The 72,089-nt window shown below is 35.7% G+C and overlaps 2 protein-coding genes across 5 annotated transcripts; one reads left to right on the forward strand and one right to left on the reverse strand.

Moving 5' to 3' along the window:
• The first annotated feature begins 18,243 nt into the window (after window positions 1-18,243).
• On the forward strand, window positions 18,244-47,056 carry LOC131034295 (ADP,ATP carrier protein ER-ANT1). Of its 4 annotated transcripts, none has more exons than XM_057965763.2 (5): window positions 18,244-18,400; window positions 18,572-18,859; window positions 28,420-28,791; window positions 40,502-40,972; window positions 46,665-47,056. In XM_057965763.2, the coding sequence occupies exons 1-4, from the start codon at window positions 18,395-18,397 to the stop codon at window positions 40,799-40,801; spliced, it is 966 nt and encodes a 321-aa protein (XP_057821746.2). In that variant the 5' UTR covers window positions 18,244-18,394; the 3' UTR covers window positions 40,802-40,972; window positions 46,665-47,056. The 4 variants fall into 4 exon arrangements, with proteins under 4 accessions (XP_057821746.2, XP_057821745.2, XP_057821747.2 ...); XM_057965762.2 differs by lacking the exon at window positions 46,665-47,056 and adding an exon at window positions 43,332-43,689; XM_057965764.2 differs by lacking the exon at window positions 46,665-47,056 and adding an exon at window positions 43,332-43,689 and having other exon boundaries at window positions 18,271-18,400; window positions 18,578-18,859.
• Window positions 47,057-68,347: 21,291 nt separating this feature from the next.
• Window positions 68,348-71,055, reverse strand: LOC131034282 (36.4 kDa proline-rich protein). Its single transcript, XM_057965728.2, has 2 exons — window positions 70,408-71,055; window positions 68,348-68,658 (listed from the first exon to the last, which is right to left on the reverse strand). Exon 1 carries the CDS (start codon window positions 70,957-70,959, stop codon window positions 70,411-70,413), a length of 549 nt encoding a protein of 182 aa, XP_057821711.2. The 5' UTR covers window positions 70,960-71,055; the 3' UTR covers window positions 68,348-68,658; window positions 70,408-70,410.
• Between the last annotated feature and the right edge of the window lie 1,034 nt (window positions 71,056-72,089).

The following is a 72,089-nucleotide window of genomic DNA, read 5'->3' on the forward strand; positions in this document are numbered from 1 at the left end:
GGATAAAGTCTCTCGATATGGAAACTTGATTTGAGTAACTTGAATACCTAGCTAGGTATTATTGTTGTTGAAATAGTTAGATGATAAACTCTTGATCACTTGGTTTTGATACTCTTCTAAATTGGTTGGATGAAAATATTGCCTAAAGATAAATTGAAAAGTTGATAACCACCTCAAAAGATGCTTTGTAGGATTTGAAAACTTCTCCACTTATGATTTCTCCTTGTTTGAATTGATTTTTATTTTTTTTGATTTGTTGATTGATACTTTGCAAGATGTTTGATCATTTGTGACAAGAATACATAGCACACATGAAGATGATGGTCATCCTAATGCTAAACATTTAGAGTATATTCTTTTGAAGATGTGTTCAAATCCCTGACATTTTCACTGGTTTGGATACAATAAGACACACCAAGTAGACTCTTTATTCAAGGGTCATTGACAATATCATAGCCCACTAGTCTCGATACTCCGTTAGCTCAAAAAACCTTGTCACCCCCAAGAGGGCGCCCGTTTTTTTGCCTTTTTCCAGAAATTAACCTAAAGAGAATTGGTTTTCAATTGAGTAGTTATCTTGGGAGATATATGGTGAGTAATCTTGGGGGCAGATTCTTCCTCACCCTTGAACTATGATATTGCCAATATATGGCAACTGACTCGGCTCAAAACTTCTACTTGTATGGTTCGTAGTAAGGATTTCATTTAGTGCGGCAAATGATAAACTCAATTAAGAGACTTTCCAACCTTTAGAACAAAGGCTTTTCGCATCACATGGATACTAGGGGAAGGCTATCAAATACACACTTCTTTTGGAGGGGATTTTCATCAGCCTCCACATTTGATTATAGCGGGTTGGTAAAATTGGCGATAAAGTCATTTCCCACTTGGGTCGTACCCTTCTCACTATCCCCCTCGAAGCTTTGAGAAGGCAAACCCTCTAAAGGATTTAATTGCTTGAAAGTAAAGAAAGCATAAAAGAGTGGGTTTGGCTTTTTGGTCACCCAATTAAGGGGAGAGAATATGCCTACCACTTTTGAGACACAGAGTATAAGTGTTCTTTTTAACCTTCCATAGAAATGTGATCTATCCTCTATTTGGAGATGTTGTGCCAACAAGCATGGTGTTTATTTTAGCCCCACGTAGCAAATGGTTTTCTAAACTAGGAATTTAGAATCTTGGTCAACAAAATGAAAATCGTTGCAAAAAGTAACTTGCTTTGTAAGAATGGACAAGTTGATTGTTCTTTTTAACTTGCAAAAAATAAGATTGATTGTGCTTTTTACCTTTGCAAGAAAATGAAAGATTGTTGTTCTTTTTAGAACCCAAAATTTGAGGTGTGAATCCCAACTTTGCAAGAAAGTAAATGTTTGATTTGTTGTTCTTTTTACCTTGCAAATGTGATTATTTTTAGAGACCAAAAACAAATGAGGTACTTTTTAGAACACCAAATTGAAAAATGAATTTATTTTTACCCAAAAGGAAATATGGGTTCTTTTTAACCAACTTTTGAAAAAGATAGAAAAGAAATTACTAAATCCTAACTTAACTCCTCCAAATCTGCAAGAAACTGTTAGAAACCTGCAAAAAAAGAAGTTAGTGAAAATCCAAAACCTTAGGTGGGCTTCCACAAGCCTAATTTCAAATAGTGGTTACAAATTTTTCACTCCTGATTCTAAAATGCCCTGAAATTTGACTAAGTCTGAAATTTGGAGGATCTTTCAAAAACTAGATTTTGCATTATAATTCCTACAGGTCCGAAACCCCTCTCAAATATCTTGACAATATATATGGAATATAACTACTAAAATGTTATATTCCATATATATTGTCCTTCCACATGCCTAATTTCAAGATTTGATTACAAATTTTGCACTCTGTTTCAAATGCGCTAGAACAGAGAATATATGCACTAAAACAATTTTCAAATGCGCTAAACTATCTGTCAAATGCACTAACCTGCATTACAAAAGCTCTAACCTATGTTACATAAGCACTAACCTACTATTTGAATGCATGAATTCATGATTAAAAGCGCTATTATATTGAAAGAAGGTGCTAACATAAGTGATAAAAGCACTAACTTACTCAACAAATACGCTGTCAGATTTCACAGATGTGTGAAACTGACTTACAAAAGCGTTAAATTGATTTTACCAGAATAAGACAGGATATTAGAAAATGTAAATACGAGGCCTAAGCCCCACAGTGGGTGCCAAAAATGTTGAGGTTAAAATTGAACTCCAAAGAAATATCCTGAAACTTGTTAGTCCATCATAAAATATAAAAATGAAAGCTACATGAAACTTAACTTCAACCAATGAAGTAACATGAAGTAAATGAAATAAACAAGATTATACCTTTCATGATTTACACCTCATTGTTGTTAGGATTCCCAAAGATACTGAGAGGGGGGGTGAATCAGTATCTGACCGGTTAGATAATTTTCTTAACTTATTGTTAAGAAATCAGATCTTTGGTAATATATTCACTGTTAATATATTCAGTACTGTTATTTATTTAATGCTGATATATATATGTGTATCTCTGTTTTAATTTGAAGCATATAATATTGTATGCAGTGAGGGGAGAATAGCAATGAACTTTTTAACTGATTGTATTCGAACCCTCACTGCACACAATATATATATAATTATGATCGGTCACTTCCCAAGGATCGTGACTCTCAAATGAAACATCGCATAACAATGAAACGGTGTATATAGTATATAGTCGCTATGTTAATGTAAGCGACTGTTAACAACAATCGCTTACATTAGCATGGAGACTGTTTAATGTAAGCCGACACAAACAGCAGTCGGCAATGTATACAGTAGTGTCGGCAGTTGGTAATGTATACAGCAGTGTCGGCAATGCATTTCATCATTCATTTCGATAATGTATTAATATTACCATTACTATATTATTAATATAGTAATGATAATATAATATAATGTAATATTTATCATGCATTATAATATTATCATTACTATATTAATAATAATGATAATAACATTTATTACAACTTCTTCATTATAATAAAGTATCAATATATATATATAATATATATATATATATAGATATAGATATATATATATATCTATATATATATATATATATATATATATATTAATACGAATGAAGCTATATCTTAACACTCCCTCTTAGCGAGTGAGTATTAATCATTAAAAGTCTATCATGACATCCGCACTTCGGGACATACAAGTTAATGTAGTCTCATCATGAGTATTGACTTGAATATCATGATCTCCGCATAGTCGGGACACACAATTAAGTAGTCTATCATGATATGGTTTCGTTATTACACATCCAGTAATAACAAGAGTCAAGATCTCCGCACAATCAGGACACACATTTAAGTAGTCTATCTTGACACTTTGGTTAACCATTTACAAGATCGTCACCTTGAAACGTTAACCCACACAAATGATCATTTTACACAATATTGCAATATACACATTTTTATTTTTTTTACATTTATTCATGAATAAAAAACTTATAAATAAGAGGAATATAAATCATATTTCACAACTTGATCATGCCAAGTTTGTTTCTGAAGTATTCTATCTTCAGTTTTGCTAGTGGCTTAGTGAAAATATCAGCACTCTGTTCTTCAGTACTAATGTACTCTATCCTTACAACATTTCTATCTACCATATCTCTTATGTAATGATATGGAATCTCAATGTGTTTGGATCTGTTATGGAAAACTAGATTAACAGATAACTTGATACAACTTTAATTGTCACAGTGAATCACAGTTGGATCTAAAGGTTTTCCAAACAATCCAAATAATAGCTTTCTTAACCATACAACTTCACGTGCTCCCATGGATGCTGCCATATATTCAGCTTCAGTGGAGCTTAATGCTACTGCTGACTGTTTTCGACTGAACCAGGAAATCATAGCCGAACCAAGACTGAAGCAACACCCTGTAGTGCTTTTCCGATCCATCGTAGTTCCAGCCCAATCAGAATCAGAATATCCTTGAAGATTGATTTCTACCTGTTCATACTTTAGCCCAAATCCAATATATCCTCGTAGATATCTCAAGATATGCTTAGCTGCCATTAAGTGTATTTTCTTGGGCTCACACATAAAGTGACTCACAACATTGGTTGCATAATAGATGTCAGGTCTAGTGTTCACCAAGTGCATAAGAGAACCAACAATTTCTCTATACAATGTAGGATCAGTAGGTTCAGACTCTTCTGCTTCAACTTTGAGTTTGTGCAAATTTGTTTCCATAGGTGTGGATAAAGGCTTACACTCCATCATTCCAAATCTGGTTAGAATATCAATAGTATATTTATGTTGATTTAAAAAAATATAGCCTTCCTTTTGAGATACTTCCAACCCTAAGAAATAATGTAATAGTCCTAAATCTTTCATGTCAAATTCAACAGTGAGTTCTTGCTTACATTTTGCAATAAGATGATCCTCTCCTGTTATTAAAAGATCATCTACATAAAGAACTAAAATAACCATGTTGCCATCTGTTATCTTAAAGTAAACGTTAGGATCTGCATCATTTTTAGAGTATCCTAATTTTGAAAGATAGTTGTTTATCCTTTCATACCATGCTCTAGGAGCTTGTTTCAACCCATATAGTGCTTTCTTGAGTTTGCAAACATATTTTGATGCATCATGTATAATGAACCCTTCTGGCTGCTCTAAGTATACTTCTTCTTCAATAGTGCCATTAAGGAATGTTGTTTTCACATCCATCTGGTGTCTTCCATCCTTTAGAGGCTGCTATAGCAATAATGGTTCTGATTGATGTATACCGTGCTACAGGAGCAAACGTTTCTTCATAATCGATACTTGCTTTTTGTGAGAACCCTCTAGCAACAAACCGAGCTTTATGTTTCTCAATACTTCCATCAAGAGCATATTTAGTTTTGAATAGCCATCTAGAAGAGACAACGGTTTTGTTTTTAGGTCTAGGTACTATGTCCCAGACATCATTCTTTATTATAGATTGATATTCTTCAATCATTGCCTCTCTCCATGCTTGATTAGACAATGCTTCCTTAGTATTTGATGGTTCTGAGTTATTGATTTCTGTTATAAGAGCTGCATAACATTTTTGAGTTCTTGTCCTTTTACTCTCATGAGATATTTCATTTGGTTCTACATTATTTTCTTTAATTATTTGCCTTGCCCATAATGGCCTTTTCTTACTATTGATTATATTAGTATTCTCATTTTCAATGACAGGAGATTCAGGTTCTTCTATATCCTCCCTCTCAATTTCAGCAGTGAGATCTTCTTCTATCTCTGGGATGTTATCTTCTTCAAAGTTTTTAAATGAGTTATTTTCATCAAATTTTACATCTCTACTTATCTCAACAGATTTTTGTCTTGGAATGTAAATTCGATACCCTTTTGTGTTTTCACTATAACCAACAAGTATGCCTCTCTTACCTGATGGTTCTAGTTTTGTCCTCTTCTCTTTAGGTACATGAATGTATACAGAACATCCAAATATCCTGAGATGACTTAGATCCGGTTTGATCCCTGTGAATGCTTCTTCTGGTGTTATGTTTTCTAATATGGAGTGTGGGCACCAGTTTTGAATATATACTGCTGTATTTGAAGCTTCCACCCAAAAAGAAATATGAAGGTTTTGATCGAGCATCATGGCTTTTGCTGCTTTGATTATGGATCTATTCTTCCTTTCTGCTACTCCGTTCTGTTGAGGATTATACGGCACAGTATACTCCCTCTTAATCCCAACAGAATTACAAAATTCTATAAATATGTCAAGATTTGTATTCACCTCCATTATCTGATCTTAATACTTTTATTCTTTTATATGTTTGATTTTCTACTAAAGCTTTAAATTCTTTGAATTTAGATAGTACCTCACTTGATTCTTTAACCTTAAGAAAGTATATCCAAGTTTTCCGAGAATAGTCATCAACAAAAATAATATGGTATAGTGATCCTGTTAATGAAGGTGTTGACATGGGCCCACATAAATCAGTATGAATTAATTCTAAGATTACTTTAGATTTGTGCTCACTTGTAAGAAAAGACCCTTTTATATTCTTTCCTAGTGCACAACCTTTACACATGCTAGGATGATTATTTTTAAAGTGTGGAAGACCCGTAGTAATTTTGTTTATTAAAGGTAGAGCATTATACCTTAGATGTCCTAACCTTTTATGCCATAATTCATTGTGATTTGGGATTTCATGAGTTAGTGCAGATTTTTGATCATTACATATTTTATAAAGACTACCGTCTCTTGTCCCTATTATTGTAGCATTCTTCATATTTGAGTTTTTAGGCCATAATAGAACCTTGTCCTCATTAAAGGTGACACAGAATCCTTGGTTTGCTAGTCTTGATATAGAAACTAAGTTTCTTTTGATTCGAGGTACAAATAGAACATCTTTCAGTTGTAGAGATACTCCATTCTTTATCTTGATAGTGCAGGTCCCTATTCCTTTCACTGGGTAGGTGGAGTTATCTCCAATAGTTACTTCTTCGGTTGAATAATTTTCAAGTGTCTCAAACTGATTTTTGAATCCGGTTATATGTCTTGATGCAGCACTATCAATTATCCAAGTTCTATTATTGGAGTTTAGTTCACTTGAAAAAGCTGTAAAGAAGAGTGAAATTTCTTTTGCTTCAGCTATGGTGGCTTGAGTCTTTTGCCTTTCAGGACAATGTTGATGAGTGTGCCCATATTTATCACATTTGTAACATTGAATTCTAGAAAAATCTCTTTTGAATCCCCTCTTTCTTTTGAAGGATTTTCTCTTTTTGTTGTGAGACTTTGTGTTGAGTGCTTGTGTTTCTCCCTCTTTCTTTAGACCTATTCCTCTGGTAATAAGTCTTGATTCTTCCTGAGTACAGTCGTTCTTGAGTTGATCAAATTTTGGTAGAGGTGGATGTGTGCTTATGCATTGAATAAAATTCTCCCATGATGTTGGTAATCCCCTTAGTGCTATTAGAGATAATTCCATGTCTTCTATAGTGTTACCAATTGAAAATAGTTGATCTCATATTTCAGCAATTCTTAAGAAATAAGATGTAACTGTTTCTCCTTTGTTCATTTTTATGGTCAATAATTGCTCCTTCAATGTTAATATACAACTTGTATTGTTTATCTCATACGTTTCTTGAATTTTCTTGAAAACCTCATATGCTATTGTTAATCTTGCTATACTTGGGAGAATGGAGTCTTTAACTGAATCAACAATTAATTTCTTGGCTTTATTGTTCCTCCTTTTCCAAGTCGTTTTCTCTGCTTCGTTTGTAGGCATTTCTTTTTCTTCTTCTATGAAAGATTCTAATTCCAGTTCTTGCAATAGTGTGGTGATTCTAATTTTCCATGATAGAAAATTTGATGCTCCTTCCAATCTATCTTCCATCCTAATTCCGGTGGTCATTTTGATGATTTGTGATTGAATCCTCCTTCTTTAAATGATATCTTTCCTTTGTATTTCAATAATAATTCAGAATTTTATTCCCTTTAACTCTGCTCTGATACCATGTTAAGAAATCAGATCTGTGGGAATATATTCACTGTTAATATATTCAATACTGTTATTTATTTAATGCTGATATATATATGTGTATCTCTATTTTAATTTGAAGCATATAATATTGTATGCAGTGAGGGGAGAATACCAACGAACTTTTTAACTGATTGTATTCGAACCCTCACTGCACACAATATATATATAATTATGATTGGTCACTTCCCAAGGATCGTGACTCTCAAATGAAACATCGCATAACAATGAAACGGTGTATATAGTATATAGTCGCTATGTCAATGTAAGCGACTGTTAACAACAGTCGCTTACATTAACATGGAGATTGTTTAATGTAAGCCGACACAAACAGCAGTCGACAATGTATACAGCAGTGTCGGCAGTTGGTAATGTATACAGTAGTGTCGGCAATGCATTTCATCATTCATTTCGATAATGTATTAATATTACCATTACTATATTATTAATATAGTAATGATAATATAATATAATGTAATATTTATCATGCATTATAATATTATCATTACTATATTAATAATAATGATAATAACATTTATTACAACTTCTTCATTATAATAAAGTATCAATATATATATATATATATATATATATTAATACGAATGAAGCTATATCTTAACACTTATAACATGAAAAGCATATCAAAACTGTGTATCGGTAAACCAAAAATAATGCAGCAAATAAGAACAACAACCACAACATGAAAAGCACACCATAACACAATATTTTAATGAGGAAACCCGATGTGGGAAAAACCTCGGTGGGATTTGTAACCCACAATATTCGTTTACTGGCCAATAAGAGAATATTACTACTTACAATAGGGGCATGCACATGCAGGAAGGTCAAGTGCCTAGAGCTCACTGCTCAGTTACAAAAGAAGTCACACTGACTTACAAAAATGTATTATACAAATCCAATGTCTTGTACTGCTTCAGATCAGCATCTACTATGCCAGATTCAGTATCGATTTAAGCTCTGCAATATACATAAACCCTTATCCTAATAATTCGCATATTAAGTCTGCTATCATCTTTCCAACAATTGCCTATTAAATGATCAACAATGATCTCATACATATATGAGTCATATTACAATCCGCCAAGTCGGCTTACAAAAGATTTTACAATTAATTACAAAATATATATACACAAAATTTATGTCGGCCAGGGTACTAGTAATCTTCTTTTTCGGTGTCGGTGATCTGTATGTCGGTGTAGAGTCTGTCGGAGCCAGTGCCTATGCTTGCCTGCCAATATCACATGATTGTAAGGTTGCCATCAATGACAATACCTTCAATCACCTACAATGTCTCATTAGAGTGTGCATTTGCCAACAATCTCCCCCTTTGGTATTGATGGCAACACTAATGAGAAAAATCCAAAAATGTATATCCAAAAATGGTTTGCTAAAATTGTCTTACCAAAAACTGTGTGTCAAAAATGTATGCTCCCCCTGAGCCGATGATGTCCTGTTCTGATCATTTTTCTCATCGCACTACTCTCCCTTTGACATCAATGACAAAGGTTGTCATTCGCTGTCAATGGAGTGTGGTTCTTGTCTAGATTTTTGTAACCGGTGGGTTACAATCTGGAAAATATCTGTCAAAACCAAGTTTAAATTGTCGTTGAATCTTTTGCTATCGTGTAATGCCTCTTGTGTTCTCTGAACTGTACCAGTGAGTATGTGCATTTTCTCTTCCGGTGTCTTAAGTCCAAGAACCAGAGCCTCAGAGATTTATTTTCTCAAAGAAATGAGGTAATGTAGTTTAGGACCAAGTTTACACTTTAAGCTCTTTGTCTTATCCTTTATTCTTTCTTTGTCCTTTTCTAACTTCTCTATTTTCTCTTCAAGATTTGCAATTTTCTTTTCTATCTCCAAAAATGAATCTGATGTGCCTATCAGATTGTCAGCAATATTGTTAATCTCATCTTATGCTTTGTTGATTTCCTTGTCTAGGTCTTCTGTCAGAATATTTGTTTTACAAGTATCTTTATACAGTTTCTTGAAATCCAAAATTGTCTCTCCTAGTGTCGGTAATAAGGTTTCTGTTTGTTCCTTATTTTTCTTTACTATTTCCTCAAAGAATTTCTCTTTCTCTTTATTCATCCTCTCTTTGAATGTGTCCTCATTTATTTGATCAACTGTTAAAATGTTGCCAATGATAAATTTAGGCAATGTGTATAGTTGTCCTAAAGAATTTTTATTGTCTACAATGCACTTTGGTGCTACCAATCTAAGAATAGGAATAGTGTCATCGATAGCCTTATAGGCTTGTGCATTACACTCTATGATTTTCTTTATTGAATCCAGTAAGACCTCTGTTACATTTGTAGGTCAGAATTCTGCTATAGAAGTACCAGATGTCTGCCCAACTGTTTTCACAATATCCATGTTGCTGGTTGTAGTAATAACCTTGCTTGTTTCGACCTCTGGTAGGTCAGTTTGTGTTTGCATTTCTATTAGCAAAGGTTTAGGCTTTTTCAGTTTTAGTCGGTGGCACTGTCTCGGTCTGAACCTCTGTCTCAACCTGTTTCTGTTCTGGTTTCTCCATCTGTGTCTCAGAAGGTTTCTCTGAGCTCTCAACTACCAGTTTCTCAGATGTAGTCTTTGTATGCACTTCTGGTTTCTCAGTTTGTACCTCTACACTGTCCATTGCTGGTTCTCTTGATTGTTTTTCAGTTTTATCTACCAGTTCTTCTAATGGTTTACCAGTGGTGTCCTCTGTCAGTTGCTTTGTCTGAGTAGGTTTTTCTGTGCTTATGTTTATAGTATCATTAACCTCAACCTCAACATCTATAGTCGGTGACTCAGTAGTCACATCTTTCTTTTTATCCTCGGTGGTTTCTCTGTCAACCACAACATTTACTTCTTGTGTGCCAATATTCATAGTATACAAAACTTCAGACTCGGGATTTGTATCCTCTAGAGGAGTCTCCATACTCTCAGTGGCCGGTTGATTGTCTGTAATTTCTACCGGTGGAGTATTCGAAGGAGGTGGGGTTAAGTTATCAGTTATTTTTAGGCTTGGAGGTCCACCTACCTTACCTTTCCCCTTATCCCTGTCCTTTTGATATACCCTGATGGTCTTAGGTCTTAGTAACTCTTCTTGTTTCTCTTTTTCCACAAAGAATATGTCCCATGCATTTGTTGTTTCTTCAGAGATTTCATTCACTCTACCTTCCATTAGTGCTACATGTCGGTGAGCAGTTGAAAACACTGTCCGGTTAGCCTCACTGATTAATTGGTCTATTTCATCAGGTGAGTTAACTGGATGCACTGCAAGTAATTTTTCAATTTTTATCTTCTTGACCAACTCAACAATAGCTACCCTTCTAGCTTCTAATCTTCTATACAAATCAGCTGGTATTTCATCAACAATTTCCATCAAAAATTTCTTGTAAATATCTAAGTGTAAAATTACACTATTTTCAATGCTTTCTTTCTCATCAACAGAAAGTGTGTTATACAGTTTGCTAATGTTTTTCAACTTTCCATCCTCTGTTATTTCGTTAAGTAGCTTATCTAGTGGAGCAATGTTTTGTTTTATCTTCTTCTTCTTTGGAGTCATTTTCTTTACTGGAGGCCTTACTGCCTGTTGCTTTTGTCTTGTTTTCCTGGGAGTGGGTGAGGGTACCGGTGAGGGTTTTCTTTTTCTTTCTACCCTTTTGAATACCGCCGGTATATCACTCTCAGAATAAGTTCCAACCGATGAAAGATGAGTTTCCGGTTGAAGTCCTTCCAACTCACTTTCTTTGATACTAGTTTGTTTCAAAACATCTTCCTTAATTGCCTTTGCCTGACAGGTTCCTTTCCTTAATGTTTCTTCAACTTTCTTAACCCTTTTTCTTGACTGAATTCCACTTTCAATTGTTTCTGCATTTCCAAAGACTTTCTCAGTGGGTTCCTTCGGTGCTTCAAGGAGGGCTTTTGCATAAGTTTCTATGATGTTATCATCTATTTCATAGCCCATTTCAATTACCCAGATAGTCCTAGGGACAACTGCTTCCATCCAAATTTCATCCTTTTTTAATTACAAAACATATTTCCTTCTGATATTTATCTACAATTTCCCGTGACAATCTTATCCTTGTCTTCATTCGAGCTTTCAATGCTTGAAAATGTTCATTTAAGTTTTTCTCCCTGTTAACTCCCATGTTGTTTAGTAGATCCAATAGTTGCTTTCCTACCGGTATATCAAAGCCAAAATCTTTCTTACCAATACCGGGTACTTGTCTAGTAATATACAACGTTAAACATACAAGTAAATTTCCAAATCTAAAGGTTCCTTTCTTATCTCCCTTTATCTTCTTCAGATTGTCTATCAATTCATCTTTGAGTCATTCACACACATCTATTCTAGTATTGTTGTTAACCATATCATATGCACTTTTAATACATAGGCTAGATACTGAGTTCAACCTATTTGCATGTGTAGCTTTGTAGCCTAAAATCATACTAACAAATCTGACATTGATGTCCTTCACATCATGTACCCTTAGAGACCTTTTATCAAATCTTGTGCCGGTTAGATCTACCACTGTGTCATTTGAGACTATTTTAGTTCTGTCAGGTCTACTACCGGTGGAAGGTAACCCTGTTATTGCTTTTACTGCTTCTTTGGTGATCTTATGGATTCAATCCAACCAAAATATTTCACCATGGACTCTGCTTAGGACTATTCTTATAATATCCTCAGGAAAATCAGGAATGCTAAGAATATCCAGAAAACCTAGGGTTTCTACTACCTTGTGTTCCGGATTGACATTTCCAGATTCATCACAAATCACAGTCCTATACATGTTTTTGATCTCATCATCACCTAATTCCTCTATATGACAACGTATGTATATTCTAGGGTCTTCAGCATAGACTACTCCCTTAGGAATTTGAGAAAATGCACCTAGGGTATCATCTTTCTTTGCTATTTTGGGAACCAGTTTGAATACGGGTCTAGGGCGCTTAATAACCTCAATCACAGTAGGGTTTGCAATAAATTCAGGAGCAGAGGAGGATGCCATGAATATAAATACCTCAATCTGCCTTAGGGATGAGTGCTTGGATGAACTGCTTCACTTCTTCGCTAAGGATGCCTTCACTCGGGAATTTTCACGCTCTCAAAGATTTGAATACTTGGTGAATGAAAAAGAGCCAAAACACTTGCTTTATAATGTTATTTTCTCCAACTACCACATTTAATGCTTGTTGGTTAAGTCACAACTTAACTTATCTATCGGTATAGAAGTAATTTCAACTTCTCACCATCAACCGAGGGAATAATAGAATGTTTTTCATTTTTTTGCTAAACCCCCAAAGGATTTTCCTTCAGTTAGATGAAGAGTCTCCTACCGATGGAGTGATACTCTGTTCTGCCGGTGGAGGAGTATTCCCATCAACATTCTGATCTGACTTTCTGATCCATTGTTTTGAGAATTCTTGCTTTACCTCTTCAACCTTTTCTTTACCTTTCAAACTAGGACCTTTGTTATTTGCCGGTGAAGTCTTGCTTCTACAAAATTTTGCAATATGTCCAATATTGTTACAAGCATAACAAGTCACATTGTTTTTCTGAATAGCTTTCCCATATCCTATGCCAGTATGTGTTCTGCATTGATTAGATAGGTGTCCAAATCTTCCACAAACATAACATCTTACATTCATTCTGCAATTTTCTGAGTTATGACCAACTTTCTTGCATTTAGAACATTGACTGGTGGGTGTGTTAGTGTTCTGATAATTTCTAGATCTACACTGATTTTCTCTATGACCATACTTGTTACAGTTAAAGCATTTCCCATTGAATTTGTAAGCATTAGGTTGTCTTACCGGTTTACTATGATCATGATTGTTTGCAGTACTAGAGCTTTCACCAATTTCAAAGCCAAGGCCATTTGTATCACCATTAGGTTTCTGATTCTTCAGCATGTCAACAAGTTCTTCTGAAATTTTCTTGAATTTCTCCTTGTGTTGATTTGCAGCAGCCAATTCACTTTCCAAGATTCCTTTCTATCTTATAAGTTCATTTGTGTCATTTTGTGTATGCATCAAATATGTTTTCAACATATCATTTTCATGACTGAGTCTTGTGTTTTCATTTCTAGCATCATTTAGTCTTCTAACCAAATCTTCTTCATTCTTCTTTCTATCTTCAATTTCTTTACAAAACCTCATAGTTATATCTTACATCTCATTCTTCATTGTACTGTTATCTTGTCTCAGCTTATTTACCAGATCATTAAGAGTTTCCTTTTCATCTTCATCTTTTTGCATCTTTTCATAAAGTTCTCTTCTCTAGTTCCTTGTAATAGTGAAATTTTCTTGAAGTCCTTGAATGATATCCTGTGCAGCCTTCAGATCATCTTCAAGTTTGATATTCTTTACTTTTTCTGCATCATAGTCTGAAAGAGTTGTTTCCAATTTCTTTCTCAAATTTTCCATCTCTACCGGTGTCAAGATCTTCCTCATGCTATTAGGCTTTTGAAAATAGAGGACAAGGCTCTGATACCAATTGTTAGGATTCCCAAAGATATTGAGAGGGGGGGGGGGGTGAATCAGTATCTGACCGGTTAGATAATTTTCTTAACTTATAATATGAAAAGCATATCGAAACTGTGTACCGGTAAACTAGAAATAATGCAAAAAATAAGATCAATAACCACAACATGAAAAACACACCATAACACAATATTTTAACGAGGAAACCCGGTGTGGGAAAAACCTCAGTGGGATTTGTGACCTCACAATATTCGCTTACTAGCCAATAAGAGAATATTACTACTTACAATAGGGGCATGCACATGCAGGAAGGCCAAGTGCCTAGAGCTCACTGCTCAATTACAAAAGAAGTCACACTGACTTACAAAAATGGATTATACAAATCTAATGTCTTGTACTGCTTCAGATCAGCATCTACTATGCCAGATTCAGTACCGGTTTAAGCTCTGCAATATACATAAACCCTTATCCTAATAATTCACATATTAGGTCTGCTATCATCTTTCCAACAATCGCCTATTAAATGATCTACAATGATCTCATACATATATGAGTCATATTACAATCCGCCAAGTCAGCTTACAAAAGATTTTATGATTAATTACAAAATATATATACACAAAATTTCTATCGGCTAGGGTGCTGATAATCTTCTTTTTCGATGTCGGTGATCTATATGCCGATGTAGAGTCTGTCAGAGCTGGTGCCTGTGCTTGCCTGCTGGTATCACATGATTGTAAGGTTGCCATCAATGACAATACCTTCAATCACCTACAATGTCTCATTGGAGTGTGCATTTGCCAACAATTGTGTCCTAACTCCACTGTTCCTGGTTGCAGATGATTTGCTCTCAGGCAAGCACTGGTAGCTTCCAAGATGGCATATGAAGAATGGACTGATAGTTAATGATACTATGATTTGTATATGCAAATGATTTAAGCTAGCATGATATTAAGCTATGATAAGAATTCTAAAATTGCTAATTGCTTCAAACTCAAATTCACGAATGCAAGATGAAAACTCCTAGAATGACTATATGATTAGCTATTAGTCTATTAGTTTCAAAATGGCTTAGGAGACCTCTTTTTATAGATTTTTGAGGGCATGAGCTTAGGTGACAGAGATCAACAGTCATGATCAAATCTTGCAAATTAGATGGCTATGAGAAAGAAGTTGAAGGTTGAGAGAAAGGGGGAAGGAGAAGACAAGTGTGACTCGTCTCACCTTGACTGAGGGGAAGAATTGAGAGGCTATAGGATAGTTGGAGAAGATGTAAGAATGAGAGGACAAGTGGATTCAAGTTCTCCTAAGATATAGGGATGTTGGAGAGAATATAGAAGAAGGTTAGGAAATATGTGTGCGTACACAATATTTCATTTATTTTGGAAGTTGGAGATAAGTGGCTAATAAATGATTTTATTTGATTTATTTTTGTTATATTGGAGTTGAGGAAAAATCAACTCTACAGCGCCCAAAGATCACCTACATGCAAACCTGTCACAAAAGGAAAGAAGCAAAAAAACTATGGAGGCCAAAATTCAGAGATCCAGAAAAGAGGAGTCATATTGATTGTGCAACAAGAATGCAATTCAATAATTACAGTTGTTATGGAAATACAAAGAGATAATCCTTATAAGAGGATACTTGAAACCCTAAAGGTGAAAACCCTAAAGAATTATAAGATTCCTAAGTTTAGCTTAAGCATAGAGTATAATAGACTAATAATTAAATAAATAATTATTAGCCAATAAAAGATTACTCTAACAACTCCCCTTAAGATGAACTTAGGGAGTAGCTAAAAATCAACTAAGGACTTAAAAAGCATGTAAAAAAATGCATGAAAGCAACAATCGGTTCTGATAACTAGGCCCGATGAGGTACCCAAGTACAATAAAATCTTTATATAGTGGAGAAAAAGGAGAAAAACCCTGTGGGAACAAAACTCCTCTCCAATGAGAGATGAAAGCTCAAGTGAAGGATTAAGAAGCCTCCAAACAAGAGTGTTCCAGAAGATAGGAACAAAAAAAAAAGCATGAAGAACACCATTGAGGCATGAAATAGCTGCAAACACTGTCGAAGAGTAACTGATGATCCGGAGAACCTCCACTGAAATAGAACATGACCAGGTAGAGAAAACTATAATCTACATGAGTGCCCTCAAATAACACTACTCGAATCAAATGGAAAACAAAGGCAAACAACTAAACTCGAAGATATAGATGGCATGAAACACCAAAGCCTAAAGAGCTGATCAATCAAACCAAGGGAGAATTAGAACAACAGGACAAACCTCCCCATAATGCTAAAAAAGGGAGAGGGACAGGTACATTGAAAATAACAGCCAACAAGAACTGCATGACGAAGAACCAAGAATATCGAAGGTGCAAAGCAAGTACATAGTGTCATGGAAAGAACACTCACTTGGCACACATCATGAGGCTAATGTTGTGGAAGGAACACTCACGTGACAAAGGTAGATGGAAAACATCAACCCCCCATGGCACTATATAAAGTGCCACCATGCATTGTATCCTTGGGATCTTGCACATCTTGTGCCTTATTGTACATGCACTACATTATAAAGTGCCACGGGGGGTTGATGTTTGCCTTGCTTGCCATCTACCTTTGTCACGTGAGTGTTCCTTCCACACCATTAGCCTCATGATGTGTGTCAAGTGAGTGTTCATTCCACGTCACTATGTACTTTCTCTACACCTTCGATGTTCCTGGTTCTTCATCATGCAATTCTTGTTGGTCGTTCTTTTTAGTGTACCCGTCCCTCTCCCTTTTCAACATTATGGGGAGGTTTGTTCTTTTGTTGCAATGCTTCCTTGGTTCGATTGATCAACTCCAATAAGCTTTGATACCATATTGGAGTTGAGGAAAAATCAACTCTACAGCTCCCAAAGATCACCTGCATGCAAACCTGTCACAGAAGGAGAGAAGCAAAAAAGCTATGGAGGCTAGAATTCAGAGATCTAGAAAAGAGGAGTCATATTGATTGTGCAACAAGAATGCAATTCAATAATTACTGTTGTTATGAAAATACAAAGAGAGAATCCTTATAGGAGGATACTCGAAACCCTAAAGGTGAAAACCTTAAAGAATTATAAGATTCCTAAGTTTAGGTTAAGCATAGAGTATAATAGACTAATAATTAAATAAATAATTATTAGCTAATAAAAGATTACTCTAACATGTTAAATTGATTTAGCCACATGATGGATGAGTTGGCAAAGAAGAAGTGAAGATGGAAGGTGAGTTGGAAAAGAGATTAAATAATTAAGAAATTATTTAATTAATGAGACAATAGGATAGTAGATAGAGGAATAATTAAATATTAGATATTTAATTAATTGATTAGAAGAAAATGATGTAACGCATTAATTAATAAAATGTTTCAATTAAATTAATTAATAGAAGGACATGAAATGAATTAAATAAATTAATCTTTTCAAATTAACTATTTAATAGAAGAATAATTATTAAATAAATATAAAATATTTATTTAATTGCTCATAGCCATTTAAATTTCTTCATATAACTATTATTATGGTTTAAATTCAATATTATCAATTAATAAAAATATACTTAGAATCATATTTTCAAACCTCACTTGATTTATTCAATTGAGAAAATCTTTAGAGATATATTCTCCAAATATTTTTTTATAAATAACCTACCATACCTAAAAGCATTTATAAACTTATAAACAAAACTCCATTTTCAATTAATAAAATATAATACTTAATATATTAGAAATATATATTACAATATAATATTTTTCATAGAAATTATATAGATGTTGACATCTTGGCTTCATATAATAGATTACAATAATATAGTTACATCTAAAATAGAAGCACTCATTGGGGTAAACAATCAATGTCAAGTCACCTAAGTCTCCAACTTGAACCAAAGAAATCTATGAAGATTTGAACCTTGATGGGTGGTTTACATATCATCTACCATTAGTATACCCAATCAATTGAATTATAATCCATTAATATATAATATCAAAATATTTTAGATAAATTATTAATAAATAAATCACAACTAGAAAACCAAAAAAAAAAAAAACACAAAAAATAACCCCTCATTAACAGAGACGGTAGAAAAAAACCCACTGGTTCCACATCAGCGTTGAATCAACGCTGACGGGGGTAACTGACCGATGTTAAAGGAGAGCCGTGAATATTAAGGTCCCTCTTCAAACTATAATAAATTTATTTGATTTATTTAGAAGGATAGGTCCCTAGATTTGGCCCAAAATTTCATCTCTTTTACGGCCATCTGTACCAGGATTCAGAAAAGCATCCACGTCTTCCTTAGAGTCCATTGGTTTTCTTATGAAGGTACTGCGGATTCTACATTTATTACATGACTGTGTTTTTGCGATGATGTGGTTCAACTGTAATTATTTGCTAGGATGTACAGATCTCTCATTTTTGTGCTTCTACGTTAATTTAGTTATGTCAGTCTAACTGAAATAATGTAGTTTGATGCAAAACTGAATTTATGTTAAGGAAAAGGATGGGAGTCGGGGAATGGTGCTGTTGCAGTCACCTTCACAGAGATTTGCAGCAGACTTTATCATGGGAGGAGTTTCAGCAGTTGTTGCCAAGACAGCGGCTGCCCCCATCGAGAGAGTTAAGTTGTTAATGCAAAATCAGGGGGAGTTGCTGAAAAGGGGACACCTGAGTAGTCCGTACATTGGAATTGGGCATGGCTTCAAAAGAGTTTTGAGAGAGGAGGGGCTTTTGTCCTTCTGGAGAGGCAATGGTGCCAATGTTATTAGATACTTTCCCACTCAGGTATGCCTGTTTGTTTCTTTAATTAGTTTTTGTTGACCCACCTTCATATCCACATTCAAGAAATCAAATATATATTTGTAACTCATCAAATAGCAATCTATTATTGTTTCTTTTTCTCTAGGATGATAAGATTTTTTCCCTTTTTGGTATTAGAATTTGGAACAGTCCCAGCCATTGGAATACACCGTCTAGCTTAGAACACAATGAATTATTTGAACCAAGTTACCAACAGTGCACCGAAAATTCTGAATATCAAAATATTATTATATTCAATATCATGATTACAATGGGCCAATGCTTCAGTGATCTAATCATCCTCCCCGAAGGCCATGGATGAAGCTGTATGGAGAGTATTTTTTCTTTTGTTCAATTGTTTCTTTGCAAGTATCTGTCATTTTATTGCTTTCAATTATAAGAACATCTGAGCATGGAAGAATTTGAGGAGAAGGTGGATCCTGGTGACCATAATAAGTCTTACGTTTCAACATGGTACTGGAGCTTCTGCCATTTGAAAGCTTTTCCTGCTAGTCCTCATGTTCTACGCTTGGGCTACTGTGGCAGTCACACACAAAAATGCAAAACACTGGATTACATACAAACATTTTCAATCTACTAACAACATCGTAACATGACAAATGCCATTCTATAGGTGGGCCTTCATTATGAGTTCTCACTGTTAATTTTAGATCAGATTGATAGCAATAATCAGAAATAACACAATGAACACACAAAACACAAGAGTACCCTGGGAAAACCTCCCTCTTGGAGGTGAAAAACCCAGCAATTAATCTCAGTTTATATTAGGCAATAATCAATTTGTGACTTTACAAGTTTACTTCAACACTTGAAGCAATATGAACATCAGCATATACACAACAGTATGATGAACTTATCTGCAATATACTTGACTGAAGATGATTTGCTGCTGCTGATCATAGGACCATTCGCTGATCAAGGAGTCAATTCGCTGACCATGAATGATAATCGCTGCTCCAGAATTAGTTCGCTGTTCTTGGAGATGAATTCGCTGCCATAGGGATATGCTTGCTGATCTTTATGATGCAATTTGCTGTCCTTGTAGTTATATTCGCTGACTGGATAATTTCGCTGCTGATCAAGGATGTAATTCGATGTCTTCCATTGTGTGTTATGATGAATGAATGAACCTTGTATATATATGTGATCTTAGCCACCTAATTCATCTTAGGCCGGCTCACAAGGATAATCAATTAATAATATTATGACCACCTAAACTTGGCGCCCAATGTAGGGTCAGCCCCATTGCATTTACAAGTTACAATGTTCAATATAGGGTTAGCCCTATCCACAAGTTACATCGCCCATTGTAAGAACCTCAAAAGGCCCTCAACTGAGACAACTAATGTTTTGCTGAACCTGTTGCGTTTCAAGTGTGTTCTTTGCAAATAATGACAGCAAATAGAATTTTGACAATCTTAAGCACAAAAAGCAACTAATGGTATTTGCTGGAAATCAATTTATATGCAACAACACTGATCAAACCCTCATTACATCCGTTCATCATTTATTTAATACTCAAATAAAAATAACAAGAAGCTAGAGAAGAACTGATAAATACCAGTATATTTTGTTAAAACCCTTATTTTTCCTATTGCTGGTCATGCACAGATTTTATGACAGCAAGTTGCAATTTATTTTAAACTGACCCGAAATACTCGCATGTTAGCCCAATGGAAAGACATTGGCAAGGCGTCCCTTCTGGCATTTGTTTTGGAATTTTTGGACTCCTCCTTAGCAAAAATCGTACCCTTTCAAGGAAGAAAGGTACGGCAGATTAGCAAGTTGTACATGCACAAAATCCCCATCTGTCACACACTTATTCCTGCCTCTATTCTGACTCTGCGACTGCAATCAATCTTTTGCATAAAAATTAATAAACCCCTTTCCAATCTATCCAATCTTGGTTTCTGGATAAAACCAACTGAAAGAGCAAGATCAACTGATATTTCACAACCTCTGATGCTGTTGCACAAGAATCCCACGTTTTCCTGTACCGATACCTCTGATCACTGCAGAAGAATCTTCTGCTGAAACCCTAGGCCAAAACTCCTCTCAGAGCTCCAAACAAAAATATCAAAACTTAGCATAATGAAAAAGAAGACCTAAAATCTTCTTTAATCTTCTCCATTTAGGGTTGGTGCGATTCCCAAGAAGGGTGCGACTTGGCCTTTAATGATGTTTTAACTTTTATTATTTATTTTTGACTATTGAAGTGTCAAAAATAAATCATCTTCCATTTAATATAAAAACTGGCCCCATCTGATGAGAAATAGACCCTCACTTAAGTTATAACTTAAAGTGACTTTTTAAAACATTAAAACATTAAAGTTCGCCATTTAATATTTAATTAAAAATAATTAAATATTAATATCTCTCTAAATATTCATTAGAAATGCCTGCCGTTTGACCTGGAGACTGCCAAACCATAATCTGTCCTTGCCCAACCTACTGGCTATAAATAGCAGGACTGCTAAAAATAGAAAGTATCTCAAACAGAGTCCTGGAGACCTCAAACGAAGACCAGACCTGGAGTGCTTGCTCTGAAGGTGGTGAATCAAACTTTGGAGGACCCTCTACCCAACCTCATCAGCCTACGAGGGTCAGTGATAGGCTAATCTACTCAGCTGACAGATGTCAACTAGAAGGGGACATCACACCCATTATAGGGCCAGACCAAACTACAAGATATATTTAATTTTGCACATTTAATGTGACTAAGGCCGATAGGCCAATTAGTCACCCACAAGTTACATTATGGATCACACCCAATTTTCATATTTGCAAGTTACATACACATATCAACATCCTTAATGGTTACAAGTTACATAATGCGTTTGGGTCCAGCCCAATACTAGTAATACTTATATTTGATCTGAACTAGCTATTATTTCAACACTCCCTCTTAGCTAGGGAGGATTCTAGCCAAATAACAAATCATCATTGACCTTTCCATGATATCCATCTTGCATTGCCCACAAGGGATGGATCCAAAAAAAACTTTATTATGCACACCTGCAAGAAATGAATACACACAAATATATAAATACACATTGTGAACTTCTTTCATGATATCCATCTTGCATTGCCCGTAGAGGATGGATCCACCTTGCATTAAAACTTCTCTACTGAGAAGAATAACTTGCCACCTTGCTTTCCGTAGAGGGTGGTTCCACCTTGCATTTCCTGTAGAGGGTGGAGGAGGTCTTTCACCTCAACCTTCTCCCAGAGAAGGATCTAATGTCACCTTGCATTGCCCGCAGAGGGTGGAGGAGGTCTTTCACCTCAACCTTCTCCCAGTGAAGGATCTAATGTCACCTTGCATTGCCCGAAGAGGGTGACTCCACCTTGCATTGCCCGCAGAGGGTGGTTCCACCTTGCATTGCTCGCAGAGGGTGGAGGAGGTCTTTCACCTCAACCTTCTCCCAGAGAAGGATCCAATGTCACTTTGCATTGCCCGCAGAGGGTGGAAGATGCAACTTAATGCATCACTAGGACTAAGGTTCCCTCTCAGCCAAGGCTCTGTTCTCCACAATTTCCAAGTCTCTTTTTGAAGCACACAAACTTTACCCAAACACAAGGCTTGGCGAGAACAACTGCAATCTGCTCATCGGTGTTGACATATTCAGCTGAATGGCACCTTTCTGTACCATATCATGAACATAGTGATAATGAGTTTTCACATGTTTTGCCCTGTCATGAAACATAGGATTAACAAACATCTCAATACAATTCTGATTGTTACAATTAATGATTGAGGGTTCCCAAGGTTGTCCAAACAACCTAGCAAGAAGCTTTGTGAAGCCTCATTGCTTCACAATGTACTTAGCTTCAATAGTGCTCAATGCAACTCAGGACTGATTCCTGCTGACCCAAGAGATTAGAGCAGAACTCAAGTTGAAGCAAATTCCTGAAGTGTTCTAACACTTCCTGCCCAATCAGAATTTGAGTAGCCTTCTAGGGTGATGACAGTGTTGATTGGATACTTCAGCTCGTAGCCAACTGTTTCTCGCAAATATGCAACAAGATGAACATGCTTAGGTTTGTTTATGAACTGCCTGAAGGGCACTCATTGCATAACAAATATTATGTCTAGTGTTAACTATATGCATTGAGGATCCAATCAACTACCTGTACTCCGATGGATCTGCAAAATCAGAGTGAGTTGCAGATAAACTCAATTTCTATAGGAGTAGACATAGGTTTACAATCCATCATATCAATGGCATATTTTCTTGACTAAGGTTAAGATCTTTGCCATACTTCTAGTCCTAGACAGTAATGCATTAGGCCTAGATCCTTCATTCCAAATTTAGTGGCTAATTTTTTCTTACATCTAATGATGAGACTATCTCCATCAGTTAGAAATAAATCATCCACATATATATAAGAAACAGAATTAACAGTTCACCATTTAATACTTTTAAAGTAAAGGTTAGAATCAACATCATTCTTGCAAGATCCTAAACTAATCAAATACTTGACAATCTTCTCATACCAAGCTCAAGAAGCTTGCTTGAGGCTGTAAAGAGTTTTTCTTTAATGAGATTGTCTATTTTGATTCTCATAACCTTCTAGTTATTCAATATAGACAACATTAAGAAAACAGTCTTTATATCCAACTTCCAGCTGCAGCATTAGGTATAATGGCTCTAATATTAGTATATCTAGCAGCAAGAGCAAATGTTTCCTTCTAACTATGAGCTACACATCTAGCTTCATATTTTCTCAAAAACTTCCATATGAAACTCCCTCTTGATTCTTAATGTAAAATTGTGGTATCCAAGTCTCATGAAGATTGCATAATATAAGAATCAATCAAGGAAGGCAGCCAACATAAGGTACCATAAATCAAAGATAAGAAATGCCAATCTTTTCCTTACTTCACTTTTACAAAGTGGACCCATAGCACAATCATTATGATCGCGGCATACTTTCAAGTGAAGAAACCAAGCTCCCTCTTAAGTTTGAAGGCGTGGTAATTCAAGAATATCTTGAAGAGAAGCATCAACATGATTAAATATCTCTTTATTGAGTAGACTTCCACCATTGACAACATATGCCAAGATTTCTCAAAAGGATATTGCCAATCTATGATCAACTTCAATCATAGTGTAAAGCTACACAACATTCTTTAAATGTAAAATTGTTTTCCATAGTTGAATAACAGAGAGTTAGCAGTGCCTGATCACATCAGAAAACTAAGGCAAGTGTATGACTTTAGAAAACTTTGACAATCTAACATTTTACAAAATCCAACAAGGTATATAAGCCAAATTTTCTTTCCAGCCAATGCGTAAAATCAGATATGAGTATTAACCACTTAAAAGGATACACATTGTAGCTGAGCACAAGCGTATGATCAAAAGACAACTTCAATAAGTTAGATACCTCATTCTTCTTAGGTTTCATCATCAAGAGAATACTTACTTGAAGAATGTAATAGGTAGAATGCCCAAATTGAAGAGATAATATCACAATGAATATTATGTGAGGATAGTGAAAGCCATGACAGAAAATGCATTAGAGCTAAAGGCAATCCCTTACACAAGAAGAGCAGAGCAAGGTTATAATAAATGTATAACAAAGAACATGAGAACCTTTTATGAAGAGATAAAGAGAACCAAGTGTTACACAGTCCCAGTCCTACATGCCAACCTTATTATAGAATAGAGACTACAATCCGTATGATGTTAGGAGACACACTAGCAAGACTATTAAGCATTTCAAGATTTAGATAGAATATGATGCATCTGAACTAAGTATCATCAGAAGAAGATAGAAGGGTCATCATTGGGCATAGATATTAAATAGGATGACTAAGACATCTTACCTTTACATGCCTACCACACCAATGATCAGAGGACACTATATGTTTACAACTAAGGTTCCATGTTTCTGAATCTCCTATAATTTTATTCAGCTTTCAATCTTCCTATTTGTGCTTGCTGTTATATCCATCATAATACTCCTAGTTTTATATCTGAATACACATGCTGAAATCTTAAGTGCCAAGGATGTATCAATGCATCAATTCGGATCATTACATATACATAGCAAACCACATCAAATAGGTTGAGAGATAAACATACTCAAAATAGAGAGTAGGGCATAACCAAATACTAACTTCAATAATTCAAACTGGATTAGAACGAATTCTTAACACAAGAACAAAGCTCGAATTAGGGTGATTGTTACAAACCCTAGGAAGATAGTTATGCAACCCTTAAAGGAATAAAAAGAATGCTAAGATCTGAAAAATAAGTGCACAAACCGACATATGAAAGCACCCTTAAATGAAGTAGTTAACAAGCAAGAGAACCTTGTGCACTAGATAAGACACTGATAACAATAAGGCAATCAGATGCAAATCTCCAAACCAAGTGGACCCTACAATTGAGAATAGAGGAATGAGAACACTTGAAATCTTATTCTTGCTATCGTCCCATTGATGCCTTCAATTTGTCAAGCAGACATTGCTGTTGAACTTTCTGATTCACTGTAGACTTCTTCAACCCTAATCTGCACAAGAAGAAGTACATGTTCTTCTTTCAAGCTGTTAGGCCTTATAGAAGGAACTTGGCTCTGATACCATGTTAATTTTAGATCAGATTGATAGCAATAATCAGAAATAGCACAATGAACACACAGAACACAAGAGTACCCTGGGAAAACCTCCCTCTTGGAGGTGAAAAACCCAACAATTAATCTCAGTTTATATTAGGCAATAATCAATATGTGACTTTACAAGTTTACTTCAACACTTGAAGCAATATGAACATCAACATATACACAACAGTATGATGAACTTATCTGCAATATACTTGACTGAAGATGATTTGTTGCTGCTGATCATAGGACCATTCGTTGATCAAGGAGTCAATTCACTGACCATGAATGATAATTGCTGCTCCAGAATTAGTTCACTGTTCTTGGAGATGAATTTGCTGCCATAGTGATATGCTCGCTGATCTTTATGATGCAATTTGCTGTCCTTGTAGTTATATTCGGTGACTGGATAATTTCACTGTTGATCAAGGATGTAATTCGATGTCTTCCATTGTGTGTTATGATGAATGAATGAACCTTGTATATATATATGTGATCTTAGCCACCTAATTCATCCTAGGTCGGCTCACAAGGATAATCAATTAATAATAATATGATGACCTAAACTTGGCGCCCAATATAGGGTCAGCCCCATTGCATTTACAAGTTACAATGTTAAATATAGGGCTAGCCCTATCCACAAGTTACATCGCCCATTATAGGGCCAGACCAAATTACAAGTTATATTTAATTTTGCACATTTAATGTGACTAAGGCTGATAGGGCAATTAGTCACCCACAAGTTACATTATGGGTCACGCCCAATTTTCATATTTGCAAGTTACATACACATATCAACATCCTTAATGGTTACAAGTTACATAATGCGTTTGGGTCCAGCCCAATTCAAGTAATACTTATATTTGATCCAAACTAGCTATTATTTCAACACTCACAACATGAGCCACGTAAGCATAAAACAAACAACAATTTAGTTCGAACCACAAGGCATTTATAGGGTTAGATCAATTCATTCTTATATTCTGCTTACTCCAGTAGGAGGGTTCATTCTCTATTCAACAGAACTCCGATTCACTAATAAAACAAGAATCATTTGACTAATGGAACACGCCATTCTATAGGCGGGCCTTCATTATGAGTTCTCATAACATGAGCCACGTAAGCATAAAACAACGAACAATTTAGTTCGAACCACAAGGCATTTATAGGATTAGATCGATTCATTCTTATATCCTGCTTACTCCAGTAGGAGGGTTCATTCTCTAGAGTCTATTCAACAGAACTCCGATTCACTAATAAAACAAGAATCATTTTAATAATGGTACCAGGCATTCCATCGTACACATTATCATTGCTACAAGTGTGTTTTTTCTTTTTCAATGGTTGGCTAAGTTTTTGGGTTGGAGGGATTCCCGACCATCCCTAAGACAGTTGAGGGATGCCAAAGCATCCCCTGGCCATCTTGAGGTGGCAGGGAGTCCTCTGGCCACCCCTGCTAGGGGGATTATCCCTAGGGACACCCACCTGCCTTGCAAGGATGTCCCAGAGATGTTTCCTCAAGTGGATGGTGGTGGAGGGATATCTTGTTCTTGTCCCAAAGTTCTAAGGACATCTTTGCCCTGGAAACTCCAGGCTTATGTTGGGGGCGAGGGGGGAGGGACACATCCTCATAGAACACTGGAAATTTATAGGTTGGGAGATATGATGAAAGCAGGCAAACAGATGTACGAGGCAATGCAAGACTGCTTAATTCCTGCTACCTAAATTTTCAAGCAAGTGAACTAGATCTTAATATGTCATGGCCACAACTAACGTAGAAGAGCATGATCACAAACTAGATGAAGAACAAATGTTTTTGGATGAAATGGACACATGATTGGAAGCCTTGGGTGGCAATAATGAGCTAATCTTAAATTCTAGAATCTAGATTATGATGAATGGTTTAAATGCTATATAAGAAGCTCACCATGATAGAAAGCCATATTTAGGTTGTCCAATAATAAGTATCTGTAATTTGCATGCGAGATTGGAACTTTTCCAAGAACTTGGTAGATATCTTAGTTAGATGACTAGAAATGTGATCAACAATAAATTACAAATTTACATGCAGAGAATATGAGTTGACTTATAGGAAGGACGGAGGCTGATACTGAAAAGAGGTGGTCAGAAAAAAATGGAAGTGCATAGTGAATGGATCAAACACAACAAAGTGCAAGTTGTAAACTGAAGAATTCCAATGTCTGAGAATCAGAAACTAGTGACTGAGGTCACTGGTTTTGTAGATTTAAGGATGGAAACACTTAAGCTGGTAATTTGCAAAGATTTACGATGAACAATTGTAAATCATCATGGGAATACCAAATTTATAATGTGAGATATGTCATATAGTTAAAAGGCATGTCTCTCATTGTTGTGAAGGTATACAAATAGAATGGGTTGTAGATTGAACTCAAATAGAGATTCCAGTAGCTTATAGTTGTACCAGAGAAACGGGGATACAATTTACGTATAATGAACTAAGAGATCTTCATGCACTATTAGATTCATCTTTCTTTGTATGGCACAGATGAGATGCGAGAGAATTGTATGCTCTCTTATGCATTGGCCAATCGATTAACTAGAGACCTTTGGCATTGTTGGTTTGAGTGCAGTCCAAAACTGTCAGTTCAAACTTAAAAGTAATTTGAACTGTTTATATTGAAACTGTTAAGCATGGGTAATGTTTCTCTGAGATTCTGAAGTAATCCTTGCAAATTTAGTTCTTCAAAATAATCTGAAGGAAAGGTAAAGTTTAAATTATGTTATTTCTTCTATTATTGTGGAATAGCCTAATTCAATCTTTGGACAGTAAAATTAAAATTTTTAATATTTCATGTCTGACATTATTGATTATTTTTTTTAATCTTTCATTGAAGATGAAATATAGTGATGCTGACTTCTTTATCTTGTGACAGGCCTTCAACTTTGCATTCAAGGACTCTTTTCAGGATTTTTTTGGCTACTCAGAGGAGAAAGATGGCTATGCAAAGTGCTTTGCAGGGAATGTTGCTTCTGGCAGTGCTGCTGGTGCAACTACATCCTTATTTCTATATCACTTGGACTATGCACGTACACGACTTGGTATGGATGCAAAAAATGTTCTGGCAGGTAGCCAGCGTCAATACAAGGGATTGTTGGATGTCTACAAGAAGACTCTTGCTAGTGATGGCATTGCAGGCCTGTATAGGGGGTTTAGTGCTTCAATTGTTGGCATCACACTATATAGAGGATTATATTTTGGCATATATGATACATTGAAACCAGTTGTTCTGGTTGGATCCCTCAAGGTAATTATGGTCTTAAATAATCAAAATTTTGAATCTATTCGACATTGAATAACTATTCATTTCAGTTTTGATACATCTGTTCTTCCAAGGCGCCTGGCATGAACATATATTTCCGATCTGGATTAAATGTAAAGCAGTATTTTCTGTGAAGGATGGATTTGAATCACAGAGTGTTGTAGGCATGCAATGCATTTCCCCTTCCCTTAGCATATGGTGTGGTAGTAGATAAGTTGTGGCTAGGACTCTTGGAAAGCAAATGTGTGCATCTTTATTTTATCATGCATTGTGGAGAAGCTCCAGAGTAGTTTGGATCTGTTACCCTAGGATCAGAAATTGGTTCTATTAATTATTTTGAACTTATCAACAAGTTTAGGTGACTTTTTTCTTCAGGGTTTATCTATAGATTTGTCTTTGCTGAAACAAATTTGTCTATGAGGAAAGATGTAATGATATCATGGGTAGGGGCTTAAATGACTTTACCACCTGAGAAAAGCACAGCTGATGAATGAATAATGGAAGAAATGCAGTTGTCATAATCAGCTTACTTCATGGAGAATAAGCTTAAAAATAAGCTGTAAGTTAATATGTAGTTGAATATTGAAGGTGCTATAAAATCATTTATTATTATTGATAAATGGATGCTTTACAACAACCTTGTTTTATAGAGAGAGCATCCATAGTGATATATCTTCAGTGCCAAGGTAGTTGAACTGAAAACTTAAATTGTTCCCTCCTTGTGGAACAGCGGAAGCATCATCCTTAGATAACCTTTTCTGTGATAATTTTGTGAGGCACACTTGTAACCAAACATTAGTAACAATATTTTTAGTTTGATAAAACTGTAACAACAGTTTATGTAAGTGCTAGCTGGGTTCGGTTTAGGTCTGGTTTGGCCCAGATATGGTTTTGAATCTGGCCCGACTTGGGGGCCATCTAGGGTTCCATTCCAGGCCTATGGGTCCATTTGAGATGAACCTGGGCAAACTTGCAAAGAATTTGGAGGCCTTTCATGCCCAGGCAACATATTTACTACTTTTAAAAACAAACTAATTATATTTTGACTTTTCAATTTGACCAAAGACCTAAAAACACCCCCCAAACCCTAAAACACAGATTCCAATACATCTTAATGACAATCAAATTTGTTCTCTTATTGTGAATGGAAAACAAAAGTATCATTAATCCTTCTTGTACTTTCGTTCTTGCTTGCCATTGCGCAAATCACGTTGAAGACTGATTGCTGACCATTCCAAATTGGATTGTTTGCATTCCTATGCATTTGTTGCCAAGGACATTGTAGAGGAAGATTTCTACAAAAGAGGAAGGTTTTTTCCAAGTTTTTGATTTTTTTTATCATTGAACTCTCTTGTTTTGTTTTGTTTTCATTCTTTTTAAAATGAGTTAAGTTGTATATATATATGTATAGTTTTGATTCTTCAAATGTGTTGTTTATTGAACTTGATATACGTATTATATTGGCAAAAAGTTCTAGTTCCATTGGCCAACCACACTTAAAAACAGACCCAAATTCCCCCCTTCGGAAATATGTTGATATGATACAACTACATCTAGGTGGTTGGGGTTATGTTTGGATTTGCAGTGGGTGTGATGTTAGGTACTCAAAGTTATACAATCATATAAAAGGCCATATGTGCCACATCCTTGGACTAGGCATCAAAGCTTGCCTTGGAAAAAATGGTGTACTCATTCTGAAAGCACAAGCCATGGCATATATTAATGAGCAAAACAAAGCAGATCAAGAAGCAAGCTGCAAACTAAATCATCCTTTGTTAAAGAAAGGATCTTGAGGAATGAAGCCCCCATAACCACCTTCTAATCTTCAACTTATAAAGAGCCGCCCATTTTTTGCTACACTTGAAGAACAACTCGTGGCTTTTACATATAAGAGATAAAAGGTACTATTGGAAATGGCATTTCAAAACGAGTCTTGAGAGATTGCCAATCAACACATAGTGAGATGTCTCTATGCAAATAGATTGGCTTTCAATTTATTTTTTTCTTTGATATCTCAGAGGTGTCCTTGTGACTCTTGCAAGGCAATACCAAATCCTCTAGGTCGGGCGCTGAACCCACAGACCCCACCTGGGCAGATCGGCTTTCAAAGTTGTTCACTCACAAAATTAGCAATAAATGGTGAAAGCAATTAATGAGGCTCCAAAAAGGCACAAGGGCTTGGGTTTTGAGAGAGTTTGTAACCTATTATTGGAAAAAGAGGTGAAGGTTGTAGAGGATTCATTGAAGCCTATAAGGGATTTGTGGGCTGAAATAGGGGTGTCCATCATTTCTTATGGAAGCAAAGATGCAAGAAATTGGCTGTTTGCCTCATACAGGTAAACGATTAAATGCAGAAAGTAAATGCACAGAACATAATGGAAATATATTAAATAACTAGTCTTTGTATTAATTCAACAGTCCATGTACATCAAGTGCTTATAATATTAAACCCCAAATACCACTATCATGATGATACTAAGAAGGAATGGTATGCAATATATAATACCCGAAGGGGTGGGACCAACCGTTGCGTCCAACTGCCCTTCAGGACGACTAACTAACTGATTGCCGTAACTCATTATTACCGACGACAATATAAACATAATATGACAACATAACATAATGATTATTCCCGACAACATCATCCCCCCCAAGAAAAGAAGTCGACTCCGGACGACTTAATACAAAATAGAGATGAACGGCAGGAACTGCTGACGCCAGTCGAGCCCAGAACTTATACACTTGCTGCGTCCTCGCTTGAAAACCCTTTTCTGCTACCATCCGATGCTCAAGTGCGGATTTCACCATTATTGCTTCCTTTGACATCACAGTCCTCCTGTGCCTAAACCAAACTTGTCTGCAAAACACGCTTTTCAGTCTCAGCCTCCACCAACTGCTACTCAAATGATGTTGTCTCTCTAGCCAATTTGTCGTCGATAGCCACCCGCGCTGCCCTCACGGCATCCAACTCCTGGGTACACTGAGCTAAGTCTCACGCTACTACTGCCTCCAACCTGGTGGTCAGCTCCTCCCGAGCCCTCTGTGCATCCACCAAGGCAACCTCACGTCCTGCCGAGACATACTCCAAGTTCCTCAAAGCGTACCATTCCTACCTGGAAGTGGCCACAACCCTCTGGCACAAAGGCTAGGAGACACCTCAAATCCTCCATCACACTCCCCAAAGGCTAAAAACTGAACTGAATAACTCCTGGTGTCATACAACTGTGCGGACCTGCAATGCCTTCCCTCACCAATGCTTAGCTTTAGGCTTCCTTCTCACAGTACGGACAACCACAACACTTACCGTGACATCTCTAATGCCCTTCACCCAACTCCAACAAGTGTACTATAGCCCAAAAATGAATTGGGGGTCTGGGGGCAGTGCCCCTAGCGGGGTCGAGGGGCAGCGCCCCCGCCGCCAACACCAATTTACAACCCTCAGAACCACACGAAAGCCCATGGCACACATCATTTCTGTGATATTTTAAGATGCCAAAACCCTTCTTCTCCACTCTAATATTTTCAGCGTCCTGGCTCTAGACGTCATCGAATGATTTTTCAATTTGGTCGCCATTTTTTTTTTTTTACGAACCATCACCATCGTTTATTCCCTTCTTTTAAACTGTCGCCGTCGTGCTCCTTCAGGCCTACAGACTGCAATGTCCCGAGCCCGTACACAGGTTATCTACCAGACGATGGAGTGAACCCGTATGGTGGCTGAGAAGGTCATACCGTGGATGTTGCTTGTGCGTTAACTGGCCACCGTGTGGTTTACTACTCTGCCTGTGCGGTTACAAGGCCATCGCACGGTGACCCCGCGGTGCCACCACACGGTGGACACGCGATGCCATCGTTCGGTGACCCGCAGTGCCACCGGACGGTGACCCGCGGTGCCACTATTCGGTGACCTTGCGGTGCCACCGTATGGAGGACACACGGTGCCACTGTTCGGTGACCTCGCGGTACCACCGCATAGTGACCCGCGGCGCCACCGTTCGGTGACCCGTGGTGCCACCGCATGGTGATCCCGTGGTGCCACTGTATGGTGCTTCCGCCGTACGTGCGCCTTTTTCTCTTTTTTTTTTTTGGTATGTCTTTTTTTTTGCCGTACGGTTAGCTGTACGACCGTTTTTTTTTTTTTTTCCTCCTAATCTAATTGTCGAGAGTCTTTGGCTTGGGTCCCATGCCTCTGGGATCGCCCTTCATCCTTCTTGGTTTTCCTCGCCTGAGAGTCTCCCGCTGTGGTCCTGTGCCTCTTGAGTCGCCTACCCAGCCTCTCGAGTCCCCTTCCATCCTCTCGGGTCCCCCTCTGGGCTCTTGGGTGTCCTTCCAGCCTCTCGAGTCCCTTGCGCGCTTCTCGTGGTAGGGTTTCAATTTGGACACGTTGGTGGCAAGTTTATTTTTAATGGCCATCCGAAGACCTGGAACCATAAATTCTATAGGAACCACGGTCTCCTTCCAGTACATAATAAGAAGAAGAATAAAATTTTTGAAGGCTGCAGCCTTCCACACAGGGTTCCAATCGGTGCCAACACGAATGATCTTGGGATTATCTACGTCACCGAGGTTTGGGGCGTCTCCCTTCCAATATTCTCTGTATTTTGGCAGGTATACCTCCTCCGTTACTTGCGCTGGTTCCTCTACTTTGAGCCTGTAGCTCTAGAACATTTCGTAATCCTCCATCTGCCAGTGGAAGAGCCCGTTCAATGACCCCGTCTCATCCTCGGAGCACTCTCCTAGTTTGAGAATCCCTTCGTCGTTGGGCTCCCTGCAGCCCCGTCCTTCGTTCCTCAGGTTGCCTTCTCCTTCACCCTCCGATTTCGAAGATGATGCCAGTTCCTCACTAATCAACTGTGTCCCGAGGTCTATGATAAACTTCCTTCCTCCATTCTCCATAGACAGAGTGTTCTTCTTCCAGTTGTGGGTGGCCTTGGCTACCACCAGCCACCCTCTCCCTAAGATCGCATCGTACCCTTTTTTCTTTAGTGGGATTACCACGAAGTCCAGTATGAAGGGTTGCGCCCCAATGGTAACTTGTTGGCCCATCAGTGTCCCGATGGGTTTGATTCCATGTTGATCTGCTCCCAACAAATTGAATGTAGATGGCCATAGCATCGGCTTCCCCAACTTCCACCAGGTTTCTTCTGGAAGAACATTCATTCCTGATCCACCATCGACAATGGTATCGGTTAGAATGGTACCAAGGATACCCATCTCCACAACGGCCGGGTTCCTTCTAGTGTGAACTGCCAGCAGCATGGGGTCTATTGTAGACCCCCTAGGAACATCTATGCGGTGGTTGGTATTGGTGCGTGGTTGGGAGAGATTATTCAGCAACGCCGTTCGTAATTGAGGCATCGTCTGGAGGAGGTCGTGTACCTTCACAGGCACCTTTAGTTTTAAAATTTGATTTAGTATAGCCTCCTCCACCTCCAGTCGGTTGGAAGTACTCACCGTACCCTTCGCCTTCGCCCTTTCTCGTATCTCTTTCTCAATTTCTTCCCGTGCTTCCCGTACCCTTCGCTTCTCCATCTCCGGGTCTGGGCACATTGCGTGTCTGGCTTGGGCGCGGGTTACGACCAACACTTCCTCTTCTTTGGTTTCCTCGACATTGAGCAAGTTGACGCTGGACTTCGGGCAGGTGGCGTCTTTGTGGTCTCCCAGTCCGCACCATTTGCACAAATATTGTGTGGCCTCTCCCTTCGGGCAGTCTCGGGCGAAGTGCCCCCACTGGCTGCATGCTCTGCATTGTACCATCGGTCGACCTTTGGAGTCGTATTGGATCCGGCTCCTTGTATTGTTATTGTTGTTATTGTTGTTTTGTCCTCCCCACTAGTTCTCAGTAGCCACCCGAGGTTGCATTGTTGTTCGCCTGGGAGCTGTCAGTACCGCCCGATGTAGTTGGTTGTTCCTGCATAAGCAATACTTGTTGGCTTCGTGTTTTCATGTTGTAGGGGCATTCCCTGGTGGGATGCCCCATCAACTGGCATATATCACAATAGGCCTTCTTTGGGCAGGAGCCTTTTGTGTGGTTGTTCGTCTTACATTCCGTGCACCAAAGCTCCCCTTCGCCGGTCTTGCTCGGACCTCCCTTCATAACCTTCAGCTCTTTCATCATCCTCAGCATGTCCTTCTGTAGGGCTTGCACCTTTTTGCCAGACTCATCATCGCTGTTGCTTCCCTCGGAAGAATCATCATCCTCGGACGAGCTATCCTTCTTCTTTTTCTTCTTGGATGTCTTGGTCTCACTCTCGAGATCCATCGCTCTATTATATGCATCTTTGTACGAGGTTGGTGGAACAATTTTCATCTTCTTCCGGATGGAGTGTTTCAGTCCCTCCACGAACCATCTCTTTTTCAACCCATCCGCTGGTTGACTCTCCATTTTCCCCAACAGTTCCTTGAGCTGCCGACTATAGGCTCAGACAGTCTCGTTCTTGTTCTGCTTTGTGCCATAGATTTCGGCTACTATTTCATTGTCGTCTCTGAGGAGGCGGAACTCTATCCCGAACTCCTTCTTCAGGTTGGGCCATGTGCCGACTTTGGCCTTATCCATATCTGAGTACCAGTCGATGGCCACTCCCCTTAAGGTTGCTGGAAATTGTGTTACCCATTCGTCCTAGTCGGTAACACCGTTCGCTGACCATATGGTTTTGCAAGTGCGGCAATGGCGGACGGGATCTTCCTTCTCGTCACCGTTGAACTTCGGCAGCTTCTGCTTACTTGCCATCCCACCGCTGGGTCTCGCTCCTCGGGTGCCTTGTGTGCTTGTACCTGGTGATCCTCCGCCTCCGCCTCCTGCACCTAACCCTCCACTCGTGGGTCCTCCGAAGAAGGTTGTTGACCTCGAACCGAACAAATTGCCTCCCATACGGTACCCTTCTGTTCCCTCGGCACCATCGGTCGTACTGTCACCTTCGGTCGTCTCCCTCCGGTTGTCCTCCGAAATGGACAAGTTCTTTAGTAGGTCTCTGGTAGCGTCGATCAGGTTTAGACTTCGCCTTGTTTGTTCCACCAACTCTTCGCGATTTCTTACCCTACGGTGGTATTCTGGCGAACTATAGAGTTCTCCTTCGGCACCCTCCGTGACTCCTAGGTTCCCTTCGGGCAACCTTGCGACAGTGTAGAGAGTGTAATTCTCTCCGTCTATCTCTGCCTCCGCAACCTCCGTGACACCTCCTGGGTTCCCTTCGAGCAACCCCTCGATCGGTTGTCCCTCGGCAAGCTGCCTTAGCCTACGCCTTCGTTCTATTTGCTGTCTGAGATTCAATGCTCTTTGTGCTACTTCCCATTCGTCACTTTGTATCTTTTTATTTTTATTCTTATTTGGTATATTTGGCATAAATCATTTCCGTACATAGCAAGGACACACCATGTACACAAAAAAAAAAAAAAACTTTTTTTTTTTAATTTTGCCTTTCGGCCACGATTTATATCAATAGTGTGCCGGGATTATTACAGGGTTCAATTTCCCCTTCGCCTCTTGCCATCACGCTCTGCGTCCCACGACGATTGTTCCGTTTGCGCGTCGTCGGCCTCTGGGTTAATCTTACCGACGGGTAGGCCCATCGTGTCTGTACGCCATCCGCTCCTTCCTTTCCCGAGTATGTCTAGGCAACGACGCCAAATGTTTGCCTCATACGGGTAAACGATTAAATGCAGAAAGTAATGCACAGAACATAATGGAAATATATTAAATAACCAGTCTCTGTATTAATTCAACAGTCCATGTACATCAAGTGCTTATAATATTAAACCCCAAATACCACTATCATGATGATACTAAGAAGGAATGGTATGCAATATATAATACCCGAAGGGGTGCGACCAACTACCCTTCGGGACGACTAACTAATTGACTGCCGTAACTCATTATTACCGACGACAACATAAACATAATATGACAACATAACATAAAGATTATTCCCGGCAACATTGGCTATTGATCAATGTTATTGTAGTGTCCCCTAAAGAGGTAATGTTTTTGAGAGCAATGGATTTTGAAGGGGAGATGAAAGATGGTGTGTTTATTGCTAACATTCTCATACAACCATTGAAGAGGCCTTTGAAATGTTGTGCAAGTCATAACAAAGTACAAACAATGCCAAAAGTTTTAGTGGTTGGTTATTGGTTGAGGAGCATTACTCACACATTTTTGGGACACCTTGTGCTGCCGACTCCCTTGACCCTAGGCTACAAAAAATTGGCACCAAAATTGATTGGATCAAACAGGTGTATGTGGAGGCCAAAGAGATCCAAATGTTTATCACCAACCACCATATGTCACAAGACAACATTTTCAAAATTGGAGCTGCTGAAGGTAAGTGAAGCAATATAAGATTTATAATTTTATTTTAATAACTATGTTTTATTTTTATTAAAAAAGTTAATTTTAATTTTTTTTTTTAAACTTTGATTTCCAAATATATTGCTAAGACCCATTTTGTCTCCCACACAATTGCCTTGAGAGAACTTGTAAAGGTTTGAAAGACACTTTCTAACATGGTCATCAACCCAAATTGGTCCATATGGAGGCAATCTAGCACAAGTACAACAAACAATAAGTGGATGATCCTAAATGACATTTGGTGGGATTGTGATGAATACCTCCCCAATTTCACTAAGCCCATATTGAGTATGATTCGTTATACCAACATGGATAGGCTTTGTTTGGAAGAGATATATGATGGCGTTGACTCAATGATTGAGAAGATGAAAGCTATAGACATTAAGTTTCCACAATCCATGAGATATTAATCAGCTATTTCCAGATTTGATTGTGTGTAAATTTTTGCATCAACATTTCAGATCACACTCCGTGATCCATCATTAGGATGAAAATAGAAAGAGAGCATGCAAAAGTGAAAGATGTCCAAGGAGCAAACCATGGATGCTAAAAAGGAGGGAAGAGGCACAAAGATCAAGGAAATGTTGATGGATCACAGAGTGTGATCTGTAACGCTGATGCAAAAATTTACACACAATCGAATCCGGAAATAGCTGATTAATATCTCATGGATTGTGGAAACTTAATGTCTATGATGATGGATCACTGAGTGTGATCCGAAACGTTGATGCAAAAATTTACACACAATCGAATCCAGAAATAGCTGATTAAGATGAAAGTCATCATAAATGCAAAAAAGAAAGACCTTAAAGAAACTTTCTTGAAACAAAATCACAAAATTATTGAAGAGAGATGGAACAAAATGACCACTCCACTAAATCTTTTTGCCTTTGCATTGATTACCGAATATTAAATTGCTGAGCTCCTTTTTGTGTCAACAAGAATTGTACCATATAGAGATGTTGAAGTCAGGCAAGGGTACATGGCAGCACTTCATAGACTCTTCATTGATCTTGACATGCGGGATGCAGTGAGGATTGAGTTCATGGATTTGTTGATGGTACTTCTATGGCCTATGATTCACATTTCTACAACCTTTTGCAATTAAAATTATATTGCAAGTTATATATATTTTTTATTCTTTAAAGTTTAATTTATATTTTATAATTTTAAATTTAATCTCTCTTTAATTATTATTTTTGTCTTAATAGGTTGTTAGTTCCTTTGCATCTAAGAGGAATTGAAGCACATACTCCTTCCACTTAGTAAAGTGCAATCAACTACACTCAAAAAAGGAAAAGGACTTAGTGTATGTGCATTCAAACTTGTGGCTCCTTTCACACAAAGAAAGTGGCTACAAGGAAGTGGGTAATTGAGCCAAAGCATATTGACTTGGATGCTTCCACTTCCCACCTTGCTACACTTGATGTTGAAGACGAGCCAGCTAGCAAGCATGAGAGTGCAAGTTTTAGTGCTAGTCCTAGTGCGAGTGCTAGAGCCAGTGGTTTTGTTTGTGGTTCTTCTAATTTACCAGTACCTACATCATCTAATTTGGATGGTGATGATGATATTTGTGAAGACCCATATGATGATGCTTGATCAATGATGATTGATTGTAGATTCTTGACATTAATATTTTAAATTTTTTAAAGTTAATATATAATATATATCATGACTTTCAATTTTGACTAATTGACATTATAATATTTTTTTTGTTTCTATGGTGGTTTTGTTTATTATACAATATATGACACTGTGTGATATTCTGAATGTAATTCCTGCTGCAAATATGTAGATATTTCTAATTTTATTTGTTTTTGTATGGATTAATCCAAAACAAACCCACACTCCCATTTTTTTTTGGCTGAACATGCGAACTAAACCATGAACTTGAACTAGAACTAGTACTAGGACTGGTAACTTAGGTCTAAGGAATGAGAACTTGGGTGAGATAGTTAAAATGGTAAATTGAGAGAAGAGTAGTTGACAGAAACGATATAAATAAATTCACCAAATGAATCATATATAAAGAAGGATGAGACCTCCTTGCTCTTTGTCTTGTGAGAGACTTGGCAAATAGTCGTGCTAAAAATAGCATGGGAGGTAGCTTCGTATCTTGTAAAGGGTAAGAAGTTTCCTTCTTTTGAGCAGTATATCCTATGTGGAATATATCTGATTGAGCATTCAATTCTCTTGAATTTGGCACATAACTCTATTTATATGGGTGGAAATCCTCAACATTTTGTGCATGAAGAGGAAACCAAGATGGTAAACATTGCGGAGCTTGAAATCTAAATTTAGGTGACTTGCATTGGAGTTAAACAAAATATGTACATTTGAGGCTCCAAGCAAGTTCAACTTTTCAGTTTTTAAATATTAATTGGTTAAAGTGAGAAGCAAATAAGACTTCTCTGTCAGTGTCTTGAGAGGTCTGGGTTTCAGGTCATGGCACTTGAAGGAAACAATCAGCATTCTTTTGGTGTGGGCTAAGAGAAACCATCTATGTGGTATGAACGCATGCAACCATCCGTGGAACCTAATTTCTAATATTTTGATATTGCAACATGCTTTCTTGAATGAATGTGCTGCCAGCTTTTGCTCTGTAGCTTCTCATAGATTGAATTAACTTTAAAAGTTAAATCTCATTTAAGAATACTTTCTCTTGAGGTATATTATATGAATATCACTAGATCTCATTTGCAGCCTTTCTTATAAGCAACATCAAATTGAAATCTTGGGGTTTTTAATTTTTTCATGCCCATATATCTTCTTGAACTGTGGCCTTCAATGTAACTGCAGTACTGCAACCATGTTGGGAGATTCTTTTTTGCTGCTTCTGTGGTTCTGATAAACAATTGAGCTGAAAAACATTATTTAATTGTGTCCTTGCCCATGTTAAATCAATCCAGGATTTTTGGATTTCTTGAACTCTTGTATCATTGGAAATATAGTCTATGGACATGTTATCATGAAACAGAGGAATGCTTCAATGTATTTTGGCATAAATGGAAGTTCAAAACATTTAACGTAGTCACTAATAATACCAATAGTGGGAAGACAGCCTAGATTAAATGAAACCCCCGGACTTACACCAGTTAAGAAATTATGTCGGTTTCAAAAGATAAAAGGTTGAAGTGGTCCCAATTTTAACATGATTTAACTGAGGGACCTGAATAGGTTTCACATCCTGTGTATTTATAGCCATATACCTTGTCTACTTCTCCATAGGGAAAACATACTTAAAACAATAATAGAGATGACCAACATTCAAGGTGAATCTTTGCACTCATAGTTTCATAATGTCTTATTTGGTTTTGTTATTAAATATTCATAATTTTGGTGCTGCAGGGAAATTTTATCATTAGCTTCATGCTAGGCTGGAGTGTGACAACAGTTGCGGGTGTTCTGGCTTATCCCTTTGATACACTTCGACGCAGAATGATGATGACTTCAGGTGAAGCTTCCAAGTATAGGAACCCCATACACGCCTTTAAGCAAATTGTACAACATGAGGGCATTAGTGCCCTGTTCAGAGGAGTAACAGCAAATATGCTGCTAGGAGTAGCAGGGGCTGGAGTCCTTGCAGGCTATGATCAGCTTCAAATGCACATATTTGGTAACTTGCATCAACGGGCAACAACTAAATGAGAATCGCATATTTAGTGGGATTGTTGAAGGTGATACACATTGTTGCTGGGTTTGAAAGTTGCATGGTTGCTTCAGTGGCATCAAATTTCTGGAGCTCCACATTGCATCTGGTGTAATAATATTCTTCACGATCATTGTGCTACCAATTTTGTGGTTGAAGGAGCCATCCAAGTGAGTTGTAAATGATTAGATCAATTATTATTTCAATCAATAATAGTTCTTTGAGAATTTATTTTTCAATCTAGCTTTTTTCTTTATAGAAATAATTAATTTCCTAAAAATTAAGCACTGTTCAAACATTATATGGGGAATCAATAGATGCCAAAAAGTCTGAAGTCAAGAATAGAATGGGCAAAGAATGGGAAAAGGATCAAGGGGATGTTGTAATGAAACCTTTTCCATAAGCCTCTGTTCCTTTTTCTAGGAGAATCTATCATTTTCTGAAAGAAACAAATCCTCTGAAATGGTTCTGCTTAAAATTTCCCTGTTTGATGTGTTCCTGAGATTGATGTGGTTGATCTTGTAAAGACTGTTCTGCTCTTGCTTCCAGTTCATATTTGAATATGCTTCTTTTCATCAGTTCTTCTATTGCTTCCTTTTCTTTCCTTTCTTTTCCTAGACTATATTCACAATTTGTGCCATGTAGTATATACTTGAGATTTTCATTTCTTCCAAAATTGGTTGGAACTCCATTCCTTTCTGATGTAGACGCCTTTTCAAATAAGAGAAGTTTCTCAGAAGAGAGTAGGGAAGAGCCATCTTTTTGGTTTTTAGTTCCATCGAGTCTTGCTTCAGGCTTTTTTTTTCCTATTTCTAAATTCCCTCTAACATGTTGGAAATCATCCATATATTTCTCCAAGATGTCCAACTGGTTCTTGGCTTTGTTTGTTTTGGAACCTGTTGAATGTTACGCTTTAAAAAGCTTGAGAGCTGAGACAAAGTAGATGCCCATAGGAGTGACAAGTGTAGGTTGTAAATAGCACATTTGCATTATTCTATTTACTGGTGATCTGTAAAGTGGCTATGCTACTCTCTGCACTTTCACAACGGATTTCATTGATACCATTAACCTATGCGAAACACCTTGACAAAGATATTATACATCAATAACGTGGAAAAAAAAATAAAATGCATAAATCTAGAATACCACATATTACCTGGAGAAAACACATGGTGGGTCAAAAATACTAGTCTAAGGAGAAAATGATCTTCTTTCCACTACGAAAATAGAAGCACAAAGGTGACGATGATCCACTTGGTCACAACAAGCTCCAACAATGCTTGAAAGAGCTTTGAACACCTCAACAAGCTCTCCCCTGCTCACATGGACTTGCGTACACATGTATGATCTTTAACAATGGCTCTAACACCACCCTCTATAAAAGTATCCAACCGCTTCTAAGATTTGGAGAAGGTAGTTAAGGCCTTCACTTAGCTTCCCAAAGGGTTGGAAAATAGAAGATTAGTCATCAAAATGGAAGAGAAACTGTTTGGTATTCCAATTGCTAACTCACTGCCCACACAGAGATGAGTTCCCTGCTTTACTGGTGAAAAAGTTTGCCACTTTTGAATGGTTTTTCCAAGGCAATGGACAATTCTGCCTCTTCCCATGATGAGTTATCCACTGGAACGCAAATTCGCTACTTACTAACCCTCTCTAATCTAGTTTTCCAGATGCCATAACTTTTGTAGATGGGCTTGAAATGAGATGCCTTCTGTTTTGAAACTCCACAACTTTTCCAGAGGAATCCAAATGTGCAATCATATTCAATTTTGAAATCCATCTTCATATTGATTTTTCCCCTCCAACACAAGTGTATTTATGAGGCCCACAATCAGTAAAAGCAAACCTAGAAGAATATCTTATCTGCCAACAAAGATTCCAAAACATCCTATGCCATCCCAAATGTTCACAAGCATCAAAGAAGTAGATCACTATCAGTTCCATCGTGAGCTTATTGTTTCAAAGGTTCCTCTACTCCGAAATGAATCAGAAGATTGGGCACTAATAACTACAATGGATTTAATAACAATACAGTGTTCAAGGAGTTGGAATATGGGAACAATAATTGCATGGATAACAAAGCATTTCTTCAGAACAAGGGCCCTCCCTCAAAACTTTGAAGCTTGTCTTTAACTTGTTAAAGGACTGATATAAATCTTTTAGAGGCAAGGTACAAATATATACCACTCAAAAACCCCAACAATTAGCAATCCTTTTTTGAAAATGCTTTAGCATTGGGTCAAATGCCATCAAATTCTACAAATAATTATAAGTCAAAAAACGATGAATATATTACTTATCTGTGAAGGAGTTATTGAGATGTGTTCTTTGCTTGCCACATTATGATTCTTGTCTTCCTGTAAAAGAATCAGTTTTCAAGAGTAGTTGCGTGCACAGTTTTATGGGGTTTCTCTTAAGAGTTTCAGCCATTTAAAATCAGCATCAGAGCTTAAAACCAAATTTGGGCATTATTCTAATGTGGATTGGACATTTTCCTTGGCCACTTAATGGAAGGTTCTTTTGCAGGACAACGCTCATCTGTTCACTTTCTCTTACAAAGTAGTGCATATTGGGAGCATGATTGGCAGTAGCTGCGGCTGTGTGATATCTTCTTATCTGATCGTACATATTGTAAATGCAACCCCGGAAATGGGGTGTTGATAATGATTCTATGTTAGGCTTCTTGATCTGGAAACGCTGAGGATGAGATGTCTGACAGATTCCCCGAGTTAATTCTGAAGTGGAATCCTTCTTAACATTTTGTAATCTTCAACGATACTGTTGTGCTATATATGGCAGATTTCCTCCTAAAAGTTGTTTGCCATGCAATCTTATTGTCTTAAAGGCCCATTGTAAATTTAATTGGAAGTTGCAGTTCTGTTAAGTCATAGTAATTGAAAAATCTCAAAGCTGCTATTTATTGTTTTACTAAAAGTTTATGATGCTTTCCTTTATCTTCATTAATCTATTCTAAAGTCACTTGTGCTAGCACTCTGTCTCGGCTTCACCAAATAATTTAAATTTAGAATATGATATCAAAGCAGCCAATTTTCTATAAATGTGTATACATGGGGTGAAACAGAACAAGCATTACTACAAGGAGCTCCGTTTTATCCGGAGGCATCATAGACTTATATGATGAACTTGTAAAGGTAGGGCAATGTCTAGTTTTGTTATAACATGACTAAATATTCCAGACACTTAATGCTTTTGCAATCTGTAGTAGTTAAATTGTGTAGAGAATCGGTCATCTCATGAAGGGACACGATGAGTGGTCTGTAATGTTGATGCAATTTTTTTTCTCTACATAATTTATACAGAATCAATATTGTGAAATTTTTTCTGTTTGGAAATAATATTAACTGTTAGGAATAACTCAGAAATGTGGATGCTTTCACTATGTGATGAATATCCAGTACCAAAATTGTTTAGTACTTCTTGTTTGGAGAGAACATTAAATGGCAGGAAAAACTATGTAAGAAGCCAGTACAATAATAGGAATCTTCTGTGACAACACATTGGAAGCTTGGAAATGCTATTCTGAGAAAGAAATTCATCTGAAGACAATGAATGTAGCTATCAAAATTGATGCAGAGCAAGGTCTGAGAGTCCAGTCAAGTACTATTAAACCAATCAGTACGGCAAAAACAACAGACAACCATGCAAAACACAGAGACAGGATCGAAGAACATAACTGGTCTTTATTGATGGTCAGCAATAGAATGATTACAAGCGCACAGGCATACAACTTGGTTCAAGGCTGGATATTAGAATTACGAAGTCTTGTTAATTTTGAAAGATAAAGCTTTTCTTAGAGCAAGGCATATATCAAAGTGTGTATCAACCTAGAGATAGGGGCGACCTCCCCTATTGGGTGCACATTGCTAGATTAACAATTATCCACGTAAGGAAATTAAGAGCAAATCAAGATTCTTGGGCCATGCTAAAGTGTGGACCTAGATCAAGAGATTCTATTACACTGGCCCCAAACAATGGTGCAAAGTACGTTCTCACACTTAGAATTCAAAAATTCAGCTAATAGCCAAAATATGCTGCTGTTCCAAATGACAAGCTCCATACGTTCAACAAGAAATTGATAGTTTTAGAACTGAAAAAACAGATCAAAAGAAGTTCTTGGTGGCTGAAGACGATTAATCATATGATGGGATTGTTACCGCACATTACTATTGTGATCCCGGGGAGAAGAATTGAAAGTGTCCTCTGTGAAAATGTGGAGCCAGATTGCTAAAGCGAAATCCTTCCGCATGGAGGTAATGCCTTCCATAAATCATGAGGATCACATAGGAGAAAATGCACACAAACTTTTACAAAAGCAAAGAAAACACATAAAAGAGAAGAATATTTTGGGTTGATTTAAGAGACATCTTTGGTAAGAAATGTGTGAGCTTAGTGCCTTCTAAACTATCTATATCCTTAGTGCACTCTCTTGGCCTCAAACCCTTAGCACTAATCTACATATTAAGTTCTTACCAAAACTCTTGTAAATCCTGTCACATTCGATTTTTATCCATTAAGCTAATAATCTTGTTAAATTGAGATTTTTTTTGAAAGAGTCTTATTAAATTGCGCATCATATACTTGCAATGCAATTTAAGATAAAATTCTGGTAAAGAAACATTGAATTTTGTTAGGATGGTTATTCTAATCATCATAATTTTTTAGAGAGCATTATGTAGGACAAAGATATATCGTAATAGTATGTGGATGTTTTAACCTATTGAGAATGATCATTTACATACATTTATGTGGATGTTTTAACCTATTGAGAATGATCATTCACATACACTAAATTTACACGTCATTTGTTTTGATCAATGTATTTAGGTCCAATGATTAAAATTTTTTTTAGGTGTGATTGTTGTGTTAGGTATATTCTTAATCGTGATCAATGAACAACGAGTCAATTAATTAATCTATATAAATAATCTTGATTTTGTAATCAGACAATTTGATATTTATTTAATTATTTAGAAAATTATTTATTTGGTTATTGATTATTTTATTGGAATCATTTTCAAGATTTGATTTATTTAATAACATAAATTTATTATTAGATACTAGATTTGTTATAAATCTTCTATAATTAATCTTTATCTCATTTTAGTTTTTGAAGATTTAGCAAATCAAAGATGTGCATTGTCCTTTTAGGAACAAAGAGAAAAGTAAGGAAAGGAAATTTAAAATAGAAAATAAAGTGATAAAAGAAAAAAAAAAATGATTTATTTACTATAATGAATGTTGGAAAAATGAAACTCTAAATGAAGGAGATTTCAAATAAACTATAGGTTCTTCACGCTGATCAATTTATTAATTTAACTATACATACATTTATATGGGTGTTATTTTTCCATCTCTACTAGAATGAGACAACATAAAAGACATATATATGTAAGTATATGTGTATATATATGAATGTGTATGTATATATGTGTATATTTTTAAAAAAGACATATATATGTAAGTATATGTGTATATAAGACATATATATTAAGTATATGTGTATATATATGAATGTGTATGTATATAAGTGTATATTTTTAATGGAAGACTTAATGAAATAGCTAGAAATGGATTGTTTTTTATAATAAAAGCAGCAGTACCAGAGTGCTGGGTCTTTAACAAAAAAAATCCAAACAAAAAAATCCAAAAATAACCAGATAGATCAACAGACCATAAACTACACACCAATAGTACATTAAATATGGACATGGTACTAAATTCTTCTTACTAATAGTCCACACATGATATTGTCTTCTTATTGCAGAAAATATGACATGTTCAAACAACCACAGTAAAAAAGAGAATGAGAATAAAATGAGAATGTTTTTTTATTTGCAGGTCTAAAAAATGGTAGCAAGCAGAAGGAATGGAATTGGAATGTTTTTTTATTTGCAGGTCGTAAACTGTAGAAGACTGATCAAACATTAAGAAGTAAAACCAAAGTGGTGGCAGAATTCAATGCAGAACAAACAAGCAAAGATATTGGTGGTAAAGTTGATCTCAAAGAGGAAACACTCAGCGAGACTGCATGGAATGGGTCGGTTTAAAATTGGCAACAAATCAGGTTTGACATACGATCTGAATCCAGTAAAATGCCAGGAATCCTATGCAAACAGAAAGAATAGACATGTGGAAGGAAATTTACAGATCCAAATTAAATGTATTTCAGAATAGACATGTAACTGAATCTGGTACATGACAGCATTAAATAACTGGCAATTGCATCTTTTACGCCCATATGTGCTCTCATAAATTCTTCTGATACTAAGTACTCATTTCAAGATTTAGATGAAAGTTGTCAAAGACATGTGAACTGAAAAAAATTGTCTTGATTTTAGTTCGTAGTGTTACTGTTCTGCTCTGAGTGTCTTACGTCACTGTTGTTCCTTTTAACTAATTTTGTATCAGTAGCTCTTTTGGGTGGCGGTTTTGGGTGGCGGTTTTGTTGCTTTTTGAGGTTTTTTTTTGGTAAAATGGTGGGGTCTTTTAAAAAAAATTTCTTTAATAAAACCCAATATGGATGACTAAATAATTGAGAAATGTGACAATTCAATCTGTACGGATAGTGAAGTTGGCTTGGGCTATGGGTTTGGGGAATTCGAGGTTTGGAATTCACCAGATGAATCTTATTGTCATAATTGTAAATCTCAGAGACTCTTCCATTTTTCATCATAATCTGTAAAATTTACAAACAAATTTCAAATTTTTATGGTGTTTGAATGTCATTACTAACAAGTATCAGCAACCGATGTCACTTGGAAGATTGAGGAAAAACTCAATTACTATAAAGAAATCATTTTGTTTCAAAAGTTTTTGAGTATGCAAAAAAGATTGTGATAAATTAAGTATACAATCTTCCTAGATAATATCAAAACATGAAAAAAAATAAAAAATAAAAAAAAATCCAATACTATATAGAAATCACCAATTATGCATCTGTTGTGTTTGTCATTCACATTCACATCTACACCATTTCATTAGAATATAAATGACATTATCATGATGTTCAAAATGAAATGAGCAAGGAGAGAGAAGCAAATGTATATAGTTGGAAGTGTCATGAGGATAATTATTGTAGGCAAGCTTCTTCATTCTTTTTGATGATGGTATAATAAGTGCTTTGTATTCTCAGAGTATGAGTTGAAAGAGAAATCAGGTTTAATGCAAAAAAATTCAAGGAATTTGACTCTAGATATAGTTGTAAATATAAACTTGTCTTTCAATCTCATCAATTTTTATTGTAGTCTTGTCTAATGTGAGGTCTTGAGATTTGTGAATTTGCAATTGCCCAAGTCATGGATAGGAGAGCTTGTGTACAATTGCCAAATGCTATAGATACCAAAGGTATACATTTTTTAATTTTTCTTTCCCATGTTAGGCCACCGTAGTTATCAAATTGTATTACCACATGTATTGGTAGGTATAGTGTTTGGAATTGAGATTGTAACCAATGGTAGTGACTATTCTAATGATCCATTGATAGGGTCAACTTTAATCCATAATTTTGTTGTTAACATTACTTGTTGGTTTATGTGCATGAGAAACTCTTGCTGTAGGTGATCATCATTGGTTTCGTTGCTTTCTCTTCATTGTATATTTTCGCATGCTACTAAGTGTTATTGGAGGGTTTAGAAGCTTCAACATCTTCTTCTTATGTAGTTTAGCTAGATTGATCATGACAAAAAAATGAATTGAGAGGTTAAATTCTTCTAATTATATTCTAGTTGTGAGTGTTTCCTAATCTATAGGTCTTGCATTGCCTATGTTCTATAATATGGCATGGAATTGTCTTTAAATAACACCTATTACTTTCTTGATTTATAGTATTTCTTGTGTGAATATTATGACAAATGTTTGTCTTAACATAATGGTAGTTGAGTTATGGATGATTATAAATAATTTAGGGAATATGACGATTCAACCAATTTATTGGTAGTTGTTTTTGGATGGTTAAGTTGTTTGAATATAATTTTAAGCATCATAATTTTGCCACATTTTGATTGATTACTTATTATTACATGCAATAGGACCTTCCAAAATAATTTTATTGTTAAATTTTTTTCTCATTATTTTTCTATTTCCCAACTTGCAAATAATTATATAATGTAACTTGACCTTTCAAAATTGTCTTACTATCATAATTTTACATCTTATAACTCCCATTTTCCATTATAGCCCTCTAAAATTTACAAACAAAATTCAATATTTTGTGGCATTTTAATGACACTCTTGACAAGCATTGTTGACTAATGTCATTTGGAAGATTGGAAAAAACCTCAATTACTAAAATAAATCTTTTTTTTGTTTCAAAACTTTTGGAGTATGCCAAAAAAGGGGCAGAGAAATTAAACATCTAATCTTCCTAGATGATACCAAAACATGAAAAGAGAAAATCCTTTGCAAAATTTAAAATAATTTATAATTTTGTGATTAATAAACAAGTGTAAGCACATAAAACATTAGATTTGAGAAGTGAATGCCTCTAAATTTGAATATTTCATGCAAAAATTAGAAATCAGAAAATATACAAGTGTTAGAAGAGTTGGGCTCCCCAAAATGAAATGAGGTGAACTAGCTCTCTAAATACATGAAATGCAAGTGCATATATGATCTAATTCGGAAATGATTGCAAATATGAATCAATTAAGTGCATATAAATCATACATAAAAATGAAAATGAAAATTTTGAAAAATGTAATATACGTTGGCTTCACCAAAATGAAATGTATTGAAAATAGTCTTAGCCTAGAGACTAAAACTATGATCCCAAATCAACATCATTCATTGGAGGAAATAACCACCAAGATCCAACTATTGTCCCAAAGGAGAGCTAGATGTTGTGTATGATTATTTTCTCCTTTTGATTTGGAGATGCAAGAACTAGGTAAATGATGCAAAATTGACAAGATTCAACAAAATAGATAGAAACAAACCAAGAAGCTAGCACAAAAGTATACATCTAAAAATAAGATACATAAAGGAACCTGTCAATAAAATTTGAGCCTAAAAGTGCTAGACAAGTGTGTTAGGCGTCATAGTCCTGGAGGTGCTTCTGTTAGCTTATTCAATTCTAGATTAGGATTCTTTGTAGATTAGTCCCTCCAAAATTCATCCAAAAAGTATCAAACAAGTGAGCTAATCGACATAGTCAATGAGTTTTTTCCTATTCAAAATTTGGAACTGTGTCTTAGTCTACTAGATTTGCAAATCTATAACTTTCCATTGTCGGATTCGTAACCTATACATAGAGAAGAGGGAAAATGGTTGTTCTATATAGGAGCTTGCCTAAAAGTCAAACCTTGGGTAGGTATTAACCTCCACTATAGCTATGATGATGAAAAAGAGAGCTTACCCCTAGTAGGGTAAAGACTAAATTTGAAATGAAGTGCTAAATTGAAATGATTATACCTTTGGATTGTTGATGAAATGCTCTTCAACTAAGTCTTCTAATGTTGATGCATGAATAAATCATAACATAATGATTCATGAAATCAAACTTAAAGATAGCATGTAGCTTCATGCTCCTTGTACTCAAATTTCCTCTTGAAGTAATTAGGAATGCTTGTGAATTGATTGTGCTAGGATGATTCTTAGATGAAAATGAATTAGAAATGATTCCTTATATAAGGTGCTCAAGGTATTTCCACATTTAGGTTGACTTTCAATTATCATACAAAAATCAAGATAGGATTTGAAAAGGGGAAGGCAAACATTAACAATGGCTCAAATTTCAAGGAATTTTGTTGGATATTCATATGGACTATGGTTCCCAAAAGGGACTATGATGCCCAAAATGGGATATGACACCCAAGTTTGACATAGTCTAACAAAAATAAGGCTTGCAAAAGGGGAGTCATGAGTGTTGGAGCTTGTGATGTCAAATTAGATCCTAGTTTGAGTATTTGATAATAGTAGGATAGGGTAGGGCCCAAATAAGCTTGAAATGACACAAGATAAGACGCACTAAAGAAATGGCCCAAAAAGGAGTATAAAATTGTAGAGGGGTTACAATTTACAACACTACTCATATAATCTTGGGTTTCAAAGTAAAAAGATTATTCATAAAACCTATATACCCATTTCACAAAACCAACTTGCAAGCAACATTACCCAACCAATTTGGATACTCTTCAATTTACTTTTAGCACAACAACAAGAATACCACAACAAAAATTCTTTCTACCAAAATTTAAGTTGATGGCAACAAGAGAAGAATAAGAGATTCTCTCTAAGATTATGCTTCTTGGGTCACCTTCACCATTTGCAAGAGCTCTATAATTCTCCCCCAACTCTCCTCCTTATCCTCTCTAAATTAAAACAAGGATTCTCCAAAAGGAGAAGTGGGTAACACCACACTCCTCATTCTCATACAAGATATAGAGGAGTTTCAAATTGAAACCCTTGTATGGGGAGGTGTGTAATGTACTTAACTCCATTCATAAGGGTATTTTCCTCATTAAAGAGGGAAAAGACACTTAGACACCCCATCCATCTTTCCATCTCTGTCCCAACTTGCAAAAATTGTCACTTTCATCGGTCAACTGCTACAACTTTCTACTATTATTCTAAAGGGTGTTGGTGGCTATGGATTTGGGTAAATGGAGTTAACAGGCACAAGACATGGAGATAGTTTTTGAGGGGTTAAATCATGCCCTAGGGGCATTATTACATGGCCAATAGTTTCCTACCTCAAAAGTATAGACCCTAAGGGTTTATTTTTTCACTAAAACCAAGGAAATTGACCAAATAAATCTCTTTAAAGACCCATTCAATGGTTCATCCGAGTTTTAAACTTAACTAAGGGTTCTCAAACCCCAACCCTACTCACACATCACATGACTCTGTTGGCAAGAGACACCCTACCGGTAGAGATTTTCGCATGGAGATTGTTCTGAGGTTGTCATTGATGGAAACTCGGATCAGATATCATATCCGGTATATGTAGAAGTGATCTACCGGAAGTTTGGGAAGTTTTGATATTCATTTATGTGTAAGTCTGGAAGGTGGAATACAATTTTCGGCAGAATATGAGTATATTGTGTAGATCTTCATTATGGTTGCTTAGTTTTGGTTGCAATGAAATCATTTGTTGTTTGGATGATTGAGGAAGTTTATTTTGCATTCCTAGTCTCCGGTATTGATTCTTGTGCAAGTTAGAAGGTTCGATAACCGATAATTCAAGAAGAACAGAGTTATTTTGATGTAGTGTTTGGTGCAACATCTTTGGGATGGTTTCGGTGATTTATTTTGTGTTCAAAGTAATTGAGCTGACATATGGGAAGCTTATTATCAATTTGTTTATGTCCACATAAGGATTGGTAATCAGATTGAGCCGACCTATGGTTACACATTTCATGTTGCATGTTATGCGATTTTTGGAAGCCGACATGGAAATCAATTTATTTTGTTGATGCAGATATATAAGACCAATTCATTTGAGAATTTTGGGATATGGTATTAGTGTGCAAATATTATATGAGCGATTGTGCAAAGTTTTGGCGTGTGATTGAAGATTTTAGTGCTTCGGTATATGACAGAGAAACAAAACAGAGCAGAGAGACATAACAATGGCAGAATACTAATTGAGCTTAACCAAAACTACTTTTTGGTATATGTAGATGCTACTATTCAATCCAGACATTATTATAATCATTTGTAATCTCTGTAAGGTAGTGAGCCTTCTTCAGAGTTGTAGCCCTCATTTGTAATTGAGCAATGAGCTCTAGACAGTGTGTCTGAATGCATGTGCATTCCCCTCTTGTAATATTATTATACTCCTGATCACAGTATTATAATGTTGTGAGTTCCAATCCCACCGTGGTTTTTCCCTTTCCCTATTTCCACATAAAAAAATACGGTGTTATGGTTTTGTGCTTATTTGCTTTCAGTTTCTACACTTTGCTTTTATTCATTTGCATCTGGTGGTTAAAGAATTAAGTTAAGAAATTTGTTAATTATAGAACACTGATTCACCCCCCCTCTCAGTGTTCATTGATTCCAACAATTGGTATCGAAACTTAGTTCCTTTGAGGAAGCCTAACAAATTGAGGAATATTTGAAAGATTGAATCAATAGACCCTGGTTTGCAGAGACAACTTATTGTGGCACTTGAAGACCTAGATGCAACAAGGAAAGAAGCAAGTGATCTGAGAAGAAATTTGAGTGATGCAAAAAATTTCATCGAGTCATTGAAAGATCAAGTGAACACACTCAAAGAGAAGAGAAAGGAGCTGATGGATAAACTTAAGGAGAAAGAAGAGAAAAACATTGATGATCAAGTTTTGAAAGACAAGACAGATGAATGTGAGAAACTTGCTAGAGATAATGCAGTCTTGAAGAATGAGATGCAATCCATTGTGATGAAGCTGACAAAGGAGATTGAAGACAAGAAGAAGAATGAAGAAAGCCTAACTCAGTCTTTGAAGATAGATCTGATGAATGTTGTAGATTTAATCATGAGAATAACCCGATGAAGCTTGATTTGATACAGTCCCGGAATAATGAGCAAGAACTTGAAAGACAGATCATAATCTTGAGAGATAAACTTACCACTACTAATGAGTACAAAGACAAATTAAATGCTATCTCGGCTAAGCTGGATGAGATGTTGAAAACTCAAAAGAATAAAGGTGATGTGGGAGGCCTAGGATTTGAGAAAGGAGAAAGCTCTGGATATGGTAAAAGCAATCATCAAAAGAACAAAATACCTCCGGTAAGATAGCCTAATGCTTATAAATTCAATGGTAAATGTTTTGTTTGCAATAAATTTGGTCATATGGAAAGTCAATGCAGAAATAGAGCTAATCAAAATACTACATCATTCTTTGGTCTATGTTTCAATTGCAATAAATATGGTCATAAGTCGGTTGAGTGCATAAGTATGGTAAATAGGAGAAATGTAAGATGCTATGTTTGTGGAAGATTTGGACATATTGCTAACCAATGTAGATCAAACAGAAATCAAGGAAATTTCAAGCCTAATCAAAGAAACAATATTGTTTGCTATGCTTGCAACAAATTCAGTCATATAGCAAAATAATGTAGAAGCAAGAATGTGAGCAAGAATGCTCCAACAGACAATAACAAAGCAGATAATAAGGACAAAGCGAATGTTGAAGATATTAGAGAGAAGGACACGACGATGTGGATTAAGAAGGAAGATTTGAATGCATCTAATGGGTCCGCACCTGATTCTAGCGTTGGATCTTCATCTGGTAACTAAGGCATTTTGTCCTTAGGGGGAATTTTTTCATGTAAATCCTTAAAACCCCCTTTCTGAGATCTGTAACTAGCTGTGGATGGTTGCAGATGAGTATAGATGGTTGTGAAAATGATCCTAAAATATATTTGGAATATTCGATGTTGATTTGATGCTCTGGTAGAATGTTCATGAGTTGCAAGGTATCTGGAAGGACTTTAGGGTTGAGCATTTATTTCATCTTAAAGTTAGGTATTCAGAAGATTAAAAAGGCATTTTAACATTCATTTTTCATATTGCGAGTGAAGCCAAAGGGTAGAAGAGTCTAGCAAAGAAGTTTGTGCAACAAAAACTAAGCTTGTAAAGATTTGGCGAGATTACGTGCATCCGGTTGAAGTTAAAAAGGTATTTTCTGAGCTATCTGTTCATAACCTAGATTGCGATAATGGCATCTTTTGGTTATGGTGTGGTAGATCCACTTGTTGTCGAGATAACCGATAGGACAAGGCCTCAATTCAATTAGCACCCATACAAATCAATGGAAGACGATTTGAATGGTGCGTTCTCATTTGTTTCGTATGATGCATTGCATGTCGAGGACATTAGGGCATACATTCACTGCAATATTGAGGAGGTTAGAAATGTCGAAATGTTGTCACTCTACACCAAGCACATGATTGACGGTATGGGTAATCTCAAACCTGATTTCAAATCTTTGAAGGATAAGGGTTTCATTTAGTTTGTGCACTTTCAAGTTTTTGATGAACCCGAATGGGTTAGATATAGTCTAAGTAGAGTACATGATGAATTCATATGGATGGACAAACCTTACAAGATTACTAAGACTTCTATCTAGGTGGTAACCTGTTTGAATGCTACTGATGAAGTTCTCCGTCTGAGAAATGTGAAGAACACAATTGTAACAGAGGTAATCAACTCACAACATGACAACATATCAATGGCAATAAGTGATATTAATGAATATGATGTGAGATTCGCATCCGTGGTGAGTGGCTACAAAGTATATCAATCTAGCAGGGCTAACTCAGTCTTTGGTACTGCAATTTATTCAGCATATCAAGAGGAAAAAGGTGAATGATGGAGATATTGAGAGGAAAGCTTTTCTTCCCTCCGAGGAGAGATAAAAGTTTCACTTCGGATTTCTCTTCAAACAAATTTTCCATATTACATTAGAAGAGGGAGGAAAATACACTAGATTCAACCTCTAGAGAAAGAGATTTAATTCTAAGTGATGGTAAGTGAATCCCCTCTTTTGAGATTGAGATTTGAATTGATTGAATTGTGTACTTATGATCAAGTATAAAAGTGACAAAGATTTGATTATAACTCAAGATAGAAGCATAGGATGAAGTTGTGCACCTGGATCTGGCAATAATCTGTCGAAACGAAGTCATCCTGTGAATTTGGGAAAAATTTGTCTGGACCATGGCGGGAATGTACACGGTCCTTCAAAAAATATGCAAAACGAAAAGGGTTTTTCCGCCTCTGCAAATGGAGCCCGAATCCGAAAGTACAGCTGCGCACCTTCAACCTACATACAGAAAAGAGAGGGAAAGGTGTTGGGATCAGAGGTTTGCCTTAAGGTCAAACCCCAATTTTGGAATTAACCAAATGATGAAAGAGAATACTTGCAAGTAAATGTAAATGAAAGATTGTAATGTAAATCACCTCGAGGGAGGTTGTAGATAGAATGTAGGTAGATTTTCTTGTGTGGAATTGAATGTTGGAATGAATCTCCTCTTCAATGGTTGAATCCTTGACTTGAATGCAATACCTAGCCTTGAAAGGAGACTTGAAAATGCTCAATGCTAGAAAAGAATGCTTGAATGCTCTTGAATGCTTGAATGCTTGAATGCGTGATCTCATGTGTCTGTGTTATGCTTATTGAACTTATGCAAATGAGAGGACAAATGTGACGTATATACTCATCAATTAGGGTTAATTGACTGATTTTCATCGCAGGACACCATTGGGGGAGTTTTCTCGCTCAATGTGCAACCTCCAAAGCATATTTGAAAAGGGTCTTGCCCCAAAATGGGGCAGGGGACAGGGGCGCTTGTCCTGCCCTTTTTTGCAAGACATGATGCAATTCAGGCAGTACAAAGGGCAAGCAAGATGCAGTTCTCAGACGTCAAGCAAGTCTCCGGTGTCCAATTAGGCTTAGGGATTCAGTTCGTATGCGTGAGGACCCTAATCAATCTTTGGTACTGCAAATTATGCAACACATCAAATTCTAAAGGAGAGCAAGTTATATGACTTGTGCGGAGTACTATTGAGTGAATTAAGGAGCAATTTGAAGAAGATTAAGCAAGATAAGAAGCATGTATTTAAGTTTGGCACTTTGATTATCTGTTTGGCCCTCTATTTCATGAATGAGATCCCCGACATAGGTTAAATTTAATGTGCTTATGATAAATAGGTGGCTGTGTAGATTAAGAAATCTTTGCAAGGATTGGGTGATGCACAAGATCAGAAAGCTATTCTATGGGGCTATTTCAAATATTTCCAGGGTATGATGCATAGTAGGGAAAGGATCTCGAAGGATATTGTTGAAAAATATGAAGACACCATATGCTTTATGGTGGAAATCGACCAATGTCTGATGGAAGCAGTAGAACCTAGAACGTTATGGATCATGCCCATGGGGTATGAAGTTGATGCTAATACTCTCGACATGTATGCTCAACATCTTTTGAGCAAGCCGATGGATGAGAAGGAAGAGATATTTGGAACTTATAAGGAGAAGAGTCTAAGTTTGCATTCTCAATTCACTAAGCCTAGTATGCAAAAGAGAGTAAGGTCGAAAGAGGTAGATAAACTTGCTTAAGATATGGGTATAACTAAGGAAGTTGTCTGCAAGGATCGAGAATAGAACATCCTGAAGGAGGAGGATATGGTTCAACCAAAGAAGACCAAACCCTCTACTCCTTTGAAGCCAAGGCAAACAAAGTAAGCACCTTCCTCCGGTGCTCAGAAGCCTGTCCCTCCACCTAAGCCTCAAACTAAATCATCTGGTGGAGCAAAGAAGAGGAAGAAAGGGAAGCCTGAGAGAGTCTATGTGGCAACCACTACTGAGGAAGAAACAAAATCTGATGAAGAAGTGTGGGAAATGAAGAATACTGCTACCTCTGTCAGGGTAGTAAGAAAGCCACAATCCGATGAAGCTCAACCAAGAAAGAAGCCTAAAGTTGTACTTGAATCATCTGATAGACCTCGACCCGGTAGGAATCCCAAGTCTGAGCTTGATGAAGCTCTAAAATATGGTAAATTGGAAGGTACCTATACTATTGTGCCCCCACTTTCTCTTAGTTAGATTGTTGAATAAGTAGTAAAGGAAGGAAATCTGAAGAACATATTTGAATATTATGAGAACTGTGATGAAAATGATCGAAGAGCAATAGAGGAAGACATTGTACATTATATGAATCTATATAGAAAATCCCTGATAGAACTGTCATCTATGATTCCGAAGGGTTTGTATGAAATTTTGGATGCCAGAAGGCATACAACTAGTTTGGAGGATGAGAGAATAAGAGAGTATGTATTAGTTAACTTGTGTTTTGTAATTTCTAAGACTGAAGTTGACAGATTACTTAAGATTACAAAGGACAGATTCAAAAGCAAAAAGAGAGTTAAGAAGATCATGCTCGGTAAAATAGATGAAGTGGCTAAGGAGACAAAAACGATTTTGAAACAATTTTTGCAAGAAAAAAAAAATGAGGTTAATCCAGCAAAAATTGACACCCCTCCGAAAGTACATGTACAAGATGATATCTCCACTCCAGATGTGCATACAAATGAACAAGACACAATTGGAGATGATAATGAGAAGGTTAAATATGACTCTGGTGAAGTTGATCTAACTCCTCCGGTAACAAATGTTGAATTAGAGAAGGCAGCCAAGGAAGTTGGAGATAAGAAGGGAGAGGATGCTGAGAAAGTTGAAGATACAAAGAAGGGAAAAGAGGCAGAGAAGGAGATGGATGGAGAGAAGATTAAACAGGTTCAAGCAACAAGAGACACTGTGACTGTGGACAAGGGAAAGCAAATAATCACTGACACAAATGATCTCACCAAAGGACCTATTGATCTCAGTTCTCTATCTTCGGTCCAAGCACTGAAGCTTGAAGCTCTTGCAAAGCCAAGATGAGTGAGGACTTATTGAATTTTCACTTTGAAGATAAGGATTTGATATCCATAGCGACTAATGTGCTGGAGAAATTTTTTCCATCCTTTAAGCAAGACACTGCAGAATCACCCTCCAATAAGATGAGGAGTATGTTGAAGGCAGTTGATACTCATTTTGTATGTTTGGAGAAAGCAGTTGTTGCAAAGATTTTTTAAAAATTTAATGCTATGTGACTAAGGACAATTTTGAAAATGGTTGAAGGTGATAGAGTGAGTTTGATCTTCGGTTTGAAGACTATTCATGAAGCATTAGATGAAGGCGACAAAATATATAAGTCATGTCTTATTTTGCCTAAGTTTACAGTTAAAATTGATAAGCAGATTAAGGAGTTTGAAGGGAAGCTAGCCAACATATCTCAATCTTATGCCCCTAAGCCAGTTTTTGCTAGTAATTTTGAAGCATAGATGATGGCTCTACTAGATAAAATAAAGAACCTTAATCAAGAAAAAGATAGAGTTGTCGGAAGAGTGGGAGAACTTCAGAATTTGATAACTCCCCGGTTGGACACATTGCTGAGAAGTCAACAGGATGATATGAATGCTCTGAATAAGTGTGTTCTGATAGATCTGAGAGGAGAAAAGATGCACACTTATCTGTTTAGTTCTCTGATCAATAGTTTGGAGAATTTGAAGAAAGGTTGGGATGACCACTTGCATACCCTAAAAATAATTTTTGTAGACATTTTCAAAATTTTGTAAGTGATTGTGTATACCCTTGTATATAAATTTTGGTAGATTCCTATCTTTGGCATTATTGTCAAAGGGGGAGCGAGAGGAATAAAAAATGGTGCACATTATCAAGGGGAGCTTATTGAGCTTATTGAGCTTGTTGAGTTTTGAAAATTTTGAAGTTTTGCATCGATAGTGTCATTTTTCATCAAGTGTTGCCATCAATGCCAAAGGGGGAGATTATTGGCAAGAGACACTGTACCGGTAGATATTTGTGCATGAAGATTGTTATGAGGTTGTCCTTGATGGAAAATTGGATCATGTATCATATCTGATATATGTAAAGTGATCTACTGGAAGTTTGGGAAGTTTTAATATTCATTTATGCTTAAGTCTGGAAGGTGGAATATAGTATCCGATAGAGTATGAGTACATTGTGTAGATATTCATTCTAGTTGCTTAGTTTTGGTTGCGGTGAAATAATTAGTTGTTTGGATGATCAAGGAATCTTATTTTGCAATCCTAGTCTCTGGTATTGATTCTCGTGCAACTTAGAAGGTTCGGTAACCAATAATTCAAGAAGAACAGAGTGATTTTGATGTATCGTGTGGTGTAGAATCTTTAGGATGGTTTCAGTGATTTGTTTTGTGTTTGAATTAATTGAGATGACATATGGGAAGCTTATTATCAATTTGTTTAGGTCTACATAAGGACTGGTAATCGGATTGAGCCGACCTATGGTTACACGTTTCATGTTGCATGTTATACTATTTTTGGAAGCTGACATGGAAATCGATTTATTTTGTTGATGCCGATATATAAGACCGAGTCATTTGAGCATTTTGGGATATGGTATGAGTGTACGAAGATTGTATGAGTGATTCTGTTTTGGAGTGTGATTGAAGATTTTAGTGCTCCGGTATATGACAAAGAAACATAACAAAGCAGAGAGACATAATAGTGGCAGAAGACTAATTGAGTTTAACCGAAACTTATTTTTTGCATGTGTAGATGCTACTATTTAGTTCATACATTATTGTAATAATTTGTAATCTCTGTAAGGAAGTGAGCCTTCCTCAAGGTTGTAACCCTCTTTTGTAATGGAGCAGTGAGCTCTAGGCAATGTGCTTGAATACAAGTGCATTCCCCTCTTGTAATATTATTATAGTCTTGATCACAGTATTATAATATTGTGGGTTCCAATCTCAGCATGGTTTTTCCCTTTCTGGGTTTCCACGTAAAAATTCTAGTGTTATTGTTTTGTGCTTATTTTCTTTCAATTTCTACACTTTGCTTTTATTCATTTGCATCCGGTGGTTAAAGAATCATGTTAAGAAATTTGTTAATTGCAAAACACTGATTCACCCCCCCTCTCAGTGTTCATTGATTCCAACAAACTCACCATTAAATTCCCTCACAAATCATAAATAAATTTGCCCCTCAAAATTAACTCTCAGAACCTTAGTCACTCTACACAATAACTTTATTACTTCCTAAGTCAATAAATATTAAATCTATATCTTCGTGAAGAAATATTTTAGCTATCTCTATATGGTTCTTTCTTCTCCTATCAACTCCATTATCTTCCTACACATTATCGATATGATCATAAGTATGGTTGGACCATGATAGTAGATCACATTTTTTGTTAGCTAATTGTCCATAAGTTTAATTTGTTCAACAATCCATCTTGAAATTTTAATTCGTATTCAATAGTTTACAAGTAGATAACATCTTCATTAAATCAAATAATGACAATAAAGCATGATGCCAAAAATAAAATACAAGTGTCATCAGACCCCTCTAAGAAACCATTTGTAAAACATTGCTCAATTTTCATCATTACTTAATGAATTCTCATCAAAGTATTTCAAAGAAGAAAGATACATAATTTTCCATCAAATTTGCCAATGAAAATCAAGAATATTGTTACTCAATCACCTCATTTATGACCTTCAATCCATCTAGTTTATAAATTCATATATAAATTTAGGGTTGCATTACTCTCATATGAGGCAAAGTCTTACAACACTCTTCAAAAGAAGACTCGAAACCACAAGTAGCCAACCTTGGATAACTGCCCTTACATTTGCTTTTGTAGAAACAAGCTCACATAAAACCACCAAGTGGTATTACATAAAACCATGTGATTAATACTACGAGATCACAATACCATAGAACCCACATTTAATATTGGGTATTTTATTAACTAAATTTCCTCAATGTTAAATAAATACAATTACAACTTCAATTCAACACATAAAGTGGCCCCAATATCACCTCTCATGAGATTCATTCCTTTTGCCTTGATGACTATCTTGTAATGGTTCTGGGCCCTTCCCATGCCGATTTAATGAAAACACATAAAATGACCCCAAAAATGTTAGCTCCTAGTGATGCACATACTTCTAGGTCCCTTAGGTGCACCCACATTATAATAAATTAAAAATATTATAAACATTATCAAGGAGTACAACACCTAATTCATAACAATCTTGAGAGCCAACATTCATGGTCTTTTTTGCATTTCTTCTGAAAGAAGTGTCTCAACATTATGCATCTTAGGTTCTACACTACCACTAATTATGACAATGATTAGATTTTACCAAGACTTAGGCAAAGAGATAAACAACAAAATACACTTCATCTTTTAAATCAACATATTTAGATCTAAGATACTTTATAATCATATTAAAAGAATTCAAATATTCTGCAATAGAATAACCATCCTTCATTTTTTATGAATACAAACATCTTTTGATCTATATAACTTGTTCGACAAACTTTTTGTTCGGTAGATTTCACCTATCATTTTCCACTACTTGTATGTGGTGTCTTTTATGGAGATGTTCAAGAGGAAAAAATATGCAAGACATTATCAACATTATAATAAATTAAAAATATTATAAACATTATCAAGGTGCACAACACCTAATTCATAACAATCTTGAGAGCCAACATTCATGGCCTTTTTCGCATTTCTTCTAAAATAAGTGTCTCAACATTATGCATTTTAGGTTCCACACTACCACTATTTATGTCAATGATTAGACATTACCACTATTTATGACAATGATTAGATTTTGTGGAGATGTTCAAGAGAAAAAAATATGCAAGACATAACCGAATGGTTCCCCGTGCCTTCTTGTCCAATTTCTTTCAAAATTCATCCACCATTGTAGATGAATTTGAGTCTTGTGAAATCGACAAGCATTGATATTTGTCTTCAAGGAGATCCACCATCTTCATCTTCCAAATCACGTAGCCAGTGCCATTGAACTTCTCAATATATTGACAAGAGATGGTGGCCATGATATACAATCCTATTTACAAATCTGCACAACCCACAATGCAAAATTTTCCATTGTAGTCGAAAAACCTTCAACACTTTAAGAGAAAGGCATCCCTTTCTCAACAAAAGCATTAGCTCTAATACCAAATGTTGAGAAACAAGGTGAAGAAAATTTTCAATATTAACTTAAGTAAAGTGTTTCAAATTTGAAAATAAAGATTACCAATGTAGATTATATGATTGCACATTCAACTTAAAAGCATTAAAAAAAGCAATACCCAAGATAACACTAGATTTATGTGGAGAAACCCTTTTGGGAAAATAACTCTATGTAAGAAAGAGGAAAAGTATAATATTAATTTCTAAGGGATGCATACAATAACATGATCAATTTGGTAGTACCCTATTACCTGCAACTCACTTTGAAACTACTAACTGAAGGCTCCAATTTATAGAGATTTTTTGGAAGGGAATTCCACTATGGAATCCAAATAAAAAGAAGCTAAAATCAACTAGAAAAATCCACACATCCCTTAGTGGACAATTGATAAGCATAGTAAAAATAATTTAGTGTTCACATGTCCCCCACATGGGCGCCTAACCCACAATTAATCAAACATAGTCAAATTTGGATGCTACATTATTCTTCAACAACTCTAACAACTCATTACCAAAACATGCAAACTTAGGTGCCCAAATTTGGGTAACATACAAATGATAGATATGTTAACATGCACGAGTGTGTGGTCCCCACCGAGGAAGTGGACGTCTAGATAGAATATTTCCCCAGAATGCTCTAAAATTATCATCAAGTGTCTGCCTCTATGGGATGCAATTAAGAATCTTTAGATGGAATAAATAATAAATATTTTATCACTTGTATCCCATAGAACACTTTTCAAGGAATTTGGAGACACATTAAAATGACTTAGGAATGCAAGGTTAATGTCACCCATCCTAACAAGGTGGACTTTAATTGATGTGTCACAATAATAAAAGACTATTACATAAAATGAAGAATTGGACAAGTGTCAAAGAGTTTAGATGTTTGAAATATGACAACTTGAGGGTCTAGGATGTAATCACACTAGAATCACTATCAAGTTACAAGGCATTCTTTTCTAGATTGGCATGATTAATCTTCCTTGAGCATAAGTGGATCTTTGGTGTTGATAGAACATGTTCACTTAATAATAACTGGGGTAAGGAAAAATTTGGGTCTGTTAAGGAGTACCATGAATTTGACTCTATAAGAATAATTTTAGGACTTCCTTACACTTTAATTGATCCTCAAGACTAGAAGTTAACGATAATAGAAAAATAGACGAATGCATGATGCATAATGATAAAATGGGTTGTTGAGGCTTTGCCTCTTCCTATGTGTTCACACTCATTTGAAGTTTAATTTTCAAATTGTTCCTCTAAATATCTACATGTCATGGTAAGGGACTTCATAAGACCTTTTCATGCAAGAGTGTATGGTTTGGACTATACATAAATGAGACATTGCAACTCTATTTCTTCCCATTTAATAATGACAAGTATGCATGCTTTCTCAAAGTTTTCTCCAATGGTGCTAGGATAGAAGATGACTATGGTGAATTCAAAACTAAGTTTTTTTTAATAGGTCTTTTGGTGTTGTAATAAATCCTTTACGTATTGTTGAACTTAAAAAAGCTTCTCCTTCATATAAAAAAATAGGACCCTTCTCTTGATAGTAAGGATCACGATATTTTTTCAACCTCAAACAAACAAATCAACATATTTATTTATATTAGATCCCTAATGTGAAGTTAGTTCTTTTCCATTCCCCTTTGTTACATTATTTATGAATCAATGAGGAGGTTGAGAATATGCTAAATTTGGAGTCCATAGTCAATATGGAGCTCACATTAGAGAAAATTTAGATAGTGATTATTGGGAATGGGGTGGCCAAGTAGGAAGAGTAATTGAAGCAAGTTACTCCAATATATAAATTATCAATTTTTTTTGTCTAGTTTAGCACAGATCATTGATTGGTTAACATTGGAAGTAGCTAGTGAAAGTAAGTGTTGTTATTTTTCTATATAAAATTTATTTTTCTAATATTATCTTGATCCCTTTGGATATGGATGACATGATCAAGGAAGAACCAATATTTTGGAACAAGGCTTTCATGGGTTTGAAACTATGGTTTCTAAACTTCAATCCTCTTACTAAATATTTTCTTCTTTCTCTCTATTTTGGATGAGGCTTCCAAACCTTTCTCTTAACTTTTTGTGTGTCAAATTTTTCTCCTCCATTATAAATTCTATGGGAAAAATAATTATTGTTCCAAGTTTGAACTAGAAATTCAGATTTTTTTTTTGCAAGAATTGTTGTTGGGTTTGATTCATCCAAGAAACTGTCAAGATAAATTTGTTTAAAAGTTGATAAAATAATTTGGAGGCAATGATATATATTGTGTTTTAATAACTCACTTAGAAGGAAATTATCTAAATAACCTCATTTGGTGAATTTATTACGCCTCTTGAGGCAACCTACTTGATGGAAAGGGGTTGAACTATGCCACTAGATGACTGATATAGATAGTGATAAGGATAATCTCTCCAAAACTTTCTAGATAGAACCTTTTAGATTCTTCATTGGCTTCCACTATCAAGGTCATTGAGTCCTTCCCATCACCACGAAAGGTGAATCCTTCCGTAAAATCTTATATGATAAGTGGATCTTGTTTATTCTAAAATATAGTTTAGTGCACACCCTTTCCAAGGATTTGGTAAGAATTAAATTAGATAACTCTATAGGAAATCCCCATATGGGAACTCCAATGATTCTCTCTTTTGAAAAATCTTCTTTAGGAGATTCTTATGCTTTGGTCATGATGGAAAGAAAAAAGAAGGCTCCCTTGGTTAAATGTATATTCAAGAGAACTATTAGAAAGGTTATCTTAGTTTAAGTCATAATTTAAAAATCTAGCTCTTCCTTCACATGTTATTTAATATGGAGTCACATTTCCTTGGTAGTGGGAACCAATTTTTATTGTAATTTGATTTTTATACAAAGAGAAAGGTCCCAAGTCCCTTAATTCATGTATAAAAAATTAGTAAAAGAGAGGAGGGGTGACAATTGATGATTGTGTGAGATAGTAATGAATGCTACCAATCTATTTGTTGATATCTTACTAAAGCTCAATTCAGATTAATGAGTGACCAAATTACATATGTCTTTTGTGTGTTCTTTGATAATGAATATTGATGCCCAATGCTAACATATGACGGTTGATGATTAATTACTTGTAAGAAGATAAATATGCTTCAATACTCATTTGATATCTAAATGATTATTAGTTGACTATGATAAAGTGTCTTAGGATGATGCATTTATATATATTTATATATACAACTGTAGACACTTAATTCAAACTTTTTGAAACCCATGCAAACATATAATAGTATATTCTTTAATTCCAACTTCTAAAATAATGTAGTTATTGATTATGTTACCTATAATTTTTGGAGAGAAAATATTTGAATAATTATGTTATCTTATACTTATGCACCCTCACTCATGCTAATTTTGGTTGATAAACAAGGGTGGGTTCTCACTAGAGAAAAATTGATCAACCTCAAAACAAACAAAAGTGGGTGATAAATAAAGGATAATGGTTAGGGAATTTAAAAACTATTTAAAATAAAATATTAAAAACTTAGAAACTAGTATTATGTGAAAATTAAAGTGTACCATTTTAAAATTATATTATAAATTGTATAATAGAATAGTCTAATGACTTCTATTTTTCAATAGACATAAATACATGCCAAGTTCAAACTTATAATAAAAAGTAAAACTAGTATTATTAAATGAAAAATAAAGATTTAAAAAAAATGAAATGAAAATATTATTATATAAAAATTAAAGAATGTAAATTATTTGAATCATGTAAAAAAATTAGTAGAATAATTTGCCCATCTTTTTTATCATATAAATAAATATATATATCAAATTTAAATATATAATAAAAATAAAAAAATATGAAAAAATAATATTAGTGATATATAGAAACTTGTTGCTTTAAAAAATATTTAAAATACAAAATTAAAAATAATATTTTTAAAAATTTGAAGAGTATAATCTTTCATTAATTATGTTAAAAAATATTTAATAAAATGATCTCCTTATGTTTATTTTATAGTAGATATATTAGATTTATAATTTTGAAAAAAAATCTTTTCTCTTCATTAATTAATAAAAAGGTCTAATAAATTTTCATCCTTTTTTGAGAAAAATAAAATAAAATAAAAGGGTCTTATAAAAGTGATTAATATGATTATAAATTAAAAGATCTTAAATAAAAGTTAATATGATTACATCACATGGAAAGGAAAATAATTATAAGGGTCAAGTTTATTCTACTTTAATAAAAAAACATTCAATAATAAGATAGAATCCAAAATCAATTATTGTGAAAGTTTTAATCAAATTTGATTATTCCAAATACAAATTTTCATAGTAATAAGTTTTTGAAGGTAGATTTACTAGATTAGACTCTTAAATTATTGAAAAATATATATAATGATCGTACCTCACACCCACTCACACACACATATGTATATACATACATACATATATCTGTGTGTATGCATATGTATATGTATACATACATACACATACACATACATATACATGTACATGTGTGTGTGTGTACGTACACACATATATGTATATACATACATACATACATACATATATTTATGTATGTATATATGTATGTGTATGCGTATGTGTATGTGTATGTGTATATGTATATGTATACATGTACATATACATATACATGTGTGTGTATGTGTATGTGCATGTGTATGTGTATGTGTGTGTATATATATAATTAATGATCTTATTCTATATAAAATATGATCTTTTATAAAATAAAATTAATTTTTATTTATACTTAAAAAAAAATATATTGTAGATATCTTTTTTTTTCTCCTTTCTTCTAAAATGTTCTGTCAATTATCATAGACTAGAAATTTAATATCTTTAATGTTATTAGTTGTTTACAGCCTGCCTCTAGACTGTATGAAATTTGCTGCTGCAATTTTATTATAAATCTTTTTTGATATATATCATAGACTAGAAATTTAATATCTTTAATGTTATTAGTTGTTTACAGCCTGCCTCTAGACTGTATGAAATTTGCTGCTGCAATTTTATTATAAATCTTTTTTGATATATATCTTACTACTGCAATTTTATTGTAAATCCTTATTGATATATCTCTTATTACTATCGTCCAAAATTTTGAAATCCTTTCAATATCCAACTTTTCTTGATTAAAACATTCTCTATATAATTTTAATCAACTATAACTTCTGAAAATACAGTATTAGCTATGGCATATTAAACTGATTTAATGGTCTTAAATCCCAAAGCATGTTTGCTGAATATTAATTTGGTATGAGAATACAAACAGCAAGGAGGTGTCATTAAATTATACAATAACGATGGGATGTCAGAAGCTAGAGACCAGTGAGTTACCACATGGAATTTGGCAGGAAGCTAATGATGGAATCTAAGAGACCAATCAGTCACCAAATGGAATTTGACAAGAAGCTACCATCCATTATAACTCTTCTTTATATCATTTGTCTGGTGTAAACAATGGAACCTAAGAGCCAAATCAGTCACCAAATGGAATTTGACAAGAAGCTACCATCCATTATAAGTCTTCTTTATGTCATTTGTCTGGTGTAAACAATGGTTAACTGAGTAAGAAACAGACAATGGCTGTCAAGCCTTCTAACTTTGTCCAATTCTATGGAGACAAGTTGTGCTGGTTCTGCATATTTCTGCATTCACATGGGCTCTCTTGGTGGTGAAGGCAAGAAGTACAATAAAGTGGACTTTGATTGAAGACAGTCAAATTTTGTACAGATCAAAATGACAAATAGACAAAAGTGCTTTTTCTCTTTTTGTCTTTTGTTTTAGCTTAGTTGCATGTCTATGTATTCCAGCTAGATGATGGCGTCATCTGGGGCTTAGATTCTCTTTATTCAAGCAATCTATATCACAGAACTATTGAAAAAAATTGATTGGAGTGTGAATTTTACCCTCATCTTAGGGTCAAATGTTCTATAATGTTCAGGATCAACTCAAAATATCATCACAAATTGATGCAAGCCAATACAATAGAATATATTATGATTTGGAAAAGAAAACATTAGAGAAGGTATTACATCCTCTAGAAAGCATTTTACAACAAGTCCCACAATCTGAAAGGAGTAACTGGTGTTGGATAATGACGCCTTCATCTTATTTGAAGAAATGGAGATGAATGAATATTTATGCTCAAGAAGGAACACCAATGTTAGCTAAAATAATCTCAAACCCTAAGATGGTGGCAAACAATGAGATTATTCAATTGAAATGAGAGAAGACGAAGCACACACACACAAGAGATGTTCCATTCCAAGCTCACAAGCCACCTGAAAAACAGAAACATTGGATCAGTCATAGCTTATACAGTTCCGACAGTCACTGCTTAGAGAACCCAACTGCCTTCAAACTTATCTTTATCAAATCTCATGGCAAGTTATGAAGAAATCATATTTTACATGAAAAATAAAAATACTAAGCAGTTCCACCCACACACAGTTAAACAATGTTAAGGTTTTAATGTATCTCGTAACAAGTTATTTATAAATAATAGATGAGGAGTGTTCAAAAGATTGTTTCTAAAATCAATTGTGTATCTAGAAGATTCTAAAAGTTTCTAGAAGTAATCTTTAGAAGATTATAGAAGCAATCTTTTGAATACTACATGAACTGCAGAAAATTCATGTCAAATAATAAGCAATTTACAGAAGTTTAAAATGATCTCAACCAACCATACAACTTTTTGTGAAAATGATTATGCTATTCCATAACTCTTTTAGTTTCAAAACATTAAAGATGCAGGAAGAAATGATCTTTTTAAAACATCTCAAACAAAAGATCTTCTATCAAAATACCATATCTCCATAATTTATTCAATATGAAACAAAAATTGCACAACGATTAATCTTCTTAAAACATCTTAAACCAAAGATCTTTTATTAATATACTAAATCTCCAAATTCTATTCCAAATAGAAAAAAAATTGCACCACATCAAAGAAAGAGACTTGCTCTCTATGTTAGAATTTAATTTACACCAATAATGCAGTGCAGTACCCTCCTACGCAGTGACTTGCTATGAGAACTATTAAGAGGCAGAACTTGCTTCAATGCATCTCATGATAAGTAATATAAGGGCCAAAATTTCTTTAATTAAATTGATAAGAAATAGTAAATAAGGAATATTCAAAGGATGACTGGTAGAATCAACTGTGTATTTGAATAATTAAAATTTACAGGCAGTTGATTCTTGAAGCAATCTTTTGAATATTATATGAATTGTGAAAAATTCGTATCGAATAAGAAGCAGGTTTACTAGAGGCTCAAAATGATTCATACCGATCATACAACTTCTTGTACAAATAAGTATGCTGTTCGGTAACTCTTCTAATTTCAAAACATTAAAGATACAGAAAAAAATAATCTTCTTAAAACACCTCAAACAAAAGATCTTTTATTAATGTACTATATCTCTAAATTCTATTTCATATAAAACAAGAATTGCACCACTGATAATCTTCTTAAAACATTCTCAAATGAGAGATCTTTAATTAATATACTAAATCACTAGGTTCTATTCCTAATAGTACAAAAATGACACCACATCAGATTAAGAGACTTGTTCTTTATGTTAGAATTTAACTTACAGCAGTAAGACAGTGCAGTATGGAAATGCCTATCGAATTTCTAGAATGCACCAATGCATAAGTATACATAAGTTATCCTTATACACCACAATTTATACATTGATGCATTCTAAAAACTGGATAACCATTTCTATACACTCTCCTTACACAGTGACTATGAAAACTATTAAAAAGCAGAACTTGCTTCAATGCATCTCATGATAAGTAATGTTTGGGACAGAACTACTTTCATTAAAATAATAACAAATAGAAAGCAATGGCTTTTTCACTGATGATTAACACACACAAGTGAGGCTCAAAATACTAGAGGATAACATTTCTACCAATGGGTAGGAAAAAAACCACCTTTTTACAAATAGAAACACTTAATCAGTCTTACTTTCAAGGCTCACTTACTCTTTTCATCTAGAAATTTATGATAAGTTATTCTTACCATCTACAGAGTTGGGCAGGTGAAGCCAGGAGGAGGGTTAATTCCACAAATGGCAAGAAGCTCCAAGGCCAAAGGAAGAGCTATATTGAGATTGAGAACTTTGAGTTTGATGGTAGTGCAAAGGCACAATGCTGCCTCAATCTCCAGCACACCCTGCAACACAGGGCAGCACTTGTTGACAGAAGGGTCACCTAGAGAAAGGTGCACCAACCCACCCAAAACATCAGCACAGGCACCAAGCTTCAGGGCATCAAGTGGGCATGTCCCAGAACTAGGAGATATAGGAGGAGGCACCACGGGAGTCATGGGAGGAGACATGACTGGTGCAGGAGGAGGCACCACGGGAATCATGGGAGGAGACATGACTGGTGCAGGAGGAGGCACCACGGGAATCATGGGAGGAGACATGACTGGTGCAGGAGGAGGCTTATTAGCAGGAGGCGGTTTAATAGCAGGAGGACAATAATTACAAGCCATAACTGGTGCCAAAGAGAATAACTGCATCATAACAATAAAAGCTACTGCTACAATCTTGCAGTGACCCATCTTCATGATGCACTCACTGCAATGTACACTAGACAATACAATACAATACAATACTGTGAGTGATTAATAGTAAGGACTTGTCATGGCTTATATAGAGCTATGGAGATGCCTTATGACAGGTGAAGTCAAACTATAAATTAAGGAGGGCATATGCTTAGCTGGCCAACAGCATGCATGATGGGTTGGTTTATGTTTAGCATTTCCTTTGTCGAATTTTTCATTGAGTGGTTGTCTAAGAAAGTTCCAAGGTTTATTTGGAAGTTTATATTAAGTTTCCCATGTGAGTGGTGCAGTCCCATGTGAGTTGTACCATGCAGGGAAAGAACAGGCCGCGGCTAATACTCCTTAAGATCTTGTGGTGGCTCCACAAGTACAGTTCATTGTGTGGTTTATAATACTCCCATGCGAATGGGCACAGGATATGGCTTTTTTTTTCATGAGATGTGCTCAGTTTATAGATGATAAGGGCAGATATTTGTGAATTTGGAATCACGTTTAAATATCAAACAGGACTTTCTGTAAGAAAGTTACAGTATTGTATCGACATAATCTGGATATAGACATCACATGGCAAGATTAGGGGAAAAAAGAGGAAGATTGCTACAATATTATGTTATTTTAATAAATTAATCAAGTCTTATTGTGTTGAGAGGTGTAGTCACACAAGGAGTAGAGAGCAATAATTATGGTCCCTGCAGCTATTCGGCTTCAAAACGACACTATTTACTTTCGTGTTATATGGACAGTGGGAGATAGCCAATGCAGCTATTATGTCGAGCTCTGCCGAGCTCTGTTATTCACTATGTCTTCCACTGTCCGTATAACATGAAAGTAAATAGTGTCTTTTTGGAGTCTGAATAGCTATTGCTGTTTCAATTACAGTTCATTGGAAAGTCCACTAAAAAATCATCTAGTGGACCAATAGCTACCCAATTTCTTGGAACAAAAAGGTTAGTAATTAGATCAATTGTGCAACTTTATTGGCATCAATAGTGAGCTATTATCGGGGCATTTGTGCATAAGAATTGGATCAATTGAACAAATTTTTTGGTTGTCAAAGTGAACGAGTAATGGGGCAATAGGAAAATATGTTTCAGATGACACTTTGAAATGACCATTTTTGACCCTTGCGAACA

Source organism: Cryptomeria japonica, chromosome 3, assembly GCF_030272615.1.
Source record: "Cryptomeria japonica chromosome 3, Sugi_1.0, whole genome shotgun sequence".
Lineage (NCBI taxonomy): Eukaryota > Viridiplantae > Streptophyta > Pinopsida > Cupressales > Cupressaceae > Cryptomeria > Cryptomeria japonica.

Excerpts from the sequence above, each read along its gene's own strand:
- LOC131034282 (XM_057965728.2), bottom strand. The coding sequence starts at position 70,959 with ATGAAGATGGGTCACTGCAAGATTGTAGCAGTAGCTTTTATTGTTATG.
- LOC131034295 (XM_057965763.2), top strand. Across the intron at positions 18,860-28,419 it reads TTAGATACTTTCCCACTCAG|GCCTTCAACTTTGCATTCAA; the intron begins GTATGCCTGTTT and ends ATCTTGTGACAG. Across the intron at positions 28,792-40,501 it reads TTCTGGTTGGATCCCTCAAG|GGAAATTTTATCATTAGCTT; the intron begins GTAATTATGGTC and ends TTGGTGCTGCAG.